Source organism: Erinaceus europaeus, unplaced genomic scaffold (genome assembly GCF_950295315.1).
Source record: "Erinaceus europaeus unplaced genomic scaffold, mEriEur2.1 scaffold_429, whole genome shotgun sequence".
NCBI classification, from domain to species: domain Eukaryota; kingdom Metazoa; phylum Chordata; class Mammalia; order Eulipotyphla; family Erinaceidae; genus Erinaceus; species Erinaceus europaeus.
The window spans coordinates 31,188-95,688 of record NW_026647290.1 but is presented as its reverse complement, the minus strand read 5'-3'; the positions used below and the strand labels follow the sequence as shown (position 1 = coordinate 95,688).

The window sequence follows — 64,501 nt, the reverse complement described above, 5'->3', positions numbered from 1 at the left end:
CGAGCTCCAGGCTCCCCACCTGCAGGGGAGTCGCTTCACAGACAGTGAAGCAGGTCTGCAGGTGTCTTTCTCTCCCCCTCTCTGTCTTGATACATATATATATGTCTGTCTGTGTGTGTATATATATAGAGAGAGAGTGATGGGGATGTGGAGGGAGAGAAGGAGAGGAGAAAAGAGAGGGAGAGAAGGAGAGGAAGAAGAGAGGGAGAAGGAGATGGGGAGAGGGAAAAAGGAGGGAGAGGGAAACGGAGAGGGAGAGAGAAAAGGAGAGGGAGGGGGGAGAGGATGACAGCACCAAAGCTTTCTTCTTCCTTCAAAGCAGTGGGAATCAGGCTTGAACCTGGGTCATGCACATGGCAAAGCAGCAGACTATCAAACTGAGCTATTTCCTTGGGCTGAGAGTTTAACAAAGGAACAAATTAATTAAAAAAAAAAAAATCCAGGGTAAAGAAGCAAGAAGCAAGATGTCTCCCATGTAGAGCCAGCAAGATAGCTCACCTCAGAGGGCACTTGTTTTGCAATGCTCATGATTCAGTTTGAGTCTGGCTCCCACCACACTAGGGTGTTGGTTTGAGTGTGTGGGGTGTGTGTGTGTGTGTGTGTGTGTGTGTGTGTGTGTGTGTGTGTGTGTGTGTGTGTGTGTTTCTGAACAAATCAGCCCACTGATTAGTCTGATCTCAAATTAAAAAAAGATTATAAAGTTAAATATTTTTTTAAGATTTTATTTATTTATGAGAAAGATAGGAGGAGATAGAAAGAACCAGACATCATTCTGGCATATGTGTTTCCAGGGATTGAACTCGCGACCTCATGCTTGAGAGTCCAAAGCCTTATCACTGCGCCACCTCCCAGACCACACTAAATATTTTTTTTAATTTGCTTTTCTCCCCTTTTATTGCCCTTGTTGTTTTATTGTTGTTGTAATTATTATTGTTGCTGTTATTGATGTTGTCGTTGTTGGACAGGACAGAGAGAAATGGAGAGAGGAGGGGAAGACAGATAGGGGGAGAGAAGGACAGACAACTGCAGACCTGCTTCACTACAGATGGGGAGCCGGGGCTCAAACCGGAATCCTTACACTGATCCTTGCGCTTTTCACCATGTATGCTTTAACCCGCTGGGCTACCGCCCAACTCCCAAGTTAAAATATATTTTTTTAAATAAATGTTAAGTTTTGCATCTTTTTTTAATATTTTATTTATTTATTAATGAGAAAGATAGGAGGCGAGAGAAAGAACCAGACATCACTCTGGCACATGTGCGGTCGGGGATCGAACTCAGTACCTCATGCTTAAGAGTCCAAAGCTTTATCACTGCGTCACCTCCGGGACCACAAGTTAAAATAATTTTATAAAAATTAAGTGTGGTATCACACAGTAAACTTGCAAAAAAAAAAAAAAAAGTGAAAGAAAAAACTTTCTATGACTTTATGAAAACTATGATGATCATCTGTTATCTTTGGGAAGTAGGAGGGCAGGGACACAGAATCTGGTGATGGGTGTAGAACCATACATTGTTACCTTACAATCTTGTAACCCATTATTAATCATAAATAAAACAAATATTCATGAAATCTCAGAAACAAAATTTAAATGCAGTGTCAAATTGTGTAGAGTACATTAGATACAAAAAATTACCCAGGTAATTAGATGAGCCTAAAAGATAAATAACATTATATTTACATAATAACTATTAAATTACTTAATGAATTATTTTATTGTCTTAATAAAAATGCTGAGCTCATCACTAAGATCAATTGCATTGAGAAACGTCAAGAGATTCACATTTCTTAGGGATAGCAATTCACATTATGGTCAAAAGCAACTGAAAAAAAAGCAAGTCATTGTGGTCTGGGAGGTGACGCTGTGGATAAAGCATTGAATTCTCAACCAAGAGGTCCCGGGTTCAATCCCCGGCAAAGAGTGGTGTCTGGTTCTTTCTCTCTCTCCACCTATCTTTCTCATGAATAAATAAATTCGTAAAATAATAATAATAAGTTATAAATTCTATCATCTATCTAACCCCCCGAAAAAAGCCATAGAGAAGACATGAAAATAAGACAAATAATTTTTTAAAGGCAGTTTAGAAATATATAAATCAAAGCAAGAGAAGGTATACTTTGTTCAGTGTCTTACATATTTTTCTGTGTTCCTTAACATATTAGGGCATATCCTATACCCCTATTTAAGACTAAAAATTCTGAAATTCAGGGAATTTAAGAAACTTGATGGGTCTGGGGGGGTGGGGGGGGGGGCTTATCTGGTAATAAGCACCTTACCATGTGCAAGGACCTGAATTCAAGCCCCCAGCTGCCGGTAAAGTAGTATTGCAGGTGTCTTCTCTTTCTTCCTATTTCCTTCTCCCCTCTAATTCATTGTCTCTATTCAAAAATAAATAAAGCATTTAAAAAGTAACTTGATAAAGCTCACTGAAGGGGGTAGGGCGGTAGCGCAATGGGTTAAGCGCACGTGGCGCAAAGCACAAGGACCGGTGGAAGGACCCCGGCTCGAACCCTCGGCTCCGCACCTGCAGAGGAGTCGCTTCACAGACTATGACCCACATAGTCAACGACTGCCACCTCTCCAGATTCAAAGGAGGTCTCGAAACTTTACATCAGGCTCAACCTGATGCTACGGAAGAATGGCAAACGCTAGAAGAACAGGCGATTAAGCAGGTCTGCAGGTGTCTTCCTTTCTCTCCCCCTCTCTGTCTTCCCCTCCTCTCTCCATTTCTCTCTGTCCTATCCAACAACAACGACATCAATAACAATGATAATAATAACCACAACAATGGTAAAAAAAAAACAACCAGGGTAACAAAAGGGAAAAAATGGCCTCCAGGGGGAGTCGGGCTATAGCACATCGGGTTAAGCGCAGATGGTATAAAGATCCCGGTTCGAACCCTGGCTCCCCACCTGCAGGGGAGTCGCTTCACAAGCAGTGAAGCAGGTCTGCAGGTGTCTAGGTGTCTGCCTTTCTCTCCTCCTCTATGTCTTCCCCTCCTCTCTCCATTTCTCTCTGTCCTATCCAACAATGACAACAACAATAATAACTACAACAATAAAACAACAAGGGCAACAAAAGGGAATAAATAAATAAAATAAAATATTAAAAAAAATTTTTTTTAATTAAAAAAATGGCCTCCAGAAGCAATGCATTCGTGGTGTAGGCACCGAGCCCCAGCAATAACCCTGGAGGCAAAAAAAAAAAAAAAAAAAAAAACTCACTGAAATTATTAAAGTCTAAAAACTTGTTTTTTTCTTGCTCAAAAATGTCAGCGTTCTATTTCTACCACCTCTAATCCCAATGGATATTTGAAGGTTAGAGATAAAATTCTAGTATCCATTTCCTACTATATGAAGGAGAAAATTAACCCAAAGAGACGGACTGGCTCAAGAGTACACAGAATTAAAACTAAAGCCAAATCTCCCAGTTTCACTAAATTACTTGCAATATTTTTGAAGATAAAATCAACTATATACATATTGGTAATATTAGTTACAAGTAACTAATCCTAACTCTACTAAAATCCTTTCCAATGATAGGCAGATTGTCCTAATATCAACACTGAGGATGAAATAGCAAAAGCTCATGAAGTAATCATTAAAAGCAACTGAACTGCAAGAAAGCCAATATAAGAGGGCAGGTTCTGAGTCAGTCCAAAACACCCACATTAGAGAAGCAGCAGACTATTTAGGGAGAAAAGTTCAAACACCTGAATGACCAAGTACAAACACAAAGTCTAAATGGCCACAGACAAGTTCAAGGTCCCCGAGAAAAGATCAAAGAAAAAGAAATGAGAACTTAAGAGGTAAGGATGAGTAATTTCTCATATGGGTGCTGGCATAACCAAGTTTCATGGGGCAGCCCAAGTGATCCTGGTGTGGCAAAGGGGCAAAGTGAACACAGAGAAACAGCATATTTAAGTATCACACTCTGAATACCATTCTCGTCTATTCAAAAATGGCTTGATTTACAGGGGAAAAACAGCTTGTAAACAAATAAGTGTATTCAAAACAAATCTACAGTAAAAATAATTTGAGAGGTATGGGACCTGTTTATTCACTATTTAATATCATTCATTTTTGAAATTAGAAAACTGGAATACAAGAACGGTTGCTGGTCAATTATAGTTACAAAGTCCATGAATGCAAAATACAGGAAACAAGGCTTTGTGTGAGCCACCCCCACCCTACCCCCACCCCCGCATTGCACTGAAAGAAACTTCATTGCTGTGTGGTCTTTCTCTCCCTGGGTGTCACTGTTATCCCTCTGTGTGTGTCTCTATACATACACACATAGATAGGTAGGATGACAGATAGACAGACAGACATATATAGATAAATACATAGGTATCTGGTGAAATCGGCCTGGAGAAGTAAAGCCCCGATAACAATAGTCAAATGTGAAACAAACTTCCCTCAAGTTTTAAATCAATTTCAGTAAGAGAAGCGAATAGAACAGAAATTTTCCTTAGTGCCCTATCCAAAAGGGCAAAATTGATGCCAATCCATTAGCATTTCAAATTGTATGAATATCGCAGAGGTATAAGTATCATTAAATTTTTTTTTAATCATTAAAAATCTTATGCTTAATGCTTTTAATTGTGAATTCATAAATGTAATCAAATTTGTGTTAATAACAAACACATGTATATACACACAAATATTATTTATGCAAATGATAACATACCTTTAAATCACTTCCTGGTAATGTACCAACTCCATCTTTCCAGTCCATAACACTGAACACATCAAACTCTTGACCACTTGTGCTAGAAGCAGATTCAGTCATGATTTATTTTTGAAGCTGGAAAGGAGGGAAAGATTTATCACTAAGTATTCCTAACACAAATCAGATTTCAGTTTGTTGGCCATTACTTCAATCTCCCTTAATTAAATAATTTTCTTGATCACAATACTGAATCCACAGATTTAGAAATCAGTGTCCCAGAAATACCAACACAACTCTGGTGGTGTAGAATTATACCCCTGTCATCTTATAGTTTTGTAAACCAATATTAACTCACTAAGAGAAAAGTTAAACATATATATTTAACATTTTTCCTAGTGCAGGTCATGGTAAATTATAAAAGGAATTAATAAATTTCGAAGTCATACAAAAAGTGTCACAGTAAATTTTGCTGCCCTTAAGGAAAAAAGAAATTCATGTTTCATGGGATATATAATTTTAAAAAGTCATGATTCCATACAACAGAATTCCTTACCCCTACGTAGTATTTTTTTTTTCTGTCTTATGATTTAGAAAAAGGAGAGGGTGTTGACAGAGTGTGGAACAAATATTAAGTGTATATAAATAGGTAATAAGGAAAAATATAAAGGCATTGAGAATATAAAAAGAAAATTCAGTCCAACTGACACTAAATCTGTCTACTGAATTTGTTATATTAAGAAAACAAATGTGTTGTAACTTATTCTTTATAAATTGATTTTTTAATTCAGTTAAAATATTTGCTGATTTAATATTCTGGGAAACAGGAAATCAGCTCCCCAAAGTACAGTATATACCAGTAATAAGACTATATTAATATAACCAACCCTGTCAGCTAAACTATAGAAATAGTTTCAATTTTCCTTTTAAAATTCATTTTATTGGTTTTTATTATTATTAACTTTTTTTTTTCATTCAGAGCACTGCTTACCTCTGGCTTATAATGGCGCCAAGGATTTAAGCTGGAACCTCAGAGTCCCAGGCATGAAAACCTTTTACATAACCGTGATGCTATCTCCCTGTCATTTTTTTTTTTTAATTATAAAATTGTTTTCCATCATCTTATCATTGGTGGTAGTACTGATGTTGCAATTCTGAGACTACTGTCTGTGTAATATGGAATAGAACAAATAGGCAATTATGTAGGGTCAGAGGCAACAATGAAAATAAATTGAAGGGAAAGATCAGAATGATTCACGATGCATCTTATCTTTTAAAGATATATATGTTTATAAAATTAGTTCACTGACAAGGCTTAGAAATAACCACCAACAGTAATGATTAGTCTTCTAATACTATTTCTCTAAGTACTCTGAAAGAAGGATTTAAAAGTTATTCATTACAAAGGCAAGGGAGAAAGCATAATAATAGTGCAAAAGACTTTCATGTCCGAGGCTCTGAGGCCCCAGGTTCAACCCCAGCACCACCATAAACCAGAGCTGAACAGTGTTCTCATCTCTCCCTGTGCCACTCGCTCTGGATCTTTCTTTCTATATCTCTCTCATTAAAACAATTTTTTTTTCAAAAATTGTTCATTAGAAGGAATTGTATACAAAATGAGCTCCAAAGTTAGGATATTAGTTGCACTAAGCTGAAAATCTTAAATATGTTCAAATCCATGAATTTATAATAATCCTAAAAACAAGTCAAAGATACCACATGCATCACCTTTTAAGGCTACAAGGGAATCAACTCTCTGGAAAAATAGTAAACAGGGATTTATTCTGCCTATATATCATAAGCATCATTAAAAACGACATATCAGGAATAACCAAGTCAATTGTGAACAAAACAAACAAAAAAACTTCCTAATAAGTTAAAAAGGAATGATAGAACTGAGTCATTAATATGTAATTATTAACTTCATTTTATTTTATTGTTTTTTCTGCATAAATTTTATTTTTTTAAATTTCTTTATTGGGGAATTAATGTTTTACATTCAACAGTAAATACAATAGTTTGTACATGCATAACATTTCTAAGTTTTCCATATAACAATACAACCCCCACTAGGTCCTCTGTTATCCTTCTTGGATCTGTATTCTCCCCTATTTATTTATTTATTTATTTATTTAACATTTTATTTCATTTTTTTTTTTAACCAGAGCTCATGGTAGTGCAGGGGCTTGAACTTAAAGCCTCAGGCAAGAAAGTTTTTTTTGTATAACCATTATGCTATCTCCTCCATCCCATTTGTAATTTATAATGAATGAGTGGTTTTAAGCAACAACCATCAATGGTTACTAAGAAAACAAACCCAAACCTATCTGTGAAACAGTCTTACCAGAAAAAAATTAATATTATCAAACCTAATTTGATCAAGTTTATTTTTAAGGAATAAGGGAAACCAATAAGGGTGAGAGAGATAGCATAATGGTGATGCAAAGAGACTCTCAAGTCTGAGACTCCAAAGTTCAGTCTCCACACACTGTCATAAAGCAGAGCTGAGCAGTGTTCCGGTTAAAAGACTCTGAGATTGCTCAGTTCTGGCTTATAGCAGACAGAGAGAGAGACAGGGCCAGAAAGAGACAGAGATTGTGGGGGGTAGTGAGAGGGGAGATGACTGAACTTGGGACTTTGTAACTTCAGGCATGAGAGTCTCTGCATAACCATTTATGCTATCTGCCCTTGCTCTCAGAAACCTTTTTCTTTTTATTAATTTTATTATTTGTGATTAATACTAGCTTACAAGACTGTAAGATTACAATGTATATAGTTCCACAGCACACCCACTATCAGAGTTCTATATCCCCATTCTTCTTACCTCCCAAAGATAACCACTATAGTTCTCACAAATCTTAGAATCAGTTTGCTTGCTTCAGAAATTTTTTAGTAAAATTTCTCTAAGTACAGTATATGAATGCTGGGGGTCCTAAGATTATTTGTCAAAAGGTCCAAGAAGTCAGTAACACTTTCAAAAGAATACTAACACATTATTTGTCTTCTTCACTATGTTGACATTGGCACTGATAGTGTAAAAAGCAATAGTAGATTAAAGCTTCTGGAGCAGAGGCATCCCACCAATAAATAAATGCCAGATTCACTAAAGAATGAACTTAAAGGGCCAGGTGGTAGCGTACCAGGTTAAGTTCATATAGTACAATTAGCAAAGACCAGGGTTCAAGCCCCTGGTCCCTACCTGCAGGGGAGGAAAGCTTTCCAAGTGGTGAAGCAGGGTTGCAAGTGTCTCTCTCTTTCTCTCTCTTTCCACCTTCCTATCAATTTCTGACTGTCTCTATCTGATAAAGATAATTAAAAAATTAAAATAAATAAGAACTTTAAAAAAAAAAGCATGAATTTAGCCCCCGGCTCCTCACCTGCAGGGGAGTCGCTTCACAGGCGGTGAAGCAGGTCTGCAGGTGTCTATCTTTCTCTCCCCCTCTCTGTCTTCCCCTCCTCTCTCCATTTCTCTCTGTCCTATCCAACAACGACAACAACAATAATAACTACAACAATAAAACAACAAGGGCAACAAAAGGGAATAAATAAAATAAATATTAAAAAAAAGAGATAAATCGGAGTCGGGCAGTAGTGCAGCGGGTTAAGCGCATGTGACGTGAAGCGCAAAGATCTGCGTAAGGATCCGGGTTCGAGCCCCCGGCTCCTTACCTGTAGGGAAGTCGCTTCACAGGCAGTGAAGCAGGTCTGCAGTTGTCTTTCTCTCCCCCTCTATGTCTTCCCCTCCTCTCTCCATTTCTCTCTGTCCTATCTAACAATGATGACATCAATAACAACAATAAAACTACAACAATAAGAAAACAAGGGTAAAATAAAGAGATAAATCAACAAATCACAAGAACATATTTCATAGGTGTTATTTCAACCCTATTTTTAAACTATTAAAAGAAGGTCTTTAGATAGAAGGCAAATATGTTAACTGGCTTCTTAATGTATATAGTGACATAACCTATTAGAAAGAAGACAGATATTAAAAAATGTATTCTTTGCTTTAGTGATACATAAAAAGGAAGCTAGAGACCAGAGCACTACTGTGTCATTTTATGTGGTACCCAACACCAAATCCCAAGACTTTATACATACACATACAAGGCATGGAATCTACTACTAAATTACCACTGTATTTACTTTAGAGAAAGAAGTTATTCTATTTTAGAGTTACGAACTAAAGCTGACAGGTGAAATGGTATGTGAAGAATTTATTAAATTCAGGCAGGAATATGTGAAATAACACTAGCAACCTGCTGGTAACTCTCAAGATGTGCGAAGAGTCCATGGTGGATAATTACATTATAACTACAACTTTCCCTGCTTTGTCTGTTTGGAAAATTCTAATTACAAATATATACATAAACCACCAGAGTTATCACTGGGGTTCTGTGACTATACCACTCCACCACACTGAGAAGACATTTGTTTTTCTTTAAATAGAGGGTAAGAGATGGGTTGGGGGTGGGGAGAGAAAGAGAGAAGGGGAGACATCTATAGCACTGCTCCCATTTCCCATGAAGCTTCTCTCCAGCCCTGCAGGTGGGGACAGGAACTCAAACCCAAAGCCTTGCAAGTGATAATGTATGCTCTCTACCAGGTAAGCCATCACCCAGTTCCTGACAAATATTTTCAAAGCACAACCTTCTTAAATGTATATATTAAATGGAAAAACAAACAGATGCGTTTTTTTTTATCATAGTAATCTTTTGTTGGGGTTTACTAGATGCCTCAATATTCTTTCATTTCAAATTAGAAAACATCAAATACTATCTATTTCAAACTTCATAGAGTCTGAATTTGAAGATACATCAGATTTTGCTTAAAACCATTCTCTATAGGAATTAGGAATAGGAATTAGAATATGAAAGCTTGATATAGAAGTAACCAAAGAAATAGTGAGACTATTAAGTAAATTAAGACTTGTACTTAATATCACTACCATTCAGGGGCCAGGCAGTGTTGCACCTGGTTGAGCACACACATTACAGTGCACACAATACCTGGGTTCAAGCCCCTGGTCCCTACCTGCAGGGGGAAAGCTTCACAAGTGGTGAAGCATGGCTGTAGGTGTCTCTATGTCTCTACCCCTCTCCTCTCAATTTCTGTCTCTATCCAATAATACATAAATAAGGTCGCTACCATTCCGATGTCACTAAATAAAGTTCAGTAGCAAAACTGACTCTATTAAGTGATATGTGACAACTTTTTCCTTATAAATAGTAGAAGGGGGGGGGGGGGTCAGGCCGTAACGCAGCGGGTTAAGTACACCTCGTGCAAAGCGCAAGGACTGAGGTAAGGATCCCAGTTTGAGCCTCCAGCTCCCCACCTGCAGGGGAGTCGCTTATGGGCAGTGAAGCAGGTCTGCAGGTGTCTATCTTTCTCTCCCTCTCTGTCTTCCCCTCCTCTTTCCATTTCTCTCCTATCCAACGAAAACAACAATAATGGCAACAATAACAATACGAGCAACAAAATGGAAAATAAATAGTACAATGTTAGAATGACATTCCCCTGGTAGATAAACTTGGTAAGATTTGAATGATTCTTAAAAGAACAAGATTCTTATATCTTTTTCTATAATAATACCACTTATTCACAAGATACTGAGTATCAGACATGTACAATAGTACGTACATTTGTTAACTTGATCTCACCTTCTAGAAAATAGTTTAATGGGAGTTGGGCAGTAGCTCAGCGGGTTAAGTGCACGTGGCGCAAAACGCAAGGACAGGAATAAGGATCCCGGTTCAAGCCCCCAGCTCCCCACCTGCAGGGAGCTTCACAGGCGGTGAAGCAGGTCTTCAGGTGTCTTTCTCTCGCCCTCTCTGTCTTTCCCTCCTCTCTCTATTTCTCTCTGTCATATCCAACAACAACAACATCAATAACAACTACAATAAAACAAGGAATAAATAATAAATATTTTTTAAAAGAAAGTAATTTAAATCAGCAACTTATTCACATTATTTCCACAAAAAAGGTGGGTTCTAATATCCTTCTAATCTAAAGAAAAAATGTAAAGACAGAGGAGAGAGGCAGAGGGAGAGAGTGAAAGAGACCATGGCACTAAAGCTTCCCTCCAGTGCTATGGGGACTGCCCTCAAGCCTGGGTTGCACATATGACAAAGCAGTGCACAATCCAAGTGAACTATTTTGCCAGCCTTCTTTCTAGCCTAAATTGAAGAGAGTTGCAGAATAGATTGATAACTCATCCAAACGCATAAATGATGGCATTACCAGTGTTGGTATGATTTAACCCTGGATTTTGTTCTCAATCACTTTTTTTTTTTCCTTTTGTTGCCCTTGTTGTTTTTCAATCGGTGGCTTATCCTATGAGTGGGAATCTTGTCCCCTCTAAGAATCCAATTAAACCTGTTTTCCCATTGCTACTCCTTGGAGCATAGGAAAGTTAGGAACCAATCTACTAAAGTCCTAGATTTATGTAAGTCAGTGTATATATGTCCGTTTAGATTTAAAAAAAAAGAAAAAAAAATAACTTACTGACAAAGTTCTAACAGCACAAATACTCTACGTAAAATCTTACCTATAACTAAAAGGAAAAGGAGGAATAGAAAGTAGGGAGATGGTAGACAGGCAGTGATGCCGTGGGTTAAGCGCACGCAGCGCAAAGCGCAAGGACCAGCATCAAGGATCCCGGTTAAAGCCCACAACTCCCCACCTGCAGAGAGGGGAGGTTGGGGGGGAGGTCACTTCACAGGTGGTGAAGCAGGTCTGCAGGTGTCTATCTTTTTTTCTCTCCCTTCTCTGTCTCCTCCCCCTCTCGATTTCTCTCTGTCCTGTCCAACAACGACAGCAATAACAACAACAATAATAAAAAAAACAAGGGCAACAAAAGGGGGAAAATTTTAAAAAAGAAAGTAGTGAGACTCTAAAAGCTATCACTGTACAAAGCCTGCAGCAAATACTCATTAGTTGTTTTAGAAAAAAAAAACTTATAACAAAGCCTAGATGTAAGAAATACTGGTAATGGTCCCATAGGGTACTCTGCTAATAAGAACATATCTAGGGGTTGGGTGGTAAGAAAGCTGGTAGAGTAAACATGCTATCATGTGCAAAAACCTAGGTACAAGACCATGGCCCCCAGATGCAGAAGGGAATCTTCATGAGTGGTGAAGCAGTGTTGCAGGTGTCTCTCCATCTCTGGAGACACCATATCGTATATCCATATCTTATACTCCCTACCCTCTATCAAAAATAATAATAATAATAATTCACTTCTGCTAGAGTCCTAGCCATAAACAAAAAAAAGGACTAGAAGATAAACTTAGGTGACGTGTAACAATGCACTCAGAATTATATCCTGTAGCTCTGTTCCACACCATTTCTGTTGCCAAACCAAAGTTGTGCAGCTTAACCTTCTCTGGGGATAATATATTTAATGAATGAATTTCCTCAATCTCTCATGTAAATAAATTCCTGAGGGGAAAAAAAAAAACCTACCTTGTAACATTAGTAATTTAGAGATATTTAGGTGGTGATGATTTTTAAAACCTTACGTCATGTGAACAGAGGGAAGCGGACCCAGCACCAGCAGTGATGGTGGCATTATAATTCAAACAAGCTCTACATCGACCAATTTTCAGAAACATAATCAACTCAAAAGCTGTACATTTAGAAATCTGTCCTGTAGATGCTTGCACATATGTATTTGAAACATAAAAGCTATTCATCAGTGGAAATCTTTAATACCTAAAAACTTGGAAGCAATGCAAATATCTACCAACAATGGACAATTACAGTACATTCACACAGTGGGAGATAATGCCATTGTAAAATACAATAAGGCAGCTCTTTATATTTTGATTTAAAAGGAAGCGTTCTAAGATATTATCACTACATTTTTATTAGTGATTTGCTATTGGTTTACAAAACCATAGCAGAGGTCTAATTCCACACTGTTCCCACTATCAAAGTTCTGTGTCCTCATTCCCTCCACTGGAAACCGCAGTAGTTCTCCCAAGGTCATATGGATTACTATTATTTCTATAACTGTCTACATTTGTATTTTTGGTCCTCCCTGCCTTCTCTTTTTAAGTCACACCTACACCTATTACTACTTCCAAGTGACCTTCCTTTTATTCCTCTTCTCTCGTAGAATCTTTATGGAATTGGGTAGGGTTATCACTAGTTTTTATTCATTACAGTTCAAATGTGTTCAAACTTAACTAAAAACATTCAGCCAACTTAAGTCACTAAGCCCTTGAATGCTAAACAAACCCTAAATTAGCATTACACTTAAGCAAGTGGGGGTAAATTATGGGTAAATTTTTGTGCCTGTACTCAAAAAGCACAAGGAATAAAGATACATATTATATGTGTGTGTGTGTGTGTGTGTGTGTGTGTGTGTGTGTGTGTGTGTGTATGGAATCTAAAAAAGAGTAAGTAATCTCATGAAAATATGGCTACTAAACACATACACAAAAAGTTATGCTAATTTTTTCCTAGTAAAAAGAAAAAATATTACTAATTTTATGCAAGGCATAAAACTGTGCATTTATATATTATGATATAACACATGTATAATGCACATAAGATCTACCTTTTTGATTTATATAAATTGTAACACAAATGGTTTTTATACCACTTGCACAAAATAATTAGTATATGCACTAAATATATAGAGACACTGTATATGTGATATATATATATATGTATTTATATGTATATATGGAGAGGGGGACTATCTCTACAAGAACTTGCTTGAAATACTTGCTGCCTCCCAAAGGGGAAATGGTTTACTGAAAGGCAACAATTGGAGGGAATCTTTTCTCTGGATCACCCTTTGGACCAGTTAAATTTTTAAGCCTCTTTTTCATTTTTTGTCACTAGGATTATCACTTGTGTCCCACACTTGCATGATTCCTCTGCTTATGGCGAACTCCTTTTTCTAAAACAGAATGTGAGACAGAAAAGGAGAGACAGAGAGTTGGAAAGACATCAACACTGTTCCACTCCTCAAGTTACCTCAGGCAGGGGCTCCCATGAAATGGCTGGGGAGCACATGGCGAAGTGTGTGTTCTACTGACCCCTCAATATCAATGAAAAAATGTGACAAAACTATAGGGGCTTCATTTTTGTCATTGTCAGGGTTTTACCACTCTCGATCAACTTTTCTGATAGAAAGACGGGGGGGGGGGGGGGAGAAGAAGGGAATTGAGAGAAGGGAGGAGAAGTGGGAGGAGGAGGAGAAAGGGGGAAAAAGGAAGGGGAAGCAGAAGATTCCATGCCACCACAGCTTCCCCCATGGTGTGAAGCACAAGGACCCGCATAAGGATCCTGGTTGGAGACCTGGCTCCTCACCTGCAGGGGAGTCACTTCACAGTCTGTGAAGCAGGTCTGCAGGTGTCTATCTTTCTCTCCCTCTCTCTGTCTTCTCCTCCTTTCTCCATTTCTCTCTGTCCTATCCAGCAACAACAACATCAATAATAACTACAATAAAACAAGGGAAACTAAAGGGAATAAATAAATAAATAAATAAATAAATATTAAAAAATAAAACAGTGAAAAAAAAGCAAAACTTTCCCCAAGTGTTATGGAGGCAAAGAGCCTCCCCAGGTGGGCTATCTTAATAGCTCAAAATCGTGTTTTAAATCCTGTTGAGCAGTCACATAAACAGTTTGTGTTATGAAAAACATGCATTCTGTGAAAATGATTTGTTATCGATACCTCAACAAAAGCTACAGTCCACAAATCAAATATCAGAATTATACAGTATCCCTGACATTCACAAACTTATTCATGGCTTCTACCATTCCTGAGTAGCATCCAAAATTTTTATGACATTTAGTAATTTGTCACTTTGCAGAAACATGCTGTGAGTCATACATGCCATAAAGAAAGGGGACAGGCCAAGTTGCCTAGTCTGACCACGGTCCAGGAACTCTGAGTCAGGGTGCTTAGTCTTAGTGCTATGGTCATAGTAGAAAGAGATACAAAATTGCTTTTTGTTTTAAAATGAGGTAAATAAAATTAACTACTATTTGTCCCACTGTAGATGACAGAATGAAGAAAATACGGAAATGTTTGTGAAATGGGACCTCAACCACAAAATCGAAGTTTGAGATAAATTAAAGACTGAAATGTCAAATGCAATGATGACTCAGACACACTGTGTGAACAAAACTACCAAATGCTCTCTCCAAAGGAAATCAGTCGAAAAGATGTGTGAATTTGTTTCAATAAAGAACTCCAGACAGTACAAAAATTGCTCATCAAGTGAGATTAAGTGGTTTGGGTTGAGGAAGATCATTTACATTTTTCAATTACACTGTAATAATCTGAGGGAAAGAATTACATTCTACAATGAGTTTTCAATTTAAGAATTGGCAATGATCTGGGGGTATATGGCTCAGAAATGTCAAGTATATAGTCTTATCTTATTTTGACTTGAGGTAAACAAAGCTTGTGTATCCTTCATAATCAGTCATATGTGCCATGAGTGGATTGGCTCAATGAAAGGCATGGTAAAGAACCTGCCTGGGGTGGTCCGGGAGGTGGCACAGTAGATAAAAAAGCATTGGACCCTCAAGCATGAGGTCCCAAGTTCAATCCCCAGCAGCACATGTACCAGAGTAATGCTTGGTTCTTTTTCTCTTTCTCATAAATAAATTAATTAAATAAATAAATAAAATATTTTAAAGAAGAACCTGCCTAGGGAAGTTCCTTGGAGGAAAAGCAATGCAAATGTGCAGGCCTTGCCTAAAAATCAAAGTCTGGATCAGAATTCAAGGTGAAATTTTATTTTTTTTTAAAGATTTTATTTATTTACAATGCTCTATCACCGCGTCAACTCCCGGACCACTCAAGGTGAAATTTTTTAAATGTTAAGAAAATTGCTAACAGTAATGACCATTCCTGCTTAAATATTGTCTTCAAAACACAAGTTTTTAAAAAAAATGGCTAGGTAAGTGATGGGGGAAATGTCTAAGGTTCCTGGTTCGATCGATCCCCAGTACATGTACTGGAACAGTGCTCTGGTTTGGTTCCCTCTCTTTCTCTTTCCGTTGGCTGCATGTGAAACTCTCACAGCTAATAAGCAAAATAAAATTTTAAATTAAAAAAAAAAAGGCCAGGTAATATCCTCTATGGTTAGACATTACCTCAAAAGTAGCATCTGAAGATCGGATTAAACGTCCTCATCTAGATGGCAGGGCTTAGATAATAGGCCTGTCTTTACCAAAGACTTAGCAGCTTTTGCTTAAGAAGGCAGGGTATCTTTTGTAAAGAGTCAGTCAGGAAGACTAACCCTAAAATCAATATCATGGCTCACAGAAAAATGGTAACTATATGAGCACAGCATAACAAATGAGAAAAGTCAACTTCTACTATGGGAATCCAATGTCTTTTTTTACTACAATGCCCATTTTATTTTATCTTAAAACTATCGTGAGAAGCTGGATTTTGCTTTGTATAAATAACCAGATTCTAAGCAAATACTGTTTCTGATACATCATGACATATTCAAAGACCAAAATATCATTCTGTAATAACATCTAAAAAGACATCTCATGTGGTCCGGGAGGTGGCGCAGTGATAAAGCAGCACATGTGCCAGAGGGATGTCTGGTTCTTTCTCTCTCCCCCTATCTTTCTCATTAATAAATAAAATCTTAGAAAGAAAGAAAGAAAGAAAGAAAGAAAGAAAGAAAGAAAGAAAGAAAGAAAGAAAGAAAGAGAGAGAGAAAGAAAGAGACATCTCCTTCATGCTAAATACCTTATCGATGCAATACAGAAATAAGCTTTGAGCTTCTCCACCGCCACCCACCTTGATACCTGTTAACACTTTCAAATGTGTAAATCATCGATCTTTGTCAAAACCTGTCATATTCAAGTTTTGGAAAGATTTGGTTAGAGTGTTCTTCATATCCACTCACCCTTCCCTAAACCAGTTCCTTTCTGCCTCTTCATTTCACTTTCCAATGTTTGGCAATTACCTAGTCTGTGACACAAGACAAATTAATTTTTCGAGGTCTCAATCTCCCAATCTGTAATATATGAGTAATAGAACTATTCTTTGTTCTATAATGAATTTGGCAATAATGAAATGAGTCAGATAATATCTTAACACCAAGCCTATCACATAGTAAGAAGTCAATAAAATGTCAATTTTTTATTGTAATTATCTGGTTGAACAATTATTTGAGTTCATAAGAGCAACTCAGTGACCTTAAAATTTGGCAGTGTCCATTTTCCCTTTCATTTTATCAACAGCATCTCTTTTGTGCAAATCTGCATTACAAAATGTCAAGACTGTTACATAAAAGTAGACTCTTAATTATTAATAACTGCAATAATAATGCCTCATCTTTACATAGTTCCAGGAAATACTTCTAGCTTTCTTAGTAGAAAAATACCTTCTGGGAGTTGAGCGGTAGCGCAGTGGGTTAAGCGCAGGTGGCGTAAAGCGCAAGGACCAGCAGAAGGATCCCAGTTTGAGCCCCCGGCTCCCCACCTGCAGGGGAGCCAATTCACAGGTGGTGAAGCAGGTCTGCAGGTGTCTATCTCTTCTCTCCCCCTCTCTGTCTTCCCCTCCTCTCTCCATTTCTCTCTGTCCTATCCAACAACAAGATCAATAACAACAACAACTACAACAATAAAACAAGGGCAACAAAAAGGAAATAAATAAATATTAAAAAATAGAAAAAAAAAAAATAGAAAAAAAAGAAAAATACCTTCTATGTGGCCAGGAGGTTGTGTGCCCAGTTTAGTGCATATATTACCATCTGCAAGGGCCTGGGTTCAAGCCCTCAGTCCCCACCTGCAGGAGGAAAACTTCACAAGTGGTGAAATACTACTATAGACGTCTCTCTTTTTCTCCCTCTGTCTCCTCATCTCCCCTCTAAATGTTTCTGTCCTATCTAATAAAAAGAAAATGATAATAATAAAGAAAAAAATCATTACTCAGAGTGACAGATTAGTCATGTAGGCACCAAGCCCCATCGATAACCCTGGTGGCAATTTAAAAAAAAAAGAAAGAAAAATACCGGGCAGGGGTAGATAGTATAATAGTTATATAGAGACTCTCATGCCTGAGGCTCAGAAGTCCTAGGTTCAATCCCATAATCACAACCAGAAGCCAGGAATGATCAGAGCTCTGGTAAAAAAAAAAAAAAAAAAAAAAAAATGAAGACAAAGAGGAGGAGGAGGAAGGAGGTGGAGGAAGGAGGAAGAGGAAGAGGAGGAAGAGGAAGTAGAAGGAGAAGGAGAAGAGGAGAAAGAAGTGGAAGAAGACGACTTCTGACATACTGGAGGATAATGTGTCACATGGGGAGGGAAGTCATTAGAAAGGCCTTGCTCTCTTTACCACTTTAGGACTTTTCATATACCACTATGTTGAACTGACTACACATTGTAGGTCATGCTTAAGCACTTAAACAAGACAAAATGAAACACTAGAACAACATTTCCCAACGTCTTCTCTTCAAAATTAACTTTTAGGAGACCTATGCATTCATATTCCATGAAAAAAGTTTTTGGTGTAAAAAAGAAAATGAGCAATACCCTTCAGGAAATCCACAATACACATAAGTAACACTGCACTCATCTGTGAAATTTCCCATAATTCTTTGCCTAATGACTCTAGGGACCCTCCACCCCTTTTGGAACATGTTGAACTATGAAAAATAAATTCAGGAAATAAAATGAAAGCTGATTGTATTTTACAGGATGGAAATGACTCATCTTCAGATTAGATTCAACTACAGGGATGCTATCTTCTGACTGAGTTCCCAGCATGTGCTGCATTTTATTGACAAATGCCCTCGGGATCTACAATCCTTTAAGTCCAAGCCAGTTAAAGTTGTCCTAAGAAAGATATGGCCCCTTCCTCATAAGATCTGTCTATGGCTTTCTGACTTAGATGTACATAACTTGTAAAAACATTTTTTTTTAAATACCCACAAATACAGTCATGCAACTGCTTAACAACAGGGGCACATACTGTAAAATGCATGCCAGTCATAAGGAAGTGTCATCATTGTGAGAACTTGTTGAGCATATTTAAAGAAACACCATTGACTGTTGCATACTACATACCTAGGTTGTATGTAGTAGCCCATTGGGAACATCACTGTAAATAAGATCCACTGTTGACAGAGACGTTGAGCAACACCTGACCACACAAAGTCATGGAAGGGCAATTATCCAAAGGCACTAAGTCTAACACACAATAAAGGGGTATATACACAGAGGAGGAGGACTTTTCATACACCCTTTGACATTTTTTTAACATTTTTTAAAATATTTATTCCCTTTTTTTTTGTTGTCCTTGATGTTTTTTATTGTCGTTATTACTGATGTCGTTGTAGTTGGATAGGACAGAGAAATGGGAGAGAGGAGGGGAAGACAGAGAGGGGTAGAGAAAGATAAGACACCTGCAGACCTGCTTCACAGCTTGTGAAGCGACTCCCCTGCAGGTGGGGAGCCAGTATCCTTATGCCAGTCTTTGCACTTTGCGCCACCTGCGCTTAACCCGCTACACTACTGCCCGACTCCCTATCCTTTGACATTTTAAAGGATCTCACCACTACCAGTCAATCTGACCCAGACAACTAGCACTTAAAACTGTTAACATTTTTTAAAGGTTTCTTATTTATTTATGAGAAAGATAGAAGGAGAGAGAAAGAACCAGACATCACTCTGGCACATGTGCTGCCGGGGATCGAACTCACAATCTCATGCTTGAAGAGTCCAAAGCTTTACCACTGTGCCACCTCCCGGACCACAAAACTGTTAACATTTTATAGGAGATAGAATTGGAGGTTCCTAGGCAAGAAACAGACTGTAACTGCCAAGGTAATTCCTCTCAGATATAATAACCAATGTCCAGGACACTGTATTTTAGTCAGCAGAGAAGCCAACCCAAGTCTATGGTGAATAGTACAAGTTTTGGAACCTCAATACCTAGGTTTGAGTCCTGAATCCCAAATTTACTGGCTGTATAATCTTAGGCAAGGTACTTTCACCTCTCTTGAATCTTAGTTCCTTTATCTGAAAATTGGAATAGGAAAATCTCCCTTCATCAAGATGTAAAACTGTTTAGTTGTGCACATTAGAGTACTGTTCATAGTATTCAGTACATAATAGCTGCAGTTATTTTGAAGAAAAGCAAACAAGTTCATCTCTATTTCACATTCCCTCCAAGCACTAGTTTATCAGGTAGCTGAAGCATACCAGGGCACAGGAACAGGAACTCTGTAAAGGCCAAAACCTTTATACCACAAAGTTGTATTTGATTACTCAGGAGTTCAGAGGTGAATGGGGGGGGGGGGGGTGTTTAAACAATTAGTGACTAAGACTGGGATTTTATGGACAAGTAAAATTTCAAACTGAATGTGGCAAACTGACAAAGGTGATATACTATTAGTCTTAACACATTCTTATATAAATAAAATAAAAAATATATATGAAAACAACCCCAAAAGTAAGAAAGAATGTAATCTCTGAGTAACTGACCATGATTGAGACAGTGGCAACCTTACTGAGATATTTTTTGCTGAAGATGCATAAAAACTTAAGGTGGTCCATGTGTAGTGGGTAAAGCACTGAACTCTCAAGCATGAGGTCCCTAGTTCAAACCCTGGCAGCACATGTAACAGAGTGAAGTCTGGTTCTTACTCTCCTCCTATCTTTCTCATTAATAAATAAATAAATTTTTTTTTTTAAAAAAAGCAAACTTTCCTTAAGTACCAACTACTAGAGTTCCTGGATCTGCTTCCAAGAAAGCTGATAAAGACAAAGTATTATGAGTAGTTACGGCAAGAGACCAGCAGGGTAATGATGAAAGCTACAGATGTTCTCCAAAATGGAGCTTAATGAGTAATGAGAATCCTTCTCTGTACATGTGCTGGTATATATGCACATGAGATCTAGGAAAAGGCTAAGAAGGCAGGATCTACTCCCTGACTGTAACATTAACTTATCACAATCATTCACTTACAGAAGTTTCAGAAAAAAAGGAAGACCTTAGTCATTTCTTTATCCTCTTTGAATATCTTCAACAGGTGCCAATGAAGTTTTAAAAAATGAATAAATGAAATAGAAGAGGGAAATGCAACAGATTTGTTTAGGGTGGGGACTCAGGGGAAATCAGAAAAAGTTATTTATTTTTCCACTGTCTATTTTATGTACTCCAGTAAAAATTCTAACAATCAGGCTGCTAAGTATTTTAAGTACCTCTTTGGCAGCAGCTTAACATCACTGGGAGAAAGACATAAGACACACACACACATACACACCCCAAAAACAAACAACCTCTCTTTATTTAAATATCAGGGGAGAACACATCAAAAGAAGTTCAAATTTCTTAAACAGGATTATTCAATAAGAGTAAGAGAAAAATCTAAACTCACACTTGAAGCATCTCTCAACAAACACATACTGCTACAAAAAAAAAAATTCTCTTTCAAATCAAGTATGACAGATACCAGCTTTGACACCCTACTCACTGTGTCTGATAAGAACAACTAGTGATGATGATGATGATGATGATGATGATGATGATGATGATGATGATGATGATGATGATGGCGGCTTTATAATATAGTTTAAGGTCTGGGAGTATGATGCCTCCATTTCTGTTTCTTTTCCTCAAGATGGTTTTGGCAATTCTAGGTGTTTTCAGGTCCCAGATAAATGATTGTAGTGTTTGTTCTATTCTCTTAAAGAAGCTTGGAACTTTGATGGGTATTGCATTAAATCTGTATATGGCTCTGGGGAGAATATTCATTTTGATGATATTTATTCTTCCAATCCATGAGCATGGGATATCTTTCCATTTCTTGGTATCAGTTTCTATTTCCTTGAGTAGCGACTCATAGTTTTCAGCATACAAGTCTTTCACTTCTTTGGTCAACTTTATTCCTAGGTATTTGATTGATTTTGCTGAAACAGTAAATGGGAGTGATTTCTGGATGTCTTCTTCTTCAGATTTAGTGTTTGCATAAAGAAATGCCACTGATTTTTGTACATTGATTTTGTAGCCTGATACCTTGCTATTGCCTAATAACTTCCAGTAATTTTCTGCTGGATTCTTTAGGTTTTTCTATGTATACTATCATATCATCTGCAAATAGTGAGAGCTTGACTTCTTCCCTTCCAATCTGTATTCCTTTGATTTCTTTCTCTTGCCTTATTGCTATGGCAAGAACTTCCAATACTATGTTGAAGAGTAACCATAACAAAAGGACTTTTCAAAGTTAACCCAATTACCAAATAATGTGATGATAACATTAACTATCTATTGTCTTTTTGAACCCTAAGACAGCAGGAACCTCACATCTCCACTATAGAGCCCCTACTTCCCCCAGTCCTGGAACCCTTGGATAGGGCCCACTTTCCCGCATGCCTCTCCCAATCCATACCAAATAATATTGCATCCGCCGATCACAACCTAACCAACGCAACGATTGCCACCTCAACATGCTTCACCTCAGACTGTGTCCAGAGACTTCACGTGTGGAATGACAACCCTTCAGCTTCATTACTCGGGTGAGACCTTTCCTTGTATAGTACACTCTAATTTCATCTCAGGTGGTTCACTTTCTAACAAAGTCCCATAACCTAGATATACACCAGTTTCTGTGAGAGAGAGCTTATGTTCACACGTATCCATAAACTACTGCAAAATATATATCTGAAAGCAGAAGTACACTAGAGTTTGCAGTGAGTACCTCCCTAACACTTCCTCTCCACTATTCCAAGCTTTGGGCCCATGATTGCACAACAATTTGTTTGGCCTCGTATGTTAACTCTCTTTTCAATCACCAGGTTCCAGATGCCACCAGGATGCTGGCCAGGCTTCCCTGGATTGAAGATCCCACCAATGTGTCCTGGAGCTCAGCTTCCCCAGAGACACACCCTACTAGGGAAAGAGAGAGGCAGGCTGGGAGTATGGACTGACCAGTCAACGCCCATGTTCAGCGGGGAAGCAATTACAGAAGCCAGACCTTCTACCTTCTGCAACCCTCAATGACCCTGGGTCCATGCTCCCAGAGGGATAGAGAATGGGAAAGCTATCAGGGGAGGGGGTGGGTTATGGAGACTGGGTGGTGGGAATTGTGTGGAGTTGTACCCCTCCTACCTTATGGTTTTGTTAATTAATCCTTTCTTAAATAAAAAGAACAACTAGTGAACAACTAGTATACATAGTAGAATTGAGATCTTTTGTAGAGAGATGTGATATTTTTCCCTGAGAGCCCAACTTCATAGATTTTAGGTAGGCAAAACACTAGATCATTTCAATGTGAAAACCAAAACCTTGGTACTATCAAGAACAAATCTTTGAGAACCTGAGATTTCTATCTAATCCTAGCCTTACATAGTAGATACTTCAGAGGCAACTAGTCTATGCTTCCTTAAAATGCAAAATCGTTACTAGGGTGGTTCCTTCCTAATTTCTCAAAGACTGCCAACCTTTATCTACTCTTATCTTAATTAGGAATACCTTGTTTAGAATGAAGCAATGGTTTATCTTATTTGCCACCTTTTTTTCCCAAAGATTGTAAGGCTAGTCACTAAAGGCAGTCTTTACAAAAAATGTTCTAACTTCCTGCCCTTTCTTTTTTGACTGTAAGAGAGATGAATTACTTCAACTTGTTTTTTTTAATTTTGCGGCCTACCCTACTTACTTCCTTTAAAGAAGGAACAGAAAATGGGGGGGAAAGGTGTATACACAAAAATGAAATCACAAATTAACAGGCCTGTGGCATATCTAATATACTCTCAAATGCTTGTATTTGAACTTTATTTTCTATGTACAGACTATAAAATCACAATTTAAGGTGAAAATATCTTTAAAAGTGTTATCATACCATCAACATACAACACAACTAGGAGAGTAATAGAAATTGTGCACTCATTAGTGGGACTTAAAGGGCCTAGTAAAAACAAGGATCTGTCCAGCACAGGTTTCTATGCTTTTGCAAAATTCACTGACATTTAAAAAGAAAAAAGTAAAATGTATTTTTATTTCATTTCATTACTAAATGCTATAAGTATCTTTTTATCCTATTTCATATTTTACAGAGTATAAGCTGAAGCTAAATTACAGGTGATTACTCTTTTTTTTGCATATGATTAATTAGATTTAACCAGAATTTATTTCGTCCATGAAATCATGAGATTTACCTTGATAATCATTTGTAGCTAACTTGGGGGGCTGAGTGGAGGCTCACCTAGTTCAGCGCACATGTTACAATCATTTGTAGCTAACCTCCTTATCAATAGATCAGGCTACAAATCCAATAAGCCAATAAGGTGAATTACTTAGATCATTAACAAGCAGAACAAACAGACCACTTACAAGTTTATTTTTCATGGGATGCCAAAAATGAACCTACGAAAATCACCCATTGAGAGGCTTCCCTGAATTAATTTTTTAATATATACTTTATTTTACAGTTGTAGGGAGCAGAGACAGAGAGGAGAAATACCACAGCACACATGCATGCATAGTGGTTCCATGCAGTGCCAGAGCGTCAAACCAGAGAGGGCCTCGTGCATGGGAAAATGTGCACTCTGGGGCCGGGTGGTGGGGCATCTGGTTGAGTGCACATGTTACAATGTGCAAGGACCCGGGTTCAAGCCCTCAGTCTTCACCTGCAGGGGGAAAGCTTCACAATCAGAGAAGCAGTGTTGCAGCTCGCTCTCTCTCTCTCTCTCTCTCTCCCTATTATCCCCTTCCCTCTCAATTTCTGGTTATCCAATAAATATAATTTCTCTATCCAATAAAGACAATAAATTTTTTTTTAAAAAAGCATGCCATCCAAGTGAACTATTTAAAAAAAAAAGTGTGCATTCTACCATGTGAACTATAATAGGCCAGTCTCTAAAATTTCAATTCACAATTTAATCACTATAACAGAAAGAGGAGAATAAGCAACTGACTGTGATACCTGAATACTTCTATTCAAATTATTCTCTCTTATGTAGGGTGAAGTACTAAATGTTAAAACATGTACAAGAGGCACTAGAGAGGGCTCAGCAGTGGAATGCACACCTCAAATGCATGAGGACATGCACTTGATTCCCAACACAGCATTTAAAATTTTACCATATAATAAAGCTTCAACAAAGGAGAAATAATCTATGTACCCATTAGTCAAAGCATGCAGTGATAGTCTTCCAAATCAGACTAAAGTTCTGTTTGATGGACCATAACTCATATAACAGAAATATTAATAACTCTGATTGCAACACAGAACCAACCATCCAATAATCAAGAGACTCTTCACTACATTTTGCTAACATGGGCATACTCTCCTTCAAACCCAGAGCAGAACTTCAGTAATTACAGTACTACGGCTGAATATAAATTCTAGCCATGCTCCATTTTCTTTTATATTTATTCCCTTTTGCTGGCCTTGTTGTTTTATTGCTGTAGTTATTATTGTTGTCATCGTTGTTGGATAGGACAGAGAGAAATGGAGAGAGATGGGGAAGAAAAAGACAGACACCTGCAGACCTGCTTCACTGCCTGTGAAGCGACTCCCCTATACATAAGCAGCCTAGGGCTCGAACCAGGATCCTTAGGCCAATGTTGCGCTTAGCGCCACACCTGCACTTAACCCACTGTGCTACCGCCCAACTCCTACCATGCTCCATTTTCTTCCCTTGTAGCTTCTCCTTTTTCTACCATAATCTATATTCTTCATTTAACTGTCTTCTTTCCTTTCCCAGTCCTTGTTTCTGAATAACTTCCATCATCATTTGAATTCAAGATTTATATCCCATCCTTCTTTTTTTTGACTGACATTTTCCTACAAAGAATATATATCCATCCATATCCCAGAAGTTCCCAAGCCTTATCTTAGTATGGTTTCAGTAACTTTGGTTATTATTCCAAGGTTATAGTTAAACCTTGGTCTCTTTAGTACAATTCAGAAAGTGATATTTTCCTGATTCTTGGTTTTAAAAAAGGAAGTAAAAAGATAAAGAATTTTCTTTCCATCCTCCCTTTACACGTGTTGAATAATGCTCTTCCTAGTAAATCAACACATAAGCACAAATACATTAGCCTGGAAATATGCTTTCTTTGAAATACTCTAATAATTACTGTTTTGAAAAGAAAAAACCAAAGACAGAACAAAGCAACAAAAACTGGCTTTTTCCCTGGCCCCACCCCTTTCAAACTGCAAGAACTGAACACATAAAAGTTACTATGTATCTCTGAGTCCCAATGTGCTCTAAAAATGAACTACAATACCAAATGTTCAAGGTTAGTATAAGTATCAGTGATTCTGATCAGTGTGCCAAGAACAGTACCTGAATATATATATACATATATATTTGTTGGGAAGAATGAATGAATCATAAGTAAAGCAGCTAGTTTTGTGCTTTCCATTCAGAAGATACTCAGTAAAAAATTACCCACAATAATATACCTCCCTGGCATCTACCTAGAAAATGCATTTAACATTAAATCTATGGTACCACAATAGTACCCATTACATCTACCTTTGTCATTCTTCTGCACCCAAGAATGAATTTGTTTTAATTGCCACTGTCTATGTAAGTTACATGTCTATATTATGGACATACCCCAGTCATGGGTTGCTCTTTATTTCTTTGTAACCCCAAGATATGGACTAATTTGACTAATTTGAGTAAATATTAATTCTGTACAACATTCCCCAACAGTCGTTTATTTTTTTTTCCTTCTTTCATAACTGATTCTTAACGTAAAATACATACTCAAATATTTGTTGACATGTAGAAACATTCAGAGAATATCAATACATTTAACTATTGTGTCATATTCGTGTAATTCATCAAATCATCACCCAAATTAAGTTTTAAATCTCTTTTCAAGAAAGAAATTAGGCTCACCAGGTTCAACTTTATTCAAGTTTCTCTCAAATTTCTTTGTTCTGCCCTCAAATCATCCACACTCCTAAATGGCTATACATCTTAATGGTCTTCTCCAATTTGACTTCACAAATCAAACTTTTATTTCAAAGGTAGCCTTTCCTGGTGCTTTGCTTCCTGTCATTTGCTACCTTCTACCTTCTACACCATTAAGACATTCTAAGAAAATAGGCATATGGGCTGGGGAGGTAGCATAATGGTTATGCAAGAAGATTTTCATGCCTGAGGCACCAAGTTCAATCCCTAGTATTACCATAAACCAGAGTTGAACGGTATTCTAGATATATGTATGTGATATATAAATATCACAAAGATAAATCATTCTCTTTAAATACAGTATTGCATAAATCCTTGTGAGGACTAAGTCACCCAGCAGTACAAAGTGAGAACATATTGAGTGGGGGAGATAGCTTAGTGGTTATGCCAAATAGACTCTCATGCCTGAGGCTCCAAAGTCCTAGGTTCAATTCCCCACACCACCATAAACCAGAGCTGAGCAGAGCTCTGGTTGAAAAAACAAAAACAAACAAACAAACAAGCAAAAAAGTGAGGACATACTCAAAACATTTGTTGACTACTGGTGAAAGGTAAAGAGAATCATTCCAATCCATTATCCTCACTAGATATATAAATCAGAGATTTCTAGATAGCGGGTAAAAAGCATCCAATATGTTTCTGAAGGATTGGCATCAAAAAGCAAATATAACTTATCACACTATAAGTATATACACATATGCCATGGTCCTAGATCAATAAACCCACAAATACGTGTTTCTTGAGCCAAGAAACTAACTCACAACAGTGCTGGAGACCTTATTTTATTAGTGTTAACTGTTATTTGCAGAGCTCAGAGTTGTGTCTACTCTTAAGGTTAGGTTATAAAGAATCCCTCAAAAAGAAAGAACGGGGGTGACTAGAATAGTAAGAATTTAAACTCTAGATGTCATAAAATAGGTCATCATGTTCAATTTGATGATGTTGAACTTGATAAAATCAAATAGATGTAATTTTAATCCATCTCTCGTAAATTACCCAACTACCATTCTCAAGAAAAAGATTCAATAGTAGAGGGAAGAATACACGTCATACAGTGTTCCACACTGTAAGAGCTCAAGAAACACATAACATGTAGATTAGGATGTAGAAACACTGCTGGGTGGGTCTCTCAGGTCACCCTGGAGATAGCTAATCACTATGCCAGCCTTGCAGTAACTAATTACTCAGGGGCTAAAGAGGACACATAGATCTTCTTTCCTTCACTATTGGATTTTTATCTTTTAGAACAATAGTTGGAAAATCTAAAAGAGAAATGAACTAGGGGCCAGGTGATGGCACACCTGGTTAAGCACACACACACTAGAGTGTGCAAGGACCCCAGTTCAAGCCCCTAGTCCCCATCTGCAGGTGTCCCTGTCTCTCTCCCTCTCTATCTCCCCCGCCCCTCTCAATTTCTATCTCCACCCAATAATAAATAAAATTAGGGTGGGGGAGATAGCATAATGATTATGCAAACAGACTCTCATGCCTGAAGTTTGAAGTCCCAGGTTCAATCCTCCACACTAATATAAACCAGAACTTATCAGTGTTCTGGTAAACAAACAAATATTTTTAAAAAGAGAGGAATAAACTAAAGTTACAACTTTTTTATGTTGTCAAGTCTTTAGTATCATCAAACTGAATACAATGATAGGACTTATGATTTTTTTTTCTATCAAGATCATGAAAATACAGTAGCAAAGGGCTCTACAAAACAAAGGAATTAACCATATACAGATCTTTCCCTAGATCCATAGTAATTAAAGGGCCTGTTTTATGACCTCTAGAATTGAAATTCATCCTATCCTAGTTACCTATTTTCTCACCCTCATTTCCCAACAGATTCAAGCAACTAAAATATTAATTAAAGCACATTAATTCCCCTCACACCAAACTTTTTACTTTGATTACTCTACTATTTCCACAAGTAGACATAATTTTACATCTGAATTATTTATTTGATATTCTCCTGCTTACTAAATGACTAATTTGGTGAAATTTTAGTTTGTATTCACCATTATATTAAAACATGGTCCCTTCACTCAAAGAGCTTCATACTATAAAAGATAAAATGTTATCTTCCTAAAGAAAAGAGTTATCCTCTGAAAGTATTATGACAAGTCACTATTTTTTATGCCAAAAATCAATTTAATAATTTTACCCAAGTATAATCATATAGCTCTTTGCTGTCCTAGGTAACCTATCTCTCACCCTTTGTAAACACTGGCTACGAGAAAATGGCAATATAACTACCAAACATTTGAATAACTTCATAGTTCTCAAAACCTTATTTTATTTGACCCTTTTAATAAAGGAAGCAAAGCAAGCACTCACTTTACAAATGGGGAAATCTAGGCTGAAAGAAGTGATTTATACAAGGTGATATATTTATTGACCAAACTATCTTCTGATTCCTATCCAGGAACACAGAAACTTCTCCAAATGAAGATTAATAATCACTGTCAGTTCTTCAGCACGTCTAATGACAAAGCTTACCATCCTAGGAAGTACATATTACTTTGTCTGAATTTCATATTTCTCCCTGATCTTCTTATAGTTAGTTGTTCTTGCCCCACCTTCCCGTGTCTACTCTGCAATACCTACATGGCCCACATTTTTTCAAATCTTTATTTGATAGAGACAGCCAGAAATCGAAAGGGAAGGGAGAGATCAAGAGGGAGAGAAACAGAGACACCTGCAACACTGCCTCACCACTTACAGAGCTTTCCTCCTGCAGGTGGGGACCAGGACTCGAACTTAGGTCCTTGCGCACTGTAACATGTACACTCAACCAGATGTGCCACCACCTGGCCCTATGGCCTACTTTTTGTTTTTTCCCCTCCAGGGTTATCGCTGGGACTGTGCCTGCACTATGATTCCACTGCTCCTACTGGCCTTTTTTTTCTTTTATTGGATAAGACAGAGATTGAAGGGGGGGGGATAGGAAGGAGTGAGTAAGACATCTGCAGACCTGTTTCACAACTTGTGAGGCTTTTCCTCTGCTGGTAGGGAGGGGGCTCAAACCCATATCCTTGCACAGGTCCTTACACTTTGTGCACTTAACCAAGTGTGTCACCACCCACCTACATGGGTCACATTTGTTTATTTTTCACACTACACTATCCAAAGGCAGCTACAAACAGTAAGTGACAGTAAATTTTGGTTAAGAATCATTCTTAGGGTGGTTCGGAAAGTGGCGCAGTGGATAAAGCATCAGACTCTCAAGCACAAGGTCCTGAGTTCAATCCCCCGGCAGCACATGTACCAGAGTGATATATGGCTCTTTCTCTTTCCTCCTATGTTTCTCATTAATAAATAAAATCTTTAAAAAAAAAATCATTCTTACGGAGTTGGGCAGTAGTGCAGCGGGTTAAGCACAAATGACGCTAAATGCAAGGACTAAGGATCCCGGTTTAAGCCGCCCCCCGCCCCCAGCCCCACCTTCAGGGGAGTCGATTCTAGGGTGGTGAAGCAGGTCTACAGGTGTCTCTCTTTCTCACCCCCTCTTTGTCTTCCCCTCCTCACTCCATTTCTCTCTGTCCTATCTAACAACGACATCAGTAACAACAAGTACAACAATAAAAAAAGGGCAACAAAAGGTAAGATAAATATCAAAAAATTAAGTCTTTTAAAAAAAGAATCATTTTTAAATTAGCAAGTTGTTAAATTCTTTTTTAAAAAAAAAGATTTTATTTATTAATGAGAAAGATAGGAGGAGAGAAAAAGAACCAGCCATCACTCTGGATTGAACTCAGATTGAGAGTTCAAAGCTTTATCCACTACACCACCTCCCGGACCACAAGCTGTCAAATTCTCAAATCAGTGTTTGCATCTAGATCACAACTACCTTGGTGACAAGGTAGCTGGATTTAGGATTTTAGCCCTGCTCATAAAAAGTAAAAGGGTAATTTGTTTCTGTCAAATAAGAATTAGCAATTCCTTTCAACATTCAAGACAAAGAACAAAAATGAAAAGCAACAGAGAAGTAGAGGGAACCACTGACAGGAGAAAAAAAGAAAAGCAAAATAGGTGTAAGTAGTAGAAAGCCCCTGGGAAGCACCAACGTTCTTAAGAAGCTCTGCTTCCAGATGGCTTCCCCTCTGCCTGAGAATGACCTGTGCTCTGAAAGCAAATCTGAAGACTGTTAAGAGACAAACAAATACTCTTCAAAATTACCAAAGGATTGTTTTGTTGTTGTTGTTTTGTCATGGTCAGGGCTTTACCACTTTGGGATGACTTGTTTTTTATTTTCTCAGAAAGAGACAGAGAGGGTCGGGTGATGGTGCACCTGGTTAAACGCATGCATTACCATGTGCAAGGACCCAGGTTCAAGCCCCTTCTCCCCACCTGCAGGGGGAAAAGTTTTATGAGCCGTGAAGCAGAGCTGCAGGTGTCTGTCTCTCTCTTTCTCTACCTCCCCCATCCCTCTCAGTGTCTGTGTCTACCCAATAAATAAAAATGATAAAAAATATTATTAAAGAGGGAGTCAGGCTGTAGCACAGTAGGTTAAGCGCACGTGGCACAAAGCACAAGGACCGGCATAAGGATCCCGGTTAGAGCCCCGGCTCCCCACCTGCAGGGGAGTCGCTTCACAGGCGGTGAAGCAGGTCTGCAGGTGTCTTTCTCTCCTCTTCTCTGTCTTCCCCTCTTCTCTCCATTTCTCTCTGTCCTATCCAACAACGACAACAACAATAACAACTACAACAATAAAACAACAAGGGAAACAAAAGGGAATAAATAAATAAAATAAATAATAAAAAAATATATATATTATTAAAGAGAGAGAGATACTGAGAAAGGTGGTGAAAGAGAGCCTGGTACGTGGGTAAATAACATAATGGTTATACAAAAAGGCTCCGATGCTTGAGGCTCCACAGCCCAGGTTCAACCCCCCACACCATCAAAAGCTAGAAATGGGTGGTGCACTAGAAAGGAAGGAAGGGAAGGAGAGAGGGAAGGAGGGGGGAGGGAGTGAGGGAGGGAGGAAGGAAGGAAGGATGGATGGGTGGGTGGGTGGATGGGTGGATGGAAGGACTTAAGTTTTTTTTTTTTCTATTGGATAGATACAGAGAGAAATTGAGAAGGGAGGGGAGATAGAGAAGGAGAGATACTGCAGCCCTGCTTCACCACTCATGAAGCTTTCCCCTTGTAGATGGAGACCAGGGGCTTAACCTTGGCTCCCTGCACACTGTAATAGGAGTGCTTAACCATGTGCGCCACAACCTGGCTCCCCAAAATTCAGTCTTTCTACAAATGCAAGAAAGTATAGCACTGAAGCTCCCTCCAACGTGGTGAGGGTTGGGCTCAAAGCCTGGGTCTTGCAGGTGACAAAAGAGCACACTATCCAAGTGGGCTATTTTGCTGGACTCCTAAAAGGGTTCTTACTGATAATCAATAGCCACATTTTCTATGGAAATACGTTCAAAAGTTAACAAGTCTACTCTAACACACTGCAAATACATTACAACCTTATGGCACGGTATCTGATACACACTATCCTATGTTAGATTTAAACTACGGAAGTTAAATATCATAAGACTTTCACTGTAAATTTCACCTGCAAAATTTTATCACTGGATCCCAAAAAAACATCATGAAGTTCCAAAATAGCACTGTGGACATATAACATTTATATCAATTTACAATTACCATGTTCTATCTTTCCCACTTTTTGAATTCCAAACAATTTACTATCCACAGAAAACAGGTGCAACTGAAATGCTAATTAAGTATCTAGTAAGACAATCCAAACACTATCTAGAACCGTCTCTTAACTCTTCCTCATGTTTTATTCCAGCCTCAATCAGTGTCAAGACTTTCATGCCAACAAAGCCCCCGAAGAATATTTTTCTCCCAACTTGGTTTTACACTCTCATTCTTGATTCCCACAGTTTTTAATATTTCTAAGTGAAAAGCAATTTGTTTCAGGAAGGAAATCTTACCTACTGATGCAGAGGAAATAAAGAACTGTCTGGTGGTCTTTATGATTGTCGTCTACCCCCAACACTTCTCCTGAAGGTCTAACACTGATTTAAAGAGAGGAAAAATAAAATCAAAGCACTGTCATAAAAAAAAAAAAAAAACCTTCAACTCTACAATCCACAATTAATAAGTGTGAAATTTTAGTCCCTTAACTTATTGCATAGGTTCACCCAATACCACCATATATTTAAATTAAAATAAATGGTTCTCAGACAAAAATAAATTATCATTTCTATCTTTCCCCTATTCTAACTTCCTCCTACAAAGTCTATTACTGGCAAGCAGGTGAGTTATGAAGGTCATGTAACTCAACTTTAGTTTTTTCTCATTCATTTTATTCTCAAAAATTAAAGGTACTTTGCAGAACACACATGCAAAATACATTAATTATATAAGCAGTTTTTGCTCATGTTTAAAACACAAACTATACAAAGTATTCAAGTGTCTTACCTAGTGAAACAAAATTACACTCGGAAGTAAAAGGGATAACTTAACAGAAGACCACAGGTATCGTCGGATAGCTAAAAAACTAAATGTAACAGTTCTACATTATATTTTTTAGAATATATTCAACCCATTTAAAATTTTTATCCAAAAACATTACTCAACACATACTTCCATTGCATTTAGTAACACTGAAAATGAAATTTCTCCCTGTGACTTACTAAAAATTGATTAAAAATGCAGGTAACAATACATCTAAAAACAATCGTGTCTAGTCCAAAGAGTGACTACTCTCAAATCCTGAATAAAAGCAAAGTGTTCTCCCCATTGTAAGTAATAAGAAACGGAAATTACAAGATCTGGGTCCTCAGAACTCATCTGCTCTCCGATTTACAAAACTTTCTATTTCTGATCAGTATCCTTGCACACATCTGGGCTGAATGCTCTGGTTGTTTAATTACTTCCACCTTCCACGTCTGAAGGGACTACGTAGCTACAAGTAAAGGCCAAACTTTGCTCTCGGCCTTCCGAACTTAAAGATGCGTTTAACCACTAGAGGTCTCCCCTTGGCCAGTTTTACACGTTCGCTATAACGCTGCACTTGAAACTTTCCGGAGAAATGCTCTGCTCGACTCAGTGTTTTTCTAAAAAAACTTGCGCAAAAATACACGCGACTGAGCTAGTCAGTACAGAGACTCTCTGGCTCCCCAAACCAATAAACACAAACGCTCTAGGAAAATCAAAATTACAATTCCACGCACTCCTTCCCAGCACCCTGCCCCCCCTTTTTTCTTGTATATATCCTTTTTTAATTATTATTTCTCATCTCTTCTCAGCTTCCTTTAACTCAAACTCGGAACACTTTTTAAAATCTATTTTTGTTTCTGTGCACGTTGAATGATCTCTAATACATTTTTTTTTCTGGCGGTGGACTCGATACGGTAAAGAAGTGGGCCAAGGGATGCAAAGGGGGGGAAGGGCTAAGCTCAACCCGAGGAAGTTGCATAAGGAAAGAGACCGTGTGTGTGTGTGTGTGTGTGTGTGTGTGTGTGTGTGTGTCCGTCCGTGTGTGTGTCCGTGTGTGTGTGTGTGTGTTCGCGCGCGCGTACGTGTGCGTGTGTGTCTGTGTGTTTTGGTCCCCTCTAAAAATTGGCGGGGAGGGGGAGGAGGAAAAGGAAGCGGTGGGGGGGAGGGGTGGCGGGGGGGAGGGAGGGAAACCAAAGCGCCGTTTACCTCCCAGTACTTGGGTGGGGTAAAAAGCTACGGTCCTCCCGACCCCGGAGGGCGCCTCGCCAAGCCGACCTCTCGGCGAGCGCAGACGGACAAACAGCTACCCCTCCACCCTCCGTGGGGGAAGCGGGGAGGAAGCCGCCCGCTTTTCAACTTTCTCTCACGGTCGCGCAGCGGGCCCAGCACGAAGCAGAAAAGGGGGAGGGGGCACCGTAGGGCCTTTTTGATTTGATTTGATTTTTTTTTCCGTAAAGGTAATTAAAGTTTTAACACCAGCACAAAAACTTGCGTTTCTCCGGCCCCCCCACCCCCCTATGGCACGGAGCACCCTCACCTCCCACCCCCGCCCCGGGCTCACAAGTTTTCCTCCCTCCGGCGCCCCCCTCACCCCCCCCCCCCCGCGCAGCACCACCCGCTCGCGGGGCGCGCGGCGGATGCCTCGGCTCCTGCGCTTCCCGATCCCCACCCCCGCCGGCCTCGACTTCCCCCGCCCCGCCGCCGCGGCGCGAGGACGGCCCGCCGGGCCCAAGACGCGAGTGTGCAAAAACCCCATTATTCCGGAATGGCACACGCACGCGGCGCGAGGCGGGCGGCAGCCCCGCCTCGGACCCCGATTTGTATCCTTAATAGAAGGACAGCGTAAACAAGTTGCGGGCGAAGCAGCCCCGCGCCTGCTCCCCCACCCGCCCCCACCACGGCTGCCCCAAGCCCGGGCACACACCTCCTCCTCCTGCCTCCCGAGCGCGGCCGCCGCCGCCCGCCGCTATCGCCGCCGCCGCCGCCGCCGCCGCCGCCGCCGCTGCGGCCGCCGCCTCCCGACACACGCCCGTGCCCGCACCCGGGTCGGCGCGGCACAACGCGGGGCGAACGCCGCGACGGCGCGGGCTCCCGGCCCCAGCCCCGGCCCCGCGCCCTTCCTTGCTCGGACGGCCGCGGCGGGCCCGCGCCGCCTCGCTTCCCTAAGCACTTTCCTGCCTCCGGGCAGAAATAAACCGGAGGGTTTATTTTTGTGCAACTTTCCCAAAATGGCGGAAATTGGAGCTGATCTAGATGAAATTCTCACACAGTCGGTCGGGGAAGGAGAGGTGGCAAGGAAGCCCAGGCAAACTCTCGGCCACCGAGCCCCGCCGCGGGTCCGCGTGTGTATGCGTGCGTGTGAGTGTGCGTGTGCGCGGCGGGAGTCGGAGAGGCCTTTTCGCCGCGCGCACACACATACACTCACACACAGCACACGCCGGGGAGACGCGCCTGCACATTCAACCAGTCCATTCTCCGCAGCCCGAGCGGCGAGAAAGTGGCCCGGCCTCTTTTCCCACTGCCTCGGTCTCCCGTACTTGTACTTCTCGCGCTCGCTCGCTCCGCTCTCCGCTGCGCGCCCGGCACAAAGGCCACACGGGCGGAGGGGGCCGCAGGGGCGGCGCGCGGGGCTCGCGCCTCCCGCCGCACAGATCCGCGGCCCCGGCCTCCCCCCGCCAACCCCCGGCGGCGCCCCCTGCCTCGGCGGCCGCGCTCGCCACCCCGGCTGCGGTTCCGCGGCGCCTACACCCCGGCACGCACCCCGGCGCCGCCGCGCTCCCCACCCCGCTCCCCGTGTCATAAAAGCGACCAAAGTGACAAGCTCGGGGGGCGCGGGGGAGGGGGGCCCACACGCATCCCGCCGCCTGCGCTCCGGCGAGAGCCCGACGCGGCCGCCTGGCCCGGGCTCCCTTCTGCACGGCCCCCCACACCCTTCCCCGGGTGCGCGCAAAGAGAAAAAATACAAGTCTCTCCTCCCCCCATTTTTTCCTTTCTCTTTTCTCTCTCTTTTGTTCCTCTTTCGCACTCGCACTCACTACTTGAGAGTGAGATGCCCAGAGACTCCCCTCCAGCCGTTTCCGAGTCACTCGCCCACTTTTTTTCCCGGGGATTAAGTTTTCTCCTCTTTCCCAGAGGCGCAGGGAAGTGGGGGAGAAACCCCTTCGGTCCTTTCCCCTCCCCTGATCTGTTTCACAAGACCAGGGTGCGCTTCCTCCTCTCTCTAGGTCTCTTTAACTTTCATCCCCACCCAGAAAAAATAAATGAATGGCTTTTGCACTGACAAATCTTCGCATTAATTAGAGATTAGATCCTATCAACCGCTTCTTACCCCCAAATTTTCTCTTTTTTTTTTTTCTCGGTCTCACGAGTAGTCCTGACAAATGGTCCAGGGCTGCGGGCGCAGTGCGCATGTGCGCGTAGAGTCAGGGCTGGGGAGAGGGGAAACTGCGCTGGTGCCGGTGCCGCCGCCGCCGCCGCCGCCGCTGCCGGGGAGGCTCACTCTGGCTTCCCTGTTACTGCTGCTGCGCCTTCGCCGCTGGAAAGCAGCAATAGAGCGGGGTTGGCAAATGCAGCTGCCCGCAGATACTGTTTCAGGTGCATCTTTTCAATATCTGTTCACCGACTGAGAACTGGTTTAAGAACAGTCAAGACAAATAGGAGAGACTACCAGGGTTATAGATTCCTTTGTCTATTTTTCACTTTACTTTTTTATTTTAGAAAGGCAATTCCTGGAGCAGCTAATCCTCCCTGTGTTGTTAAAATGTATGCGTTCAGCCATTAAAGAGTGGTCCTTGGTCTCACACAGACATTACCTAAAGGTTAAATGCATGCTACAGGTCATGAAAAAATAAATAATAAAGTTTCATGGTTTTAGAGAATAGAGCAAACACACACACACCCAATTTGTTTTTGTAAGACTGAATGCACAATAGAGTGTGTATCTAAGACTTGTGTGTTCTTTCCATAGCATTCCGTGTTGGCCTTTATTGACAACCGAAGTGTGTTAGGCCTCTGTTGTGAAATACAATGGAATCGCATGTATATCAACTTAGAAATCAGTGTTAAAGCAGGTCGAGGACTACACTCTTAACTCAGTCAAGATGGCTGAGCGGCCCTAAATAGCAAAACCTGTCTTTGTTAAGGCGTCAAAAGTAGATCAAGAGAAAGTATTGTATTTCGGTATTGACAGCTTTCCACTTATTGACTGCAGGCCTCCTTTTGGATGGCTCACCATTCTCATCTGCTGGGTACAAGTACTTAAAAAAGGAATTCATGTAATTGAAGTTGTGATAAAAATTTTAATATCAATATCAGAATTTATGGTGCGAGGAAGGGGGAAAGTAGCAGGTGTGATTTCAGGAATGGCCAGAAGCCAGCCTTACATTTTGCAGAAGTGGTGAGGTGAGGGGAAGGCCTCACTCCTCATATTTATTTGCATTTAATAAAGGGTAAAGGAGGCCCTTTTCAAAATTGTTGCCTGAGGGCTAGAATTTAAATATATCACAGATGGAAATTTTGCATTAAAATCCTTCTCCAAAATGTAAGTAATATTATTCTTGATTGAACTTTTTTTTTTTTACTTAAGGAATGTTCCTTGAACCAGTTTTAGAAAATAAACTGTTAAATTCATTCCCTAGGACCATGAAATTACCCCCCAGAGAAGCAGACTTCCATTTCTTCTGTTGGTCTAGTGACCAAATTTTCCAAACCAGAAATCAAGACATGTGGTTTGACATGTACTCAAGAACAAAGAGGAAAAAATCCTATGAAGTTGAAATGAAGTTATAAAATATGCTTTTTATGTTGGGTAGCCATTGGGTTAGAATGTGAAGTGAGGAAGGCTGAGTTAGTGAGAGCTATGGATAATCTCAGACTGCCAGTTAACTATTGATTTCACCCACCACATCCAACCTTTTTTGCAAAGCTGCTCCCAAACAGCCTAATTAGCTGATCTGAATTTCAGCTTCTCTCCTTTTCTTTCGAGCCCTTGAATAATAAGCAGTGAAATGGCCAAAGGCAGACTGTGAGAGGAAAAGAGAAACCCCATAAGCTATATGTAAAAGTAAAAATGTGCACCCAAAAGAAATGAAAACTAATTTTAGATTCATCTTTCTAAAACTCCATTCTGTGTGGATAATATTTCTATTTCATACATATTTTCAGAGGTTTATAAATTTTCATTAATGTCCAACCAGGGCTAAGCATTCTGCAGAGTACTGGGAATTACTGACCCCCCAAAAAAAGTAGGCAACAAGGAATTCAAAAATTGTTGAGAAAGACAGTCTAGTGAATAGGAACAGGATGGTGTTAAAATATGGTAAGTGTTACAGAGGCGTCCACAACAGGTACCTTTGAGGAGCATTGTGACAATAAGGAGAGGCTTTCCAAGAAAAAGTAAGAGCTAGCTCATCCTTGAAGGAAAAGTATCCAGGGTATGTGGCTCCACATTTCTTCTGGGAAGGTGATCCAAGCAGAGAAAGCCTAAGAAGTTGTCCAAGGGTTTGGATAGAATGGCTTAGCTTCAAGTTGAGGGTCTCTACAATGCATCATCTTTCCCCTCCAGATAAAATTAGTTAAACTTCAGAGATTTCACCTGAGTTATTACCCAAATATGGTTTAGAATGGTGAATATTTTGAAGGACTTAACTTTAAAGATGGCTACCATCCTTTTTCTACAAAAAGTATGTGATACCAACACAACACCTGAAAGGCAAATTGAAGAATCAGAATTTTGATAGCTTTGTGTTATTCTTCATATAAACTGGCCCTAATAATAGTCTTTCTCCAACTTGTTCCCTCAGTGATAAGATGCTAATAGAAACTTCTTTACCCTACCTTCCCACTTCTACCATTCAATTACTGGTTAATAATTTTTGATGGCATCCTTCTTTCTAATATAACTCTCTTCCATTCCTATTCTACCCTGTCATACCAGATCCATTCTTTGAGTCAGATTGAGAGTTATTTGTTATCCTAAACTAAAGGTCTTTTATTGTTCTTTCTATTTATTTATGTATTCCCCCAACTTATCATCTCCTCTTCCATGATGTAACTTCAGTCCTAAACATTCAGAAGCAAGTTTACATGGAAAATGTTTTAGGGTGGGCATAGATAGCATAATGGTTATGCAAAGAGACTCTCATGCCTGAGGCTCCAAAGTCCCAGGTTTAATCCCTACAACACTATAAACCAGAGCTGATTAGTGCTCTGGTTAAAAAAAAGAAAAAGAAAGCTGAGGAGATAGCATAATAGTTATGTAAAAAAAGAAAAAGAAAGAGAGAGAAAATAATGTTTTAGTGGTCTGGGAGGTGGCATAATGGATAAAGCATTGAATTTTCAACCATGAGGTCCTGAGTTCAATTCCCGGCAGCATATGTACCAGAGTAATATCTAATTCTTTCTCTCTCTTCGCCTATCTTGCTCATGAATAAATAAGTAAATTCTTTTTTTTTAAGTATTTTACATATCCAGAAAAATAACTTCTATTTTTTTAATTAAGGTAAGGGCTTAATTTGCGTATTTAGGTAAAATTTCAAGTAAAATGAAAAAAAAGTATTTTAGACAAATCACTGTACTCACACTTCAGAGACTTTTTATCATCATCTTAGTTGAAAGTCAGATTTCAGGAGTCGGGCGGTAGCGCAGCGGGTTAAGGGTTAAGCGCACGTGGCGCAAAGATAAGGACCTGCGTAAGGATCCCGGTTTGAGTCCCTGGCTCCCCACCTGCAAGGAGAGTCGTTTCACAGGCAGTGAAGCAGGTTTGCAGGTGTCTAACTTTCTCTCCCTCTCTCTGTCTTCCCCTCCTCTCTCCATTTCTCTCTGTCCTACAACGACGCCATCAATAACACCAACAATAAAAAACAACAAGGGCAACCAAAGGGAAAATAAATAAATTAATATTTTAAAAATCTAAAAGAAAGTCAGATTTCTCATTGTCCTCTACTTTGTAACCTTCAATCTGTGTAAACTTCTTCAACTGAGAAGCCTAAACTCCCCCTAATATAGTTTCTTCTGCATTGACAAGATATACTCCTCCTTTTTTAAAAAATACATTCTTTTTCTTTTTTTTTTAAACTGACTTGGTAGTGTACTTTATTCATTTATTTTTCACTTGTTGCCCTTGTTCTTTTATTGTTGTAGTTATTATTGTTGTTGTTATTGATGTCGTCGTTGTTAGATAGGACAGAGAGAAATGGAGAGAGGAGGGGAAGACAGAGGGGGGGAGAGAAGGACACCTGCAGACCTGCTTCACCACCCGTGAAGCGACTCCCCTGCAGGTGGGGAGCCGGGGGCTCCAACCGGGATCCTTCCGCCAGTCCTTGTGCTTTACGCCACGTGCCCTTAACCCGCTGCGCTACCTCCCGACTCCCTTACATTCTTTTTCATTATTTATTTATTTTCAGAAAGATGCAGAGAGAGAAAGACACAGTGAGAAACACCAGAGCGCTGCTCAGCTCTGGCTTATGGTGATGCGGGGGATTGAACCTAGAACTTGGGAGCCTCAGGCATGTGAGTTTCTTTGCATAACCTTTATGCTATCCACACCCACCCCATATACTCCTGTTTTGGAGCAACTTAAAGATGACCACTTCCCAGAATCAGCCCTCATACATTTTGAGTGCCCAGGAGGGAACTCCAAGAGACTTCAATTCTAATCTAGTTCTGCTCCCACCCACTGGGAAGCATGAGCCAGGTCACCTCGCATTCCAGAGCTTCAGTACTTTCACTAGTTAGATCAAGAGGCAGAATAATTGATTTGTGAGATCTCTTTGGAAGCTGTATCCATCACCACCCTTCCCACAGGAATACTGTCACATTTTAGTACAAATAATATGGAACCAAAAAGGAAATTTTAAGTAAGGCATAAAAGTTCATTTGTCCTCAAGATATCAGCATATTAGCAGTTCTTCGCTCACTCAGTTGCATTAAACCTAGTATGATTAAAATGAAAACCATGGGTAGGATTCTCCAGTGACTTGCTATTTTTTATTTGTTTCATAGTCACAGATTTCTAATCTGCCCCCAGTCTCCCCACATTGCAGTGTGTGATACTAGTCACAGGTCTTAAGGTGAAAGTGAATCTTTCCATAAAAACTTTCTAAATAAAAAGTACTTGAGACCATTATTTTAATGTATTAGATCTTATTTTTAAGTGTGAGTCAAGTTAATGATTTTTTCCCCCTACAATATTGTATACTTCATGTTTCTCCAAGTATAAAAATGGTCTGGGAGGTGGTATAGTGGATAAGGCACTGAATTCTCAAACATGAGGTCCCGAGTTCAATCTCCAGCAGCACATTTACCAGAGTGATGTCTGGATCTTTCTATATCTCCACCTTTCTCATTAATAATGAAGTACTTTTTTAAAAAAATGACATTAACTTGGCCAAAAATTTTATCATTGATATTTGTAAGAACTGAGTTTGATGTTATTGATAATGCTCAGGATAATATTAAAATATCCATATGGGTATTCTGCTTTGAATCCTGACTATCTTTTTTGTGACATAGCTGCATAGATTGCTAGCACAAAGCTGTGACAGTGAAATGTAATTGAAATGCTGAGGGTAAAAGAAAAGGGTTATTATACTTATCAGGCAAGGAGAGGACTTTAATGTGTGTCACATGTTAAACATCTTAAGGCAATTAACATATAAAGAACTTATTTGCCCTCAACTTGGATCAACAATGGTAGAGAATGTTCTATCTACCGAAGGGAGGCTGGACAATATACTCTATGCTACACCTGAGGAAGATGATCCTGATATTGGGGCAGCTTGCAACGTTCCTATTTATGACCACAGAATGTTGTGAGCTCAGATCTACAGGGATGCAGAAGGTCACATAGGCTCCTAAGCTGATTATGGGCCCCAGATGACATCAAATCGGTGGGGTTTACAGTCAACAATATTTATACAGCTTTCCCATATTTGGGAGCTACTCTCTTCCTTGATCCAGCTATCCTGTCCTTCTGCCAGCCATGACATCACCTCCTCAGACAATAATTAGGATCCACCTGCATATCAGATTTCAGGCTCAGGCAAAAAACAAAAAACACTAGTATAGCCACAGGCCCTTTGGAATATAACTAAAATATGCCTACTAGCTATCTCCAAAATGGAGGGCCCCCCAAGTCTTCATCTGCGCTACTCCAGCCTTTAGGTCTACGATTGGTCAACAATTTGTTTGGCTTTGCATGTTAACTCTCTTTTCAGCCACCAGGTTCTAGCATGATGCCAACCAGACTTCCCTAGACAGACAACCCCACCAATATGTCCTGGAGCTCAGCTTCCCCAGAGCCCTTCCCCACTAGGGAAAGAGAGAGGCAGGCTGGGAGTATATTAGAACATTTTATGTAAATTGTATTAGAGTGGAAAAGTCAGAATTCAGTGCATGTCTATGACAATATCACCTGATAATCTTAGATGCTAACTCTTGAATGTTCTTTCCATTTGGTTTGGTCTCTTAGTTATAGATGGTTGGTCCAGTGGTCCCGGAGGTGGCGCAGTGAATAAGGCATTGGACTCTCAAACATGAGGTCCTGAGTTCAATCCCTGGCAGCACATATGCTAGAGTGATGTCTGGCTCTTTCTCACTCTCCTATCTTTCTCACTAATAAATAAATAAAATACTTTTTAAAAAAAGGTTGGTCCAGATGTGGATTATTTTCAGTCCAAAGAGTGTATCTCTGAGCATCAAGGGTGACTTGTAAATCATCAAGGAAATAATGCATCTTCATTTGAATAAAAATGATACAAAGTCATATTTTTATGGTTGGCCATATAAATTGAATATACTGGAGATAGAGGAACATTTATATGTAGTACAAAACACAAAAGTATTCACAAAAAGAAATGGTGGAATGTGGGTTAGCTGATTTGTAGACATCAGAAACCATACATAGTGGAATCCATAAGGTAGAACAGAACAAAAGTTAACTAACTAGATAAAGATAAAACACCGAATTCTGCATCACTTCCTGTTCTTAATATTTTAGAGATGCGTGGACATTCTGTGATCACCATTGCCTATTTAACTAGAATTTAACTTCAGTGTCATACCCACTATATAATCCCAAATTGAGTAGCTTTTTAATTAAGTAGCTAAACAAATGATCCCAAGTAACAGCAGCATGTATGACTTATTCTTTTTACCCTTAACAGAAGTACAAAGGACAGGGCTGGGTGATGGCGCTCCTGAGAGCACGTGTTACAATGCACAAGAACAAGGGTTCAAGCCCTCAGTCCCCACCTGCTGAGGGAAAGCTTCACAAGTGGTGTCTCTCTCCCTATCTCCTCCTCCCTTCCCGATTTCTGGCTGTCTCTATCCAATTAATAAATAAAAATTTTTTTTCTTTTTTTAATTTTTTTATATTTACTTATTTTCCCTTTTGTTGCCCTTTTTTTATTGTTGTTGTAGTTATTGTTGTTGTTGTTGTTATTGAAGTTGTCACTGTTGGATAGGACAGAGAGAAATGGAGAGAGGAGGGGAAGACAGAGGGGGAGAGAAAGATAGACACCCGCAGATCTGCTTCACTGCCTGTGAAGTGACTCCCCTGAAGGCGTGGAGCTGGGGCTCCAACAAGGATCATTATGCCGGCCCTTGTGCTTTGCGTGGCGCCACGTGCGCTTAATCCGCTGCGCTAACGCTCATTGCTCCCAATAAAAATAATTTTTAAATAATTTTAAAAAGTACAGGGGATCAAGGTAGAAAATTATTTTAATGAATCTTGTCACTTTGTTCTTGTTAGTGGAACATACAGGTCAGAACAAATCTGAGCTCCATTACTCACTAAAATGTGAAAGTTGCCAAGTTTTTTGTTTGTTTCCATCAGGGTTATCATTGTGGCTCAGTACCTGCACTACAAATCCAAGGATTCCCAGTTTTGTTTGTTTACATTCTCTCTCTCTCTCTCTCTCTCACTCTCATAGAAAGAGGGGAGAGGGAGAGAGATTCCTGTAGCATTACTTCAGTGCTTGTAAAGCTTCCTCCTGCATGTGGAGACCAAAGGCTTGAAACCAGGTCACTGAGCATAATGCAAAAATAAAATCGAGCTTATGGCTAGTAATCAACAAATATTAAATGTGTGTTGGCACCATTGCACATTCTGTTTGTTTGTTTATTAGAGCACTGCTCAGCTCTGGTTTATGGTGATGCAGGGGACTGAACCTGGGAGTTTAGAGCAGGCAAGAGAGTTTCTTTGCATAACCATTATACTATCTACCTCCACCCTGCCTGTTATTTTTCCTGAAGTATTTCTAGTACCCTGAGTTCTGCCTATATACAGTTAAATATGCAATAAATATTTATCGATTGGCTAGAGGAAATACTATTATGTAAATTTTACATGTGCTTTGTTTCCCAACTGGTTATAAATCCATACAGGTATTATGTTGTAGGCATGTCCATGGGTAACATCCTCCTCCAAGTTCCTAAAAGCATGTAAACAGAGGCTGTTAATGGAATTCATAGGCCATATTTCAAAGAAGCCTGCTGTTCAGAATGTATTATCTTTATTTAGCATTTATATTACAAGTTTACATTTTCAAAAATCTTCTCAGTTTTTTTAGCTGAATATTTGTTATAATATACCTATGTTATCTTTCATAAAGGAGACATCTGAAGTATAGTTTCAGTCATTAATACCTAATTTGGAATTGAATTCATCACATACAGTAAATGTAACGGTATATATAAAGAATCTGGAACATAGCTTTGTTCATGTAGATGCTGAATGGAATGTCAGTGTATGAGAAGACAATCTGTTACTTTAAATTATACTAGTTATGCCCTTCATTTGGTTTTATTTCAGAAACAAGAATCAATAGAAAGCATTTTGAATTGTGGCTTCTCAATGGACTTGAAGTCACTAAAAAAAATAAAATTTTGAAATTCAGTATTGAAATATTTCACCGTATCTTAGTGATTTCTCAGTCTTTTTCTATAGTAAAAACCTCTTTGAGAAAGTAGTCCTTTCTTCATGTCTGTATGTTGGGAATATCTGTGTGTGCCCTTAGAACTGGTTGGCACTAAAGAATAAAACAGGTAAAAATTAGCATATCATAAAAGAGATCAGGCAAGACTAGTTTAAATTAAAAAATCTATAAAATGGCTAAGAAGAGGGAGTTGGGCGGTAGCTCAGCGGGTTAAGCGAACATGGTGCAAAGCGCAAGGACCAGCATAAGGCCCCTGGCTGCCCATCTGCAGGGGAGTTGCTTCACAGGCGGTAAAGCAGGTCTGCAGGAATCTTTCCCCCCCTCTGTCTTCCCCTCCTCTCTCCATTTCTCTCTGTCCTTTCCAACAATGATGACAACAATAATAACTACAAAAAAAAAAAAAAAAAGACAACAAAAGGAAATAAATAATTTTTTTTTTTTAAAAAAGGACTAAGAAGATTTGAGAAATACCCAAATTGAATCAGGTGTTTATAGAGTTTCTGGAAAGTCTGAAAAATATATTGGAAAGAAAAGTGATCCTGAACTTTGGTCACTGTTCTTCTTGTTGATTAGCTTTACTACAATTTAATGCAATGCTAGTTCAGAGAGAAGACTTTGGTAAAGCTGGATGATCTGTTCATTTGACACTAGTTTCCTACTTCACAGTTCAAATCCTGTTTCTTAATCTCAACATGATATTCCCTTCTAGGTTTTAGATTCCTCTCTATTCTTTGCATAACCATTATGCTATACCCCTACCCTGATTCCTCTCTATTCTTATACAGCCTCCTTCAGTTCTTCCTTTCAACCTCACATCTCTTTTCCTTTGCATTTTTAAGGGAGAAATATCCCTAATTCATCCTCAAGCTGTGCCACTAGTGTTCTTGAGCACATCTTCTCTCTATTCTTCCATCATCTTCCTGTTATTTATAGTGGCTTTTATCATAACCCAGAGCATGCTCATGAATCTGATCAGTCTAAAAAAATTAAAAAAGGAAAAAAGAAAGCCTGGTGGGAACAATATGGAATTGGCCAGTTATTTTGTAATTTTGTAAATTTCCAATAAAATAATAATAATAATTAACAGAAAAAAAAAAGTAAAAAAAGAAAGTCTTTCATAGCCCTGGAGATAGCACAGTGAATACAGCACAGGTCTTACAAGAATAAGGCCCTGAGTTGAGTGCTGGCATTTCATATCTGGGAGTGATGACCGGGTTTCCTTCCTCATTAATTAGTAAGTATCTTAGAGGAAAAGAAAACTTTTCATCAAGTTTACACCCCTTTAAATACTCCATAATTGCTTTTTTTCCCTTTGCTCCCAAAATTCTTAAATAAGTAATTGTCACTCACTTTATTTATTTTTCTGTATCCTACTTATTCCTCTACCCATGGACATTGTTGTATATATTTTCTGTGCTAGAAAGTCTTCAGTGACTTCCTAAGTCTAGTGGTCACAGCCCCCTTCCTATCTAAGATTCTAAGAATATTTGCTATAATATTTGCAAATCACTTGTTTTGAAGCTGAATTTTTATGCAACTTTTTTGTCAGTCCACTGTTTTGGCGGCTCTTTTGTCTCTTGGGCCTAGCCTCCCTCTTCTCACCTAGTAAGGTAGTGTGCTCCTGGACTAAGAGTGCTTCTGGACTTTTCTACTGTCTTCAGAATTTCTTCTTAATAAACTCATATACTCCCTTAAATATTACTGAATTCATTTTTTGTGTAAGGAATTCCTGTAATGTATTGTTTTTGCCTATGAGCATTCTCTGTAGCATCATTATTTTTCTACTTTTTTTTTTTTTTAAATATCTTCCTATCTTTCTTTTTTTCTTCTTTACCAGAGCACTGCTCAGCTCTGGTTTATAGTGGTGTGAGGGATTGAACCTGGGACTTTGGAGCTTCAGGCATGAGAGTCTCTTAGCATAACCATTGTACTATCTACCCCACCCACATTTCTTACTTTTTGAGAGATATATTCAGATAGATATTCTATGCTTAATAAAGGCAGTGGAGGGAGTTGCGCGGTAGCCCAGCAGGTTAAGCACAGGTGGCACAAAGTGCAAGGACTGGTCTGAGGATCCCAGTTTGAGCTCCCCCCACTCCCCTCCCTGGCTCCCCACCTGCAGGGGAGTCACTTCACAAGCGGTGAAGCAGGTCTGCAGGTGTGTCTGTCTTTCTCTCCCCCTCTCTGTCTTCCTCTCCTCTCTCCGTTTCTTTCTGTCCTATCCAACAACGATGGCAACAACAACAATAATAACTACAACAATAAAACAACAAGGGCAACAAAAAGGAATGAATAAATAAATAAATAAATAGAACTTAAAAATTAAAAAAAAAAAAAAAAGGCAGTGGATTAGTATAGTAGTAAGAACCCCGAGGATAGACTTGGATGAAAGTTCTAATTCCATTACGTTACTAGATGTTATATAATAACAATCTACCTAACTCTGGGAGATTTCTCTCATGAAAAATAATCCCTACATCACTGAGTTGTTATGAAGACTAACTGAGATAATACATGTAAGGTACTCAACACCAAAGCAATTTTTCATGCTTCTGCATTCTTCATTTTCAATTTATATTACTACCATATGTTTAGTCACTGAATTAGAACTTCTGCAGCAAGGGAGGTGGTTGCCAGTGGCTAAGGTGCTGGACTTACAAGAAACAGGTCCCAGTTTTACCCCTGGCATCACATTTGTGAGAGTATTTCACTGGTCTCTTATTCCACTGTCTCTTTATTATAAATAAGTAAGAACCAAATAAATAACTATATAGCAACAACAACAACAACAAACCCAATTTAAACTAGAATTCCTCCTCCTGCCATCCACAGGCCAGTAGGTCGGACTGATTGTACTCCCACTATGTCTCTCTTTTCCTCTGCCACTGCTTTACTTTTATTCCCTGCCAGGATAATTACCCGATATTTTGAACTATGTCCTTACCACTACAATTATCCTCCTGAGTATAGAGTTGGTGTGGTTATTTCCCTGCTCCAAATCCCTAAATGGTTTTTCATAACTTTGGTGAAAAGTGCTTCTCCCTCAGTGTTATCCTAGTACCCATCAAGCACTGGAACAAGTTGACCTTTCCTCAGCCAAAATAGTGTACAGTTCCTTGACTAAGCCATATCAAACAAGTTCAGTGCCTTGTCACTGCTTTTTTGTTTTTGTTTATACCATTAAAGTGCCCTCTTACCCCTACCTGATCTAGCAAAATTTTTAATTCATTCAAACAACTTGGGTTTGAATTGTGTCAGCTTGGGTTTATAGCTACATATTCACAATATGGAAAAGCACAAACACCCACTGGCTAATAAACGGATAAACAAAATGTAGTATATGTATACAGCAGAATGTTATCCAGACTTATGAAAGGAAGGAAAAATCTGCCACAATCTATAACATGGATGAACTTTGAAAAAAATTATGTTGTGGTCTGGGAAGTGATGCAGTGGCTAAAGCACTGGATTCTTAAGCATGAGGTCCTGAGTTCAATCCCCGGCAGCACATGTACCAGAGTGATGTCTGGTTCTTTCTCTCTCTCTCTCTCTCTTATCTTTTTCATTAACAAATAAGTAAATAAAATATTTTTTAAAATTATGTTAACTGAAATAAATCAGTAAGAATAGGATGTGCATGGTAGGGTTTCACATACACAAGGTACCTAGAGTAGCTAAATTCACAGAGAGAAAGGGACTATCATGGTGGATTTTCAGTGACTAGGGTCATGAGGAAAAAATGAGGAGTTGTTTGCAAGATGAAAGCCATTCTGGATCCACTGGGACTGTGACTCAGCAGGTAGAATTGCAGGGTTTGAATGCCTGGAGCCCTGGGTTTGATCCCTGACATTGCATATGCGAAAAGATTCTCTGCTTTGGCTTGTCTTTCAAAATGAATACATTTCATTAAGATATTTATATGTGAAAAGGATGGTGGTGTCTTGCACCAAAGTAAAGGACAGGTGTGGGGGGAGGTGCTAACAGGTCCTGAAGCATGGTGGTGGATGAGGACCTAGGTGGAATGTCAGAATGTTTTGTAGATGGAGTAGATAACATAATGGTTATGCAAAGAGACTCTCAAGCCTGAGGCTCCAAAATCCCAAGTTCAACCCTTGCCCCAACTCCCACCACCATAGTAAACCAGAGCTTTACCAGATGGTCTGGTAAAATGAAAAAAAAGAAAAGAAAAGAAAAGAAAAGAAAAGAAAGAAAGAAAGAAAGAAAGAAAGAAAGAAAGAAAGAAAGAAAGAAAGAAAGAAAGAAAGTTTTTCAGGGTCACTCTGTGGCATACCCGTTTTAGCGTACATAAGCACAAGGACTCATACAAGCATCCAGGTTTGAGCCCCCCCCCCCCTTGCAGGAGGAACCCTTCACAAGAGGTGAAGCAGGTCTGTAGGTGTCTTTCTCCTGACCCCCTCCTCTCCCCACCCAATTTCTCTCTGCCATATCCAGTAAAAAAAAAAAAAAAAAAAAAAAAGGTGGGAGGAACGGCTGCCAGTAGCTATGGATTCAATAGTGTTGTCACTATTGAATATCACATAGCCCCAGCGATAACCCTGGAAACAAAACAAAAAAGAAAGAAAAGAAAGAAAGTTCACACATATACCAACAACCATATTCACTGTTTACTGTAAACCATTAATTCTTCCAATAATTTTTTAAAATTTTTATTATCTTTATTTATTGGATAGAGACAGCCAGAAATCAAGAAGGGAGAGGGGCTAGAGAAGGAAAGAGACAGAGAGATATCTACAACACTGCTTCACCACTTACAAAGCTTCCCCCCTGCAGGTAGGGACTGGAGGCTTGAACCTGGGTCCTTGCGAATTGTAACGTGTGCACTCAACCAGGTGTGCCACCACCCGGCCCCCCAATAATTTTTTTTTATAATGAAGGAAGGAAAAAAATTATAGAGATGCACGGGGGTGATGGTTTTGGAAAGGTAAATAAACTTGATAACCTTAAAGTGGTTTGATCAGTTTTATGTTATGTGCATTATACCACAGTTAAATTTCTTTCTGGTTCATCTTAATTTACTATTAAACATCATGGACTGTGGTAGGCACTGGAAATGTAAAAGAAAATAAATGAGTAAGGTGATGCCTGTTTTACAGGAGAAGACATACTCAAATTCTTTCTGTACTGTGAGACACTTCAGGTGACTACCCTTGAAGCATAGCACTTGTCTTGCTTAAATTGTGTTGGGTTAAATATTTGTCCCTCTTTTGAGATAATAAAATATCCTGAGGTCAGGAGTTTTGTCTTATCGTTTTTTTTTTTTTTTAATCATAGCACTTAATACAGTTCAGTGCACATAATGGGAACTTAATAAATAAATACTTGTAGAGTAGAACAGAATAGAGCAGATGCTAAGTTCAGTCAACAATGATATTACAGGCTGGAAATGATAACACTTGATAATCAAATCTTCCTGCAAATAGGTGGAAGACCAATGGCACTCTCCAACAACAACAGACTGTCAGAGAAAAGTACCCTCCACCTCAGTCCCATTAGACTTTGCTGGGAGTATATGGTTTGCGGGCCAAGTAATAATACAGTAACTATAAGTATGCTATTACAAAGTGCACTCTCAAAAGTCTTGAATAATATCCTTAGTGTAACCCCTGCTTCCATGCCTATTTTTCCCAGGTCAAGATTACTTTTTTCCAATTCTTTGATATGTCAAATTTGTTCCAATAAATTCTGCTTAAAAAAAAAAATCTAACATTAGCCAGAATCAGTTGTTTATAGCCTAAGCATCTTCTCATAAGGTAAGATATCTGTTTCCTATTGCTATGAAACAAATTTCTTCATATATAGCTGCTGGAAACAACAGACATTTATTGTCTTATAGTTACTATGGGCCAGTGCTCCTGGCATAGCTAAACTGAGTTATCTGCTCAGTCTTACAAATTGCAATCAAGTTATCAGCTAGGGCTAAGTTCTCATTTGAGATTTGGAATCCTTGTCCATGCTCTTACAGTTGTTGGTAGTTTTCTGCTTATTATTATTTTTTTTATGGCATTCAAGTCCCTTTTCTTACTGACCATCAGGTGGGGGCTATCTGTTTTCAGCTTCTAGATATACCTGCTGCTCTGTGGCCTGGGAGGTGGCACAGTTCTTGTCACATGACTCTTCCTAGAAGCCTTTCTCAACATGGCATTTTGTTTCTTTGTTTCTTTTTTTTTTTTTTATAATTTTTAAAAATATTTATTTATTTTCTCTTTTGTTGCTCTTGTTTTTTTTATTGTTGTAGTAGTTATTATTGTTGTTGTTATTGAAGTTGTCGTTGTTGGATAGGACAGAGAGAAATGGAGAGAGGAAGGGAAGACAGAGAGGGGGAAAGACAGACACCTGCAGATCTGCTTCACAGCCTGCAGGTGGTAAGCCAAGGGATCGAACCGGGATCCTTATGCCTGTCCTTGTGCTTTGTACCACGTGCGCTAAACTCATTGTGCTACCGCCCAACTCCTGGCATTTTGTTTCTTGAGCCCAGCAGGAATGAGGGAAACCCTGAATCTACCTGTAAAAGATTTACCTGATTAGGTCAGCCTCAATCAAAATAATCTCCTTTTGATTTACTCAAAACTAAAGGATTAAGAATCTTAATTGGAATTTGAAAAAAAAAATCCTTTCATTTTTGTTGTTTTAATCACAGGTATAAAATCTCACTGCATATCCCTCCCCAAATCTAGAAGAGGCAAATACGCAGAGTACATACCAGTTGTTGTGTAGGGGAGTAGGGGTAGGGGAGAGTTTGAGAGGTCATTTTAGACTATTCCTAACATAGATAACTGCTCTTATTATGCCCATTTAACAAATTAATGCACTAAAAAATGGAGGAGTTAAGTCATCTGGTCTAGATTATATTTCTTTTTAAAAATATATGTGTTTATATATTATTGAATGGAGACAGAGATATTGAGAAGGAAGGGAGAGATAGAGAGGGAAAGAAACAGAGATACCTGCAGTCGTGCTTCACCACGTGTGAAGCTTTCTTTCCCTTTGCAAATGGGGACCAGGGAGTTGAACCTGGGACCTTGTGCACTGTAATGCAAGTGCTTAACTAGGTACTCCACTGCCGGGTCCCTAGATTACATTCTAAATGTTAATACCAAGACTTGAGTTAGGTCTGCCCCCTAGTTAAACCAAGTCATGATAGTCTTAAAATAATTTTGTCTTCTTAATCTTCTGGTACTTGCTGAAATTATTCAAATTTTAGTTTTTCTACCTTCGTCTTTCTTTAGAAAACCCAAACCTGGGTCAGGGGGAGATAGCGTAATGGTATTCAAACAGACTCTCATACCTGAAGCTCCAAAGTCCCAGGTTCAATACCCCATACCACCATAAACCAGAGCTGAGCAGTGCTCTGGTATCTCTCTCTCCCTCAAAAATAAAATATGTAAAAAAGAACATCCAGGCAAGTATAAACCTATGGGACTACATCAAATTAAAAAGCTTCTTCACAGCAAAAGAAACCACTACCCAAAACAAGAGACCCCTCACAGAATGGGAGAAGATCTTTACATGCCATACATCAGATAAGAGTTTAATAACCAACATATATAAAGAGCTTGCCAGACTCAACAACAAGACAACAAATAACCCCATCCAAAAATGGGGAGAGGACTTGCACAGAATATTCACCACAGAAGAGATCCAAAAGGCCGAGAAACACATGAAAAAATGCTCCAAGTCTCTGATTGTCAGAGAAATGCAAATAAAGACAACAATGAGATATCACTTCACTCCTGTGAGAATGTCATACATCAGAAAAGGTAACAGCAGCAAATGCTGGAGAAGGTGTGGGGTCAAAAGAACCCTCCTGCACTGCTGGTGGGAATGTCATTGGTCCAACCTCTGTGGAGAACAGTCTGGAGAACTCTCAGAAGGCTAGAAATGGACCTCCCCTATGACCCTGCAATTCCTCTCCTGGGGATATATCCTAAGGAACCCAACACATCCATCCAAAAAAGATCTGTGTACACATATGTTCTTGGCAGCACAATTTGTAATAGCCAAAACCTGGAAGCAACCCAGGTGTCCAACAACAGATGAGTGGCTGAGCAAGTTGTGGTATATATACACAATGGAATACTACTCAGCTGTAAAAAATGGTGACTTCACCGTTTTCAGCCGATCTTGGATGGACCTTGAAAAAATCATGTTGAGTGAACTAAGTCAGAAACAGAAGGATGAATATGGGATGATCTCACTCTCAGGCAGAAGTTGAAAAACAAGATCAGAAAAGAAAACACAAGTAGAACCTGAAATGGAATTGGCGTATCGCACCAAAGTAAAAGACTCTGGGGTGGGTGGGTGGGGAGAATACAGGTCCATGAAGGATGATGAACGACATAGTGGGGGTTGTATTGTTAAATGGGAATCTGGGGAATGTTATGCATGTACAAACTATTGTATATACTGTTGAATGTAAAACATTAATTCCCCAATAAAGAAATAAATTAAAAATAAAAAAAGAACATCCAAACCTAACGTGTACACTCAAATCTGGTTCTATCAGGATCAATCACAGAATCATGAACATGTGTAAAAAAAAATAATAAAATAAAAAAGGGCTGAGGCGATAACATAATGCTTATGCAAAATGCTTTCATGCCTGGGGTTCCAAAGTCCCTGGTTCAATCCCCCTAGCATTAATCACCATAAGCCAGAGCACAGCAATGCATTGATAGAAATAAAAAAATAAACAAGTAAACACAACAATTTAGTGAGTAAATAATAAAACAAATAAAATACATGTTTAAAAAGAAACAAAAAACAATAAATTCTTCAAAATGTAATAATAAATAAAATATATTTTAAAAATTTATATGAAGTTAGTGTAGAAAAGAAGAATCCAGGTTGGTGAAGCAGGGCTACAGGTATCTGTCTGTCTCTCTCCTTCTCTATCACCCCTGTCCCTCTCAATTTCTGGCTGTCTCTATTCAATACATACATAAATAAATAAAGATAATAATAATAAAAAGACACCAAAATAAAAGACTCTGGGGTGGGGGTTCAGGTCCTGGAACATGATGGCAGGAAGGACCTAGTGGAGGTTGAATTGTTATGTGAAAAACTAAGAAATGTTACGCAAGTACAAACGATTGTATTTTATTGTCAACTGTAAACCATTAATCCCCCAATAAAAAAAAGGACCCAGGAATTATATGTATCTCCACATTTTATGATTCTGTTTTCTTGAATTGACCTAAGGCAGATTGCTTATTTACTTATATTGATTTAATGTTGGTTTACACAATTTTAAGGTACTTTAGACAGAAAGAAAAATAAATCAATTTTGGTCAAAATGCAGAAAAATAATTTCATACTTACTAGACCCATCTAAAACATGTTTTCACTGGGTAACTACAATGTGCACAACTTGTGACTGCTACTTTTCTTATCCCATGAATGTCATTCCCTCTTGAATTTGTTTTTGTTCTTAGATGAACAATAAGGTAGATAGAACTAATGTCACTATGAAGATAGACAAAGCAGAAGAGAATATAGCATTCTATATTTTATCAACCCTTACTATATATACTCCAGAAATGCCATGTGTATTTGTTTTGCTAGATATTTTACATGAAGCAGTAAAACAAATGACATAAAGATAACGAAAATAAAATAAGTTGCTCAAAGCTGCCAGGAAGGTGATTCAATGAGTAGTGTGAAGGACTTGCAGACTTGAGTGCCCATGTTCAATTCCAGCATAAATTTGCTGTGCTCTCTTCTTTGTTTATTCTTTCTCTCTTGTAAAATAAATCTTTGAAGAATTTCCTGACTATATAAGCCCTTGTACCCAAGAAGATGGCCCCATAGATGGTACCAGGGGAAACTCCAGAGAGGAGAAGTGCTGTGGTGTTTTCCTTTCATGTTCAATCCATTTTCTCTTCTCTCTGAATCTTAAATAAGAATAATGGAAGAGTCAACAAATAAGGAGTTATAATACACTAATGCATGATAATTTATGCCATTTAGACAAAATACAATGAAATATGAATGAAAACTTTTTTATTATTTAAATGAGTCAACTTTGTGAGGTTTCCTGAAGGAAGTAGGATTTGACTTGATACATAATGAATAAATAGGGGTCAAGTGTGGTGGACCTGGTTGAGCGCACATATTACAGTGCACAAGGACCCAGGTTCAAACTCCCAGTTCCCTCCTAGAGAGACAGTTTCACAAGTGGTGAAGCAGGCCTGCAGGTATCTCTCTGTCTCTATCTCCCCCTACCCTCTCAATTTCTGGCTGTCTTTACCCAATAAATAAAGATGATTAAAAAAATAATGAATAATATGAGATATAAGACAGCCTCTATTGAGAAAAAAATGAGGAGGAGAAAAAGAAGGGACGAAGAGGAGAAGGGGAAGAATTGCAATAGTCATCTGGAGGCAGAAGAAGATAACTAAGGACTTAGATTATTATTATTTTTTTTTTAGTTAGATGAAAATGTTAAGATCTAATAAAATTTCACCTTGTGGCAGGGGTAGATAGCATAATGGTTATGCAAGTAGACTCTCATGACTGAGGCTCCAAAGTCCCAGGTTCAATCCCCTACACCACCATAAGCCAGAGTTGAGCAGTGCTCTGGTAAGAAAAAAAAAATTCACCTTGAAATCTTACATCTATAAGTATTCCACTGGCCACTGTAAACTGTAAATTTATAAATGCTGGGATTTTGTGTTCACTAGGGCAATCAATGCCAGCCACTTTAGGGACTCCAACAAGAATTGCCAAATAGTTTTAACTATATACCAAATAAATGCCAAAGATTTATGACTTCTCCCAAATTACATTTATGATATAGGGCATGTATAGAAACTGACCATATTTCTTATATAAGTAGACCTTCTTTGTTTTCTTAATTTTAAAATGCACATTTGCTTTTAAGCACATAAATTGCACATAAGCATATCTACATACCACTCTGTTTTATTTGCTTGACTACAACTATACTGATATAGACTAGAAAAGTGCAATAGAGTACTTTCCTTTAAAGCATATGCCTCATTCTTCTCCTAAGTTTCCATCTGGAAAATACAAAAAAAAATACTTATTCAGAGAGATATGTGTACACATATACTTATTTCATCTCTATTTCCAATAACCAAGCCAAGATAGGAGAACAACTCAAGTGTCCAACAGCAGATGAATGGATAAGGAAGTTGTGGAATATGGACACAGTGAAATACTAGTCAGTTGTAAGAAGAGATGAGACCTTGTCTTTTGTTAATAGAATGGACAGAAAGAAGGGGATCATGCTAAGTGAAATAAATCACAGGGAGAAAGACAAATACTGGATGACCTCACTCATATATATGTGGGATTTAAAAACAAAAACAAGTTAAGACAGGTTGAAACATAAATAGACCCTTGGGCTATGCCTGTAGACCTGAGATTGCTAAAGGGGGTAGGGAAGGGGTCTTAGTGAACTGCAGTAGAGATAGGGTGGTTCTTTGCTGGAGGGCCAGTTGTACAAACAAATATTTTGGAAAGATGTGAAATTGTTCCCCTGAAATAACTCATTCTTATAAAACAGAATTTTCCCTATAGATACTTCCTGTATAGTCAACAGTATTTATATACCTTCCCCATATTTGGGAGCTACTCTCTTACCTAATCTAGTCCTTTTTCCAACCATGACATCATCTCCCCAGACAATAACTTGGGTTCACCTGCATATCAGATGTCAGGCTCAAAAAATATATATATAGTATAGTCATAGGCACTTTGGAATATAACTAAAATAGGCCTACCAGCTATATATAAAATGGAGACTCCCAAATCTTCATATGCACTATTCCAGCCTTTAGGTTCATGATTAGTCAACAGTTTGTTTGGCTTTATATGCTAACTCTTATTTCAGCCACTAGGTTACAGATGTATAACCAATGTGTCCTGGAGCTCCGCTTCCCCAGACCCCTGCCCCACTAGAAAAAGAGAGAGACTGGCTGGGAGTATGGATCAACCTGACAACCCCACCAATGTGTCCTAGAGCTCCGCTTCCCCAGACAGGCTGGGAGTATGGATTGACCAGTCAACGCTCATGTTCAGCGGGAAAGCAATTACAGAAGCCAGACCTTCCACTTTCTGCACCCCGTAATTATACCGGGTCTATACTCCCAGAGGGATAAAAAATAGGAAAACTATCAGGGGAGGGCATGGGATATGGAGTTCTGGTAGTGGGAACTGTGTGGAGTTGTACCCCTCTTATCTTATGGTTTTTGTCAATGTTTCCTTTTTATAAATAAAAATAAAAAAAAGAGATTGCCTGTATGTTTTGTACACATACAACTTCATACACAAAAATTATAAGTGCATGTTAAGTCTTCGTAAAGAGTTTTTCTTTTATTATATAGGTCTTATATATTTCATTGGTACAAGTTTATGTAATGTAACAAAATGTAATTGTTTCCCTGTTGAATATGGGTGTTGACAGATTGATCCATACTCCCATGTAATCCCCCTCTTATTTTTTAAGCTTACCCTTCTTTCTTGAGGGGTGTAAATCAGAGGCTTTCTGGTTTATTTTTATTTATTACTGGTTTATTTTTATTTATTATAGAGACAGAAATTGAGAGGCTAAAGGGTGATAGAGAGGGAGAGAGACAGTGAGACACCTGCAGCACTGCTTCACCACTCAGAAAGTGGAAATTTCCTCCTGTAGGTGGGGACCGGGGGCTTGAAATAGTATCCTTATGCACTGTGATGTGTGAGCTTTATCAGGTGTGCTACCACTTGGCCCCAACTTTGTAGTATTTCTGTGAATACCTTTTGGATCTAAAGAGAACTTCAGTGCAGTTGAAGTGACATTAATTCCAGTCAAGGCCAAGTCCCCAATGGCAGTAAAGGAATTATCAACAAATATAGATCTGATGGGGGCAATATACCCAGAGGTATATCAGCATAGATTGTAACATAGAAAGTCTTGAAAACTCTGTTTGCATTTGAGGTTGGGAACTTGGTTTTACTTTTTGTCACTAATGAAAGAATGGAGCTGAGAAAACCACACAGATACACTCTTCTCTAAACATGATACCAGCCCTTAATGAAATATTTCCTAATGTAACAATATGATGATCTTCCTCTTGTGAGCTGGAAGATAGCATAGTGTTTATGCAAAAAGGCTTTCAGGACCGAGGTACTGAAGGGCTCAGGTTCAAACCCCAGCATAGCCATAAGCCATAGTTGAGCTTGTAAAAATTAATTAATTAGCTAACTAATTAAGATATATAGATCTTTTAGGGTCCATCACAATTAAGGAAGGCAAGCCAATTGAAGTCATTTAATGCTTAACAAGCACAGCACATGGTCTATATTCAGGGCCTCAGTAAGGTGGTCTGGTGGTAGAAGAAATACTTCTTTTTTTTTTTTTATTTTATTTATTTATTTATTTATTTAAGAAAGGATTAATTAACAAAACCATAGGGTAGGAGGGGTACAACTCCACACAATTCCCACCGCCCAATCTCCATATCCCACCCCCTCCCCCAATAGCTTTCCCATTCTCTATCCCTCTGGGAGCATGGACCCAGGGTCATTGAGGGTTGCAGAAGGTAGAAGGTCTGGCTTCTGTAATTGCTTCCTCGCTGAACATGGGCGTTGACTGGTCGGTCCATACTCCCAGTCTGCCTCTCTCTTTCCCTAGTAGGATGGGTCTCTGGGGAAGCTGAGCTCCAGGACACATTGGTGGTGTCTTCAATCCAGGGAAGTCTGGCCGGCATCCTGATGATACCTGGAACCTGGTGACTGAAAAGAGAGTTAACATACAAAGCCAAACAAATAGTTGAGCAATCATGGACCCAAAGCTTGGAAAAGTGGAGAGGAAGTATTAGGGAGGTACTCACTGCAAACTCTAGTGTACCTCTGCTTTCTTACTTTGGTGTCATACTCCAAACTCAGTCAATTTCTGCTTTGCGTTTCTACTTCTTCTTTTTTTTTTTTTTTTACATGCATAACATTCCCCAGATTCCCATTTAACAATACAACCCCCACTATTTCATTCATCATTTTTCATGGACCTGTATTCACCCCACCCACCCACCCACCCCAGAGTCTTTTGCTTTGGTGTAATACTCCAATTCCATTTCAGGTTCGACTTGTGTTTTCTTTTCTAATATTGTTTTTCAACTTCTGCCTGAGAGTGAGATCATCCCATATTCATCCTTCTGTTTCTGACTTATTTCACTCAACATGATTTTTTCAAGGTCCATCCAAGATCGGCTGAAAACGGTGAAGTCACCATTTTTTACAGCTGAGTAGTATTCCATTGTGTATATATACCACAACTTGCTCTGAATGACTCTGAAAATGTCCAATAGTTCTAGGTTATCTATCTCTTCATTTAGCTCCCTTATGTCTTTACTGATTTTCTTCCTGGATGATCTGTCAAGTTGAGAGAGTGGGGTGTTGAAGTCCCCTACTATGATTGTGTTACTGTTAATATATTGCTGTAGCTCTTTCAGTAGAAGTTTGATGTATTTAGATGGCTTCTCATTGGGTGCATAGATATTAATAATTGTTAAGTCCTCTTGATTGACTGATCCTCTGAGCATTAAGTAGTGTCCATTCCTATCTTTTTTAATCTTATCTATTTTAAAGTCTATCATGTCAGATATGAGAAGAGCTGTTCCTGCCCTTTTTTGTGGGCCATTGGCTTGAATGATAGTTTTCCATCCTTTCACTTTAAGTCTGTGTTTGTCTTGTTACGTTAGGTGAGTTTCCTGTAGACAACATATTGTTGGGTTGTGTTTTCTGATCCATCTTCCTACTCTGTGTCTTTTAATAGGTGAATTCAGGCCATTCACATTTATTGATATCAAAGATTGAAGATATTTTAACGCCATTCTTGTAGAGTTTTAGAGTGTTTTGATATATGTTCTATTTGTGGTGGTCTGGTTGTTTATAGGAAACCTTTCAGAACTTCTTTCAAGGCAGGCTTGGTGATGGTTGCTTCCTTCAACTGTTGCTTGTCTGAGAAGGTTTTGATGCTTCCATCTAGTCTGAATGACAATCTAGCAGGATATAGTATTCTTGGCTGAAAGCCTTTCTCATTGAGCACTCGATAGATATCTTGCCATTCTCTTCTGGCCTGTAGTGTTTGTATGGAGAAGTCTGCTGCTAATCTTATGGGTTTTCCTTTGTAGGTGACTCTTTGTTTTTCTCTTGCAGCCTTGAGGATCCTTTCTTTATCCTTATTCCTTTCCAATCTAAGTATGACATGTCTTGGTGTCTTTAGGTCTGGGTTAATTCTGTTTGGGACCCTCTGGCCTTCTTGAATCTTTATGTCTTTGGTGTTGTCTAGACTAGAGAAATTTTCAGCTATTATGGCCTGGAGAATGCTTTCTTCCTCCCCTTCTCTTTCTTCCTCTGGTAAGCCAATAATGCGTATATTGTTTCTTTTGAAGTCATCCCATAGGACTCTGTTGTTGTTTTCAGCATCTCTTAATCTCTTTTTGAGATCTCTTACTTCTTTTTTAGTTGTCTCTAATTCATCCTCAATATTGCTAATTCTGTCTTCAGCCTCATTGATTCTATTCTCTCTGCCCTCTACTGCTTTCTGGAGTTCATCTATTTTGTTGCCCTGCTCTGATACTGTTTTAGCTTGTTCAGCTAGTTGCCTTCTTAGCTCAGCGATTTCAGCTTTCAGCTCTCTAATAACCATGAGATTATTAGAATTTTCTTCCATATTCTCATTTGTTGTTCCTGTATTTCTGATTACAATTTTTTCAAATTCTTTACTCACTCCTGTTATTATTTCCTTGGCTAATGTTTGGATGTTGAACTCGTTGTTTTGTGCTTCACCCTCTGGAGGACTTTTAGCTGGACTCTTGTCCTGGTTCGAGTCTCCAATATTTTTTCTTGTTGTTTTAACCATTTTATATAAGTTAACAGTTTTTTCAATCCCTGAGTTGGAGTTCAGCGGTGTAAAAGCCTTTTTTTTTCCCCCTGTAGGCTATGGGAGCCTGAGGGCTTTTAAACTATCAATAGGCTTCTTTGTTTAATCACTGACTCCTGACCAAGATATAAAGCAGGGTGTGGCAGAGATAATCCAGTGGTTATGCAAAGAGACTTTCACAGCCCCTCAGCTATGCCACAGAGGTATAGGTCTTCTCCTGAGTTTCCCGGTTAGATCTCTGTGCCCTGGTGTCCCTCCCTGTTGCTGCTCCAGATTCTGAGGGTAGTAGCAATGGAGACTCAGAGTTGCACTTGGTGAGTCTCTGGGGAGTCCTTTCCTCCCTTCAGCTGTCCCCTTGTTGGTGGAGCAGACTGGAGGTGGTGTCTCCACTGACAAACTGTTGAACTGTTAACAGTCACTTAATCTCTCCTTAGGCCCCTCTCTCCTCTCTGTCACTAGCCACGCATGTTTGTACTCACGGGTGATTTACTGGGTTCCTGTGGTCATTCTAGTCCTGTCTTGTTTCGGTCCGGGTGGTCTCCTTTGGTATTCCTAGTTGATCCGGGAGAGGATAGGAGAGGAGAGAAAGCGATCTGCTGCTCGTAGCTCCGCCTCCGGAAGTCCACTTCTTTTTTTTTTTAAAGATTTAAAAAAATATTTATTTATTTCCTTTTTGTTGCCCTTGTTTTATTGTGGTAGCTATTGTTGTTGTTATTGATGTCATTGTTGCATATGCCAGAGAGAAATCGAGAGAGGAAGGGAGACAGAGAGGGGGAGAGAAAGATAGACACCAGCAGATCTATTTTACTCTTGTGAAGTGACTCCCCTGCATGTGGAGAGCATGGGGCTCGAAACGGGATCCTTGAGCTGGTCCTTGCACTTTATGCCACATGCGCTTAACCCACTGTGCCACCGCCTGACTCCCGAAGAAATACTTCTTATTCAAATCAACTAGATATATTTCTTGGCATGAAATGCCAATATTCCTGCCATGGCTCACCAGAAACCTTTAAAATTATCCTCTGCAACTTCTGCTGACTCTGTCTTTAACAAATAAATGTCAAAAGTACAAACTCCTATACCACATACACAGAGGCAAGCTGGAAGATCTAAAGGCTCAGAATAATTATTTCAAACCCTCCCCAACCCCAAGCACCTCTGGGATAACAGTACCATTCCATCACTGGATGCCTCTCTTTCATCTGACAAAGTTTAAAATCATATTGGTGGAAGTAGATGCCCTCACCAAAATTACAAATATTATTTTTGGAGGGTAGGTTCATGTAGATGGATGTTACCATTACAAAAAGCCAATAACTTTAATTATCCTAGGGAAAAGAAAAACCTGCTTTCATTCATATCTATTTATCTATCCATATCTATTTATCTGTGTGTATTTATAGCAAATCCATGAACCATTCATGAAACAGAAGGAAACTTACAAAATTCATCTTCATGACAACACATAAGATATACCACACTTACCACGTTCAAAGTACATTACAATTTTCTGCCAAGAGTACTAACCTCCATAGCAACACTGACATACACTCCTAGGGAGTCGGGCGGTAGCTCTGTGGGTTAAGCACATGTGGCGCAAAGCTCAAGCACTGGCTTAAGGATCCCAGTTCGAGCCCCCAGCTCCCCACCTGCAAGGGAGTCACTTCACAGGCAGTGAAGCTGGTCTGCAGGTGTCTGTCTTTCTCACCCCCTCTTTGTCTTCCCCTCTTCTCTCCATTTCTCTCTGTCCAATCCAACAACAAAGACATCAATAACAACAATCAATAACAACAATAACTACAAAAGCAACAAAAGGGAATAAATACATAAAAATAAATATAAAAATGCACTCCTGCTGCTACTTCTATTTCTTTTTAATTAATCCATTATTTAAGTATTTGATATAATCTATAAAGAAATTAAGAAGGAAGGAGGATATGGAGGGACAGAGTCACCCGCAGGCCTGCTTCAGTGCTCATGAAGCTCTCCTTCAGTGGCAGGGACTGGAGGCTTGAACCCTGGTCCTTGTGCATGGTCATATGTGTACTTAACTAGGTGTGTCATCGCTCAGCCTTTTTTTTCCTCTTAATATTTTCTTAGTTATTATTTTCCTGGATAGAGGCAGAGAAGAATGTGCTCAAAAACCCAGATTCAAGTCGCTGTTCCCCACTTGCAGGAGGAAAACTTCATGAGTGGTGAAGCAAGGCTGCAGTTGTCTCTCTGTCTCTTCCTCCCTATCTCCTTCTCTCTCAGTTTCTCTCTGTCACTATCCAAGAATAAATAAATAAATAAATAAATAAATAAATAAATCTAAGAAAATTAAAGAGAGAGAGACAGAGAGCAATCAAGGAGGCAGAGGATGTTAGAGAGAGAGAGAGAAACGGCAGGACTGTTTCACCATCTGGAAAGCTTTCCCCCTGTAGGTGTGTGTGTGTGTGTGTGTGTGTGTGTGTGTGTGTGTGTGTGTGTGTGTGGACACCAGCAGACCTGCTTCACTGCCTATGAAGAGACCCCGCCCTCTCCCTACAGAACCCAGATCTTTGCATGAGGTCCTTGCTCTTCGTAGGTGCACTTAATGTGGTTGCCTTAACCTGCTGTGCTTAACCTGGTCAGCTACTGTGGGGTCATCGCCTGGTTCCTTCCTTGTGCATTGTTAACATGTGCACTTAACCAGGAGCATCACCACCTGTCCCCTTAATTTTTAAAGATTTTATTTATTAATGAGATGTAGATAGATAGACAGACAGACAGACAGACATATAAATATCCAGAGCATTTTTCTGGTACATGTGCTGTTTAGGATTGAACTCGGAACCTAATGCTTGAGAGCCCAGTGCTTTATCCACAGCTACGCCTTTTCTGAATCACCAGTTTCTTCTTTCTTATCTTTCCAGTAGCCATCAAGTTCAGGGAATCACTTCAAACTACCAGATTTGCTTGCGTAAAAGACGAATCAAAAACTGAATGCAGTGGTCCTGGAGGTGGCTCAGTGCATAAAGCATCAGACTCTCAAGCATGAGGTCCTGAGTTCAATCCCCTGCGGCACACGTACCAGAGTGATGTCTGGATCTTTCTCTCTCCTCCTATGTTTCTCATTAATAAATAAATAAAATCTTAAAAAAAAAACTAAATGAAGTAGCCTTAGAAGACAAAATCAGTGATCCATCTGGCATTCTTATAACATTTAGGACCCCTAGCTTCTCAGTCACTGGAAGACAGTTTCTCAGGTTTTCGGAAATCATCAAAGTAATAATTACACCTCAAACTGTAGTAGTAAGTAAGCAACAAATTATGAACCCCAAGAAACTTCTGGTATGTTTGATTAACATGAAAATATACAAAATAATCTTAATTTCTAGGCAGAAAAACAAATTACTTACAAAGGATGTAAAAAAAAAAAAGATTGGCATCACACTTTCTCCCTAGTTGTGGAGAAATGCCAGGATAATGAAAAATGTGAGCAGTAGTTCTGAAAGAAAGAATATTTTTCTCAGGCTTGGTATCATATAAGTAAAAATAGGCAAACTGTGACATGAAAAACCTTAGGGAGGATAATGTATATGTATATGTATATGTATATGATGTATATGTATATATATGTATATATGTGTA

At 39.2% G+C, this 64,501-nt stretch overlaps 1 protein-coding gene across 1 annotated transcript; it reads right to left on the bottom strand.

Moving 5' to 3' along the window:
- Nucleotides 1-4,691: 4,691 nt before the first annotated feature.
- LOC132536282 (uncharacterized) lies at nt 4,692-36,020 on the bottom strand. The gene is made up of 2 exons (XM_060183907.1): nt 34,971-36,020; nt 4,692-4,808 (listed from the first exon to the last, which is right to left on the bottom strand). The coding sequence occupies exon 1, from the start codon at nt 35,844-35,846 to the stop codon at nt 35,013-35,015; it is 834 nt and encodes a 277-aa protein (XP_060039890.1). The 5' UTR covers nt 35,847-36,020; the 3' UTR covers nt 4,692-4,808; nt 34,971-35,012.
- Between the last annotated feature and the right edge of the window lie 28,481 nt (nt 36,021-64,501).

Bases quoted from the DNA above. Each gene is read 5' to 3' on its own strand.
- LOC132536282 (XM_060183907.1), bottom strand. From the start codon at position 35,846: ATGACACGGGGAGCGGGGTGGGGAGCGCGGCGGCGCCGGGGTGCGTGC.